This window comes from Chanos chanos, chromosome 9, assembly GCF_902362185.1.
Source record: "Chanos chanos chromosome 9, fChaCha1.1, whole genome shotgun sequence".
Lineage (NCBI taxonomy): Eukaryota > Metazoa > Chordata > Actinopteri > Gonorynchiformes > Chanidae > Chanos > Chanos chanos.
The window spans coordinates 35,243,832-35,315,920 of NC_044503.1; the positions used below are offsets into that span (position 1 = coordinate 35,243,832).

Below are 72,089 nucleotides of genomic sequence, written 5' to 3' on the forward strand. Positions count from 1 at the left end.
TTAAATCTGTCATAGGCATCATTTTTTTCATGTGTAAATCTTACCTGTGTATCTGTTAAGGATGAGCCATTGGTTGCTGATGATCCTGAACCTGAAAAACACAGTCATTGTTTGTAAGATCCTTATCACTACCGTCCCTCTCTCTCTTATGTGAAACACAGCAGTTACTCACATTTAACCTGACTGTAAAGTGAGGCGTCTTCCTGTGTTTTGACATGTTGGTGTCGTCTACCAGACTTTGATTTTGATGATTGTTTGAACTGAAGGTCTGTGTACGTCAGTTCTGGCCGCTCATTGTCCTATGAAACAAAGGAACATAAAAAAAATGTTATGAGACATACACAGTCTGTCTCACACAAGCATAAACACAAACACACACACACACACACACACACACACACATACACACACACACACACATATTAAAAACATACCTGGACCTCTGCTTGAACCGCTGAACCTGAAATATATAGTTACTCTGTTCAATATATTTACCTTACTGAAAGATATATCTGTGTTGAATCATTCTGTGCAATATTTTAAATGCAGTTTCTTATATTGCCCCAGGAGTAACTCACCTTTGCGTAGGTAACACAGCCAATGAGAGATGAGTATAAGGAGGAGAATCACACACACTGTACTGAGTGCTATGGCTGCATAGGACAGAACAGCACACCACTCTGACACTACAGGAAATACAGAACTGTATTCATATAAGACAGAAGACACCTATTAAACTAATAAGCTAATTAAGTGAGTATGCAACAAATCCATTTCAAAATAAATAAAAACATAAATAAACAGTCAGATAGGGAGAAAATGAAGCAGAACAAAGTGGATGTCATATATTTTCACTTTGAGACTAGTTCCTGAATAAGAAATTGCATATTTAAGCACTTTAATTTGAATCTAAATGCTGTTGAAATCAGCAAACTGAATTCAGAGTGATAGAGTAATAACAACAACAACAACAACAGCAACAACAGCAACAATACTACTTCTACTACTACTACTACTGCTTCTACTAATACTACTAATAGGTATTGGCGTTTTTATCATTGTTATTGTTCTTGCTATTGTTATTGTTATTACTAGTAGTAGCAGCAGTAGTAGTAGTAGTAGTAGTAGTATTGTTGTTGCTGCTGTTACTGCTGTTTAACATTCAGTTATTTCTCCTAGACGGCAATTTTAATTTAAAAACATATTTCAGTATAAAGATTAAGTATTTCCTGAGAGTTATAAAAGACACTAACTGAACCCAAAATGTGATCTCATGGTCCCCACCCAGCTGCTTATTCATACACATGAACATGTGATTAACTGTGTGTGTGTGTGTGTGTGTGTGTGTGTGTGTGTGTGTGTGTCTTACCTGATTCTTCCCCATTTCTCTTGTTAAGTGAGAACTTATTACTTTTATAAATTTTATTGTCTCCAGTATGAACCTCACACCACCATTCCTCCTCCTCCAGGTCTTTATCACTTTCCTCATGCTGCAGAGCATTGTGGGAGTTGTCCCCGTTACTGTAGTAGAACTGGTAACTGGTGGGAATTTGGACTTGTTGCTGACTCATCACTTGGAAGCTTTTGGGAAAAGGGGTGAATATTAACGGTCAAAGAATAACACACAAGTAAAGCAGCCCACAACATTCTTTAGATAATTTTAGCTACGTCAGATGTAACGTTCTGGGCTTGAAAGGTCTTTGAATAGAAGTACAGTAGAAAAGTATTGTGATACGGAGCATTTTGTAAACTTCACTCTATTTACATCTTTACAGAGAATTTATTACATGACGTATCTTCCTCCACTAAATGTTTGTGAAGCTTGCAGTTATTTCGAGAACTCTGGACAACGCAGGAAAACCAACTCTGCCACCACTAAACGTGAGAAGTTTCTGTAAAAGTAGCCAATATACCAGAGCTGAGTCAATGGAAATTTTAATCACATTATTCGGCAATAAGTTAACTGACGTTCAACTGACATGTGTGAAAAACAACCCATGAAAGATTTCGAATTTAAACCATCTCTCAGAATTATCATTTTTAAAAACTATTATCCACACTCTCCATCTCCTTACAAGACAGTATTAGGTACAGCGAAGAAAAGCAGAGCTTTAACTTTTACTCACTCACCCACTGTTTGTCTTCATTGATTCCAAAATCTGACCGGTTTGGTTCTTTCCAGCAGAGGACCGCCAACGTATATCCGACACTGGAGCACCCAGGCCGGTCACTAGACAACGCAGCTCAGCGTAGCGTTTCGGTTTTGTCCGATGGTCTTGAAGTGAATCGTCAAACCACTCAGGGAGTAGCACGATTTCACTGTTTTTTGTCCAGACCTCCACCTCTAAAAATATACATTATATTTAATCCAACACAACATCCACAGAGGGGACCGGAAAAAGAAGAGAACGTTACTGACGCTTAGGACAGTTTATGTTACGGGTCTGTCTGACAAAGTGCCTAACTGACCTTAGGTGGTTGACTGGCAAAGGTTTCAGAGAATTAAATGGTGCTAAACAATACGTATGAATTATGTGATAACGGGCATACAATAGAACAAACGAAAAGTGAAAAACACTTCATGAAGTGAGCGCCACGTTTTAATTTGTGATCCAAAAATAGCTTTCACTGCTGTTCATTATGCTGAAAGTGAACATTCTGATGACGGATTTAATTACTTTACACTTGATCACCGACATTCACTCCAAAATTTCTTTAATTTCTTTACCTAGCAGTCTAAATCTAGTTTCGATTCTTCTCTCTTTTCTGTTCAGGATGCACTTCCTTGAGCGAACAACCCTTTGAACTGTCGCCTACAGCTATGGCCTTTAATTTAATTTCATTATTAACTTAATTTTCAAGCTAATTCAATTTAACTCTTCAGTTTCACTTGTATATGTCTGTAGCCCATACGTTATCGCGAACAGTTTGTTCTTTATTCTTATCTGTTTTTTTTTTCCCGATTTTGATGGTGACGAAAAATGTATGGTCTAGACATATAGCATTAACATCTGAGAACCTTTTTTTTTAAATTTTATTTTAAAGTGTTCCATTTCAAATCTCTTTGAGATCAACGTTTACTGAAAGGCTTGGAATGTAATTTCCTATGTCATTAATGTTAGGCTAAAATATTTCGACATGTTTCACTTGTCAGGGTCTTCATTTTGAACTCTCGCAATAATTCAAAAACGTGTTCAGCAAAAAGGTTGCAGTTTTCACTAACCTCCGACATGCAGCAAGGTGTCCCCAGGCTTAAAGTCGATGCGTGTACTCAACTTGTCTCCGCAATAATAGCGGCCTGAATCTCGCTCTTCAACCAGCAAAATCGTCAACTGTATCTCAAAATCATCTAATTTTTTACTGGAAAATCGACACGGCGGTTTCTGACAGTCTGTGTCAATGACCTCCACTGTTCCGTTGGTGTCGAATCGAGCCCAGCGCATATAATCACCATTACAGTTCTCTGCTTTCACACAAGGGCAATTTATGGAGACATCACTGCCTGGTTTGGAAATAATTAACGATCCGGCGTCTGTGTGGGGAACAAAGAAAATCAAACCCAAGATTGAATGGATAGATAAATAACTAAATATTAGTTTTACTGATCACATTATAAATTGAATATCTGGCGTAATCCATGTAACCTACAGCCAAAAGAATAGCCATCTCATACCAATATATATTAACTGAATCGGCCAGGGAAATGCACGGACTTACCCAGGTGGAAAACAGAAAGAAGAAGAATTAAAAATCGAGCCGTTTCTTTTAGAAACAGATTCTCTCTCGTTAGTAACGGTAATCTTGAAACAAAATTGCAGAAAAGACCGAACAGTGACATCTCTACCATTGCGCGCTTTTGCGCGCGGTATACGGTCTGCTACTAAATTCAAATGGGACCCAGTACAAACACAAAAACTAAATCAAACGATTCTCTGATGTGTACAGAAACCACAGTCAACAACATGCCCAATGAAAAAACACCAGCTTCGACCGGACAGTGTTCTCATGAACTCACCAATCGCCTTTTACGCACAAGACGCATCACTTGACACAATCTCAACAGTTTGACCACATGTTTTTGCTTCTATTTTTAGAGGCGTGTTCGAGGCAAGAGAAAACTCACGAGAGGGTTCTATATATTAAAAAAAGACCTGAACTTCAACAAACAGCCCAAAGCTTTTGTCAGAGAAAGTTTTGTGGGGTTCTTTTCTTTTTTTTTTTTTTTCTTTTTTTTTTTAAAGAGGAAAAGCAGCATTCATACACTACACGTGTTTGTGGTCAGTTTAACTATGCATCGTTACTCAGTATTCAAATTTATTGATGTTATTCTTCTTCTTTCAAATCATGCAAAGCTTCGGAGATTCCGAGTAAGTTCAGTCTCAGGTAACAGTCCACTCTTGTTCGAGCATAATGGTATTTAAATAATCCTGCAAATACTATGCCAAGCATGTTTCAATGAAAAAATGGATGAAAGAGGAGGAATTAGAAAGAGGTGTAATAATGTATATCTCAGGTACGTCTTGGTAAAAATATCATGTATAAGATATTTATGCTGGTCACACACTGAGAAGAGAGTGACGCGCAGTGACAAGCGTTAAACAGAATGTGTGTATATATCCTGTCAACAAACCACCACTGCATTAACCTGGCCTGAGAAGTGGAAAGTTTTCGGCTGTTTTGCTCAGTGGAAACTTTCCACCGTGACCACAGTGAAAGTTAAGAGATGTGGTGTGAGCTATGCCGAGGGCAGAAGATACATCTTTTTCCGTCATGACTTCTCACCAACAAAACTGTTTTTAAGGGCAATGAGAGAGTTAAAAGAGACTTTACAACAAAATAGCAATATGATTATGCTGATGATTGCTTATTGAACTCATTTTAATATTTACAAAACATTAAAAAGTATAGATAGATAGATAGATAAGATAAGATAAGATAAGATAAGATAAGATATGATAAGACTTTATTGATCCCCAGGTGGGGAAATTTGTGTGTTAACAACAGCTGAAAGACAGGCGAGGAAGTACAGATGAAAACACAACACAATAAATAAAATATACTACAATGTATAAGATAGTAACATCAATTAAAAAACAACAACAACAACAAATGAGCAAACAACTGTACACGTAGTGCAAAACGATATTATAACGAGTTATAAACACATGAGCAGAAAACGTTCAGGTATTTTAAGTGTCAGGGTTCCCAAAGTGTTAGACATTTAAGTGTCCAAAGTAGGTACACGAATGACACTGTACAGTGTCTGGGTTAGGTATAAAAGAATCTTTGACCAAGGGTATATGTAGATTAATCCAGTGTGGAAGATAGATAGATAGATAGATAGATAGATAGATAGATAGATAGATAGATAGATAGATAGATAGATAGATAGATAGATATGCAGATATGCAGATATGCAGATAGATAGATAGATAGATAGATAGACAGACATTGCATACACTAATTGATACTGTTTTTTATTAAGATTAAGATTCCATGATAAATGACTCCATACACGCACATATAAGGCGAAAACGGCTCGTGAAAAAGTAGGCAAGATGGTTAAAGACGGGGGGGTGGGGGTGGGGGTGGGGGAGGGGGGGCACGTCTGAAGTGCAGGGTTTTGCATTGTCGCTTCACTTCAGCTCTTCAGTATTCTGTCAAAAATTTACGGAGGATTGCTAGAACTACTCTTATATTCTCGCTTCTCACTGACCGATAGTAATGAATGACACTGAGTTTAACTATAGCCCATCTCAAATGAAGAAGAAGAGAAACAGATTTTATTTATATTAAAGGAGATAGTGAGAAGTCAGTACCACACGAATGGGTATGCTTCTATTAGGTGACTGAACTCCTTGATTAGTAGTAGCACATTTGCAACTGAAATTATGAAAATATTCTATATGGTCATATATAAAAGTTTGGAAACTACGTAGAACGCATCGCTTTCTCTCGCCGGCAACGTTGAGTACGTAGCTACCTATAGATAGCACCAGTAACAACAAAGTAGTGAGTTAGGCCAGCCATGTTTTTCTCCATCCGACAGAACAGAAAAAAACTGGACCAAAGAGATAGATATTTCCGTTGTAAGTGTCATCCTAAGGGAGGACAGATACGAGAAATACGTGAGTACTCAGTGTCTCGACTGTTAAGAATCATGTTGCTTCCACCTACTTTAAAAGCGGAACAGTTGAGATGGAGCAAACACTCCGTTCTGCCTAAACATAAGAAGAGACAGGTATGCAAACCAGCGAAATAGGACCCCTCTCTCAGGACTTCCCATTGGTAAGAATTCAGTACCTTTTGACAGAACGATGGTTTGCGCCTGGGGCTTGTATGAGCCTGTGCGTGTGGGGTTTGTGTTGTGATATATGTGTTTCTCAGTGGCTGCATGCGAAATCTGTCTTTGTTTTGTAAAACAGTATTGCTATCCTTGTACTAATCCGACAATTATAGCGATGACAAAAATAAAAACATCGTTCTGTAAAAAGGTATTGAATTCTTACGAGTGGAAAAAATAATAACATCAAGGATTGCATAATGAAATTTTTAACAATGTTAAGAAGAACAGTGGAAAGATGATAGCAAAATAGTATTGATAAGAAAAGCAGGAAGTATTTTTATGATTATCAACGAGACTGTAAAAAAATAAAGCACAGTTGTGACAGTGGTATTTCAGCAGGGCATTAAGTCAATGGCACGCTGTGACAAAAGTAGTAACATCTCTCTCTCTCTCTCTCTCTCTCTCTCTCTCTCTCTCTTTCTCTCTCTCTCACTCTCTCTCTCTCCCTCCCTCTGTTCGTGTGTGTGTGTGTGTGTGTGTGACAGACTGTGTATGTCTCATAACAGTTGCTTCTGTTCGTTTTCCAGGACAATGAGCATCCAGAAGTAACGTGCACAGACTTTAAGTTCAAACAAGCATGAAAATCAGCGTCTGATTGACAATATAAACATGTCAAGACGCAGGAAAACGCTTCACTTTACAGCTAGGTTAAATGTAAGTAACTGCTGTGTTTCACAACAGTCAAGAGGATCTTACAAACAGTGACTGTGTTTTTCAGGTTCAGGATCATCAGCAAGCAGCGGTTCAACTTTAACAGATACACAGGTAAGACCCATACACAAAACATGTTGCTCATACCAGATTTAAGTGTGTGTGTGTGTGCGCGCGCGCGCGCGCGTAACTTAAACGATGGGTCACAGCTAAGATGCAGCTGACATGTCTGTTTAGCTTGACAGCCAGTTGCTAAAATAATCCACATCTTATCTCTCTGGTTCTGTCTGTATTTACTGTAAGATGTGCTGTATTTGCATCTATGGATTTTGAGGGCTAAAACTTAAACGCGAGCCCTTGTTTTTCCACAACCTAATTCGGTTAGAATGAGGGATGTGATCTATCGGTAAACTGGACCGATGGTATCTCTCCAATATTCATGCATGTCACCAAACTTCTTCCGACTTTCAGAACTCCTGGTCGAGTGGTCACTCAGCTACTTGATTGTTTAAGCTTGATCGCCAGGTTCATTTTTGCTCAGTTCAGGTGCCGGAGTTCTGACGACTTGTGCTACTTGGTCGAGAAATGCCACCATAGCGCGAATCAGTAGCAGAGTCTAACCCCGCCCCTAACCCTAAGCCTAACCACAACCCAAGACTGTGCTCTAGGCTGCACATATAGACACGTAACACAACTCGACAGAACACCAGCAATACCTGACACAAGAAAAACACAGAAGGGATGATTTTGATTGTACAAAGGCTTAGGTAATTTAGGCAATCTTTTTGTCTTTAAAATGTAAGGGCTGATATATTAGAATACAGTAGATTGTAACAAAGCTTTGCAAAAGTTTAATATTTTCATCCATCAGCCAACTCTCTCTCTCTGTGAACTTTTTGTGGGCTAGTGAACGTTACAACCCAGAACCTGAAACATTACTGTCGTGTAATTCCGGGTGGAGACAGTTCCCGTCTGAAGGGTTCAAAAGCAGCGTACGACTTATTTATTAAGCAGCAATACATTTAATGCTGACTCAATGCTTGGTTACTTTAACTGCTGCACTAGGAATTTGTTTTTGTTTCTCTTAATTTGGATCTGTTTCTGACGTTTTCATTTTTTTAATTCAAAAGCCTCTGTTTTTCCCCCCTGTGAACAGACTAGCCTGGTGAAACTGCTTTTGAAATGGCGCTTGCGTGTTCCTCTTAACTCTGGCTTATATCAGTTTTTCCCCACTAGATGGCGGCATTGTTTTAACTCCGTCGCGGTAATGCTGAGAATGGTTCTCATTCTGCTCTTTAAGGCCACCTCCACTTCCTGCTTGACACAGTTGTGGGTCAGCCCAGCCCTATCAAAAGTGATTTCACTACTAACTCTCAACTGATCAGTAAGAGTTTGATTCGCTCAGTAAGAGGTGAGAATGAAAGGCTAAAACAGAGATATGCGGGGCAGAGGACCTGGAGGAACAGTATTTGAAACAGGGGCACAGCCCTCTCCTGTACTTTCTCCAGACAGATACACTGATCTGAAGAATACTATTGTACTTTGCGATAAAATCTTAAGCCGTGAAAAATCTTTGGGGGAGATTTAAAAGTGCTTTCCAAGAGATTGAAGTTCATGATGATGAAGCTGAAAACAGAAAACACCTCGACACTCAGAACTGTAATAATTAGACTTCGCCAGGAGGGGTCAGAACGCACTACTGAGTGAAGATTAGACCCACGCCATCGAGTCCAGGCAAATATTTTGCACAGTACTCTCAGACAAAGTAAACTTTTGAATCTTTTTGCTTAAAGAAGCATAAACCATGGCACTATAAATTCATCTGTGTGATAATTTGTTAATTTAGACAAATGTCATCAGTTTGGAGACACTAGCAACATTGTTGGGAAAATAACACAGTAATACCTTAATGGCTCTAAATGAACAAAAATGAATTAAAAAAATGTTATGGTTGCAGGTTAGTCCATACCCTTTCTTTTACTTTAAAACTATATATTTATGTGTTATGTGCTTCAAATGACATTTAGAAGATGCCAGGGACGATAGATAGAAATGGATGAACAAAGTTGTATTTCGTTCCAGAGGTGGTAAAAGTACACACATTCTTTACAGACTCGTGTAAAAAAAAAAGACTGGTGAAAGTAGAAGTACTGATTTCAACTTCTTTACTCCAGTAAAAGTGAAACAGTACAGGCTCTGAAATGTACTCAAAGTATAAAAGTAAAAAAGTAGCCCTCTGAAGCAAGGCCGTTGCCATGGAATAATCATTGAGGGGGACCAAATCTACCAGGGGAGTATGCCCCCCCCCCCAACAGAAAATTCACAACTTGAAAACTCATTTCCTGCCACTCTATAATAATTATAAAATCACGAACACATGGGATGAACTTTTCATTTACTTTTTTTTTTCTTTTTACAATAATGTATAATAGTGTATTGTATTACAATGTTCTGTTTTTTTCTTTTCTCTCTTTTTTTTTTTTTTTTACCTTGTCTTGTTTAACTGTAGGGGGGTTTAAAATGCCTCAAAGTTGAGTCTACCAAAAGACTTCAATGATCATTAATCTGAAATTGTTTCTAGAACCTCGTCACTATGGTAATCTTAGTTCACAGAAGCATTTTTATTTTCACACTTGGCATTCACCATACACACGCACACAACCAGAAATTAAATGGTTATAGATAGTTAAAATTTACCTATGCTTTTCACATAATTAAGCTGAATGAATTAACTTTGCAAACAGATGTTCAACTTTGGCAAACTGACACTTTTACATGAAAAGGGAACACAATCATGTGGGTTTATCGGTGTTGCAGTATTACAGCAGGGCCAGTTAACTGCTATCTGTTGTAACTGAATGTCACTGTGGTGAGAACCAGACTGTTTGTTTGTCTGTGTCACTGTCTCTTTGTCCGCTGTAAATGTCCATGCATTTGAAGTCCTGAATTATGTATTTCACAGTTGTGTAGATGTCCACCTGCGAAAAATAAATAAATAAATCAGTAAACACAGTCTGCTGTCTTCATACATTCTCTCTCTCTCTCTCTCTCTCTCTCTCTCTCTCTCTCTCGCTCTCTCTCTCTCTCTCACACACACACACACACACACACACACACACACACACACACACACACACAAACCCACACACACACACACTTGAAGTGACTTACCTGGTAACCAGATAAAGGTAGCACTCTGCCTTTGTTTGTGTGATCTATGAGGTAATGACAGTTATAGTCAACATGAAAAGGATAGAGGTACTGAGTTCTTTTCTACTTTAAGCTCCTCAATGTGATATATCTCATGACTTCTACTGAAAATTTTCTCACACACACACACACACACACACACACACACACACACACATATATATATGGACTTTTCATTGTTGTTTTTTTAAGGAGAAACACACCTGTGTGGAGGTTACACATCCAATGAGAGATGAGTATAAGCAGAAGGAGAATCACGCACACTGTACTGAATGCTATGGCTGCATAGAACAGAGCAGTACACCACACTGAAACTACAGGAAATACAGAACTGTATTCATATAAGGCAGTATATCACTTTAAAAACACCCTAAAAAGCAAGCTTCCTTTCAAAACAGTAACAAAATAGAGATTGAAAAGGATAAAAGTGCAAACTTTCCCCATTTTTAATAAGTAGAGAAGAAGAAATAGATGGCAATTAACACTCATAACCTTAAGTAAAATTGTAATTTACTTGGATACCAGTTTAATAATCAGAAATAACATTCAGTATAGTTACTAAATATTGAAGTGCTTATTAACAGTTACAAAAGACGTCTATAATGCCGGAGGAGAGTACTCACAGAGCCTTCTCAGCTGTTTATCATTGTTACTCAACAAATGACTAATAATGTGTGTGTGTGTGTGTGTGTGTGTGTGTGTGTGTGTGTTTCACCTGATTCTTCTCTGTTCTTTTTAAAAGAGAACGTGTTGCTTTTATAAACTTTATTGTCTGCAGCATGAACCTCACACCACCATTCCCCCTCCTCCAGCTCTTTATCGCTGTACTCGTTCTGGAGAGCATCATGGGAGCTGTAGTAATAGGAGTTTGTGTCCTGATCTTTGTTGCTGTTATTGTAGTAGAGCTGGTGACTGATGGGAACTGGGATTTGTAACTGACTCATCACTTGGAACCTGTAGTAGATTCATCATAAAAATCAAAGACTTGCACACAAAGCCAGCAGTTCATAGCACTCACATGATGGTTATAATAGTTGCTGAATGTAGCGTTCTGGATTTGAAGGTTCTGAGCTGACTCGGGATAGAATATTTTTGATATTGAAAAATTTAAGGGATGCCTATAAAGAATCACTTTACATTTTTACCTGTTTACGTCTTTACAAATTATTTATTTCTTCAGCTTACATTATGTGTCCCTGCATTATTATTCAATTAATTCGCGACTTGTGGGCTGTTGGAAAACTAACTGGCCACCGTAGAGCACCAGAAAAAAAATCTGTAAAATAAAATATTCATTTGAGCTGGATCATTACAATTTTAATAAAATGATTGTGTAATGATGTACCTTTTACATTTTCTTCACTTCCAAGGCTATACGTGTAAAACAGAACGAAACACCCCATGAAAGTACAAGGCAGGTGTTAATCATTTCGAAGTATGATTCTTTCCAACTACTACGTGCACAACCTGTAATTATACAAGACCACATAAACTTTGACGAAGAAAAACGAATCTTTAAATTTACCTACTCACCCATTCTTTGTTTCCACTGATTCCAAAATCTGACCGGTTCGGTTCCTTCCACCGGATAACTGCCAAAATATATCCGACACTGGAGCACCCAAACCGGTCACAAGACAACGCAGCTCGGTGTAGTGTCTCGGATTTGTATGCTGGTCTCCAAGTGAATCGTTGAACCGCTCAAAAAGCAACCTGATTTTGCTATTTTTTGTCCAGACGTCCTCCTCTAAAAGCAACACAAAATTGTCCGACTGTAATTATTACATTAATGACAGACTATTAATATCTCCTCATTTTCCACAGATAGGTCAAAAGTAGAAGATATCTGAGGACTGGGACTTGCAAAATATTTTTTTAAAAAAGCTGTAACGGTTTTATCTCGCAAAGCATCTCAGTGACATAAGGATTAAGGAAAACAGATTAACAAAGACAGATGTCTAAGCAGCTGTGCGCTGACTCTCAGTGCGTGACAAATAAGCAAAATTCGTTTCTGTTCGTTATTTCGAAAATGAACATGTAATGTAAGCCACTGATTATTTGGTTCTTGGTCAACAGAAGTCTCTTGAAGGCTGTAAAGCAGGGAATCCAGTTTAGACGATCCACACTCCTGGACGATTTACTTGCGGGATCTTTGTCACCACAACTGATCATAATGTTGCACTGGAGAGAGACTCCGTATTGCGGGGTCTGGTGGATCAGGGTCGCAAATGAAATCTGAAGGGGTCTGTATCTCCAAGACTGGACTTGGGAATCCATCCTTTAAACAAATCTACATTTTATACTGATACATAACTGTCCGAGTTTCGACTTCTCTCGTTTTGGGCTTAGGTTGCATTTCTTTTTTCAAAGTGACTTTTGATGACCGTCAAATCTCTCCATGTCCATAAACCTTTAGTCTTTTCACATTGCATAGTTCTGTTCAGACACTACATCGATAGGTTCTAACAGACAGGTCATTTTTTGCGCTTGTCTTTGTTTTTCTTCAAACCGATGACCCTTTTCTCTGTGAAAATTCCTGTAGAGGTCATAAATCCTTCTATTTGAAACTTTCAGTCTCAGATTTCAAATCTTTTCACATTTTTTCTTAGATTACCTTTTTATTCAAAGCTTCGAATGTACGTTCTTTTTATTTGTAATAAAAAAATACTTGTTTTACTTATGTGTGTATTGATATATTTCATTCTGATTCATTCGACAGAGACTTTGCTTTGATTGATATCAATGCATCAAAATGATATTATGAACAAAGTCACAATTTTTACTAACCTCCGACATGCAGTCGTGTGCCTCCATCCTTAAAGACAATGAGTGTGCTCGACTTGTCTCCGCAATAATAGCGGCCTGAATCACACTTTTCAGCCAGCGAAATCGTCAACTGTATTTCAAAATCATTTAATTTTTGACTGTAAAATCGACACGGTGGTTTCTGACAGTCTGTGTCAATCTCCTCCACTGTCCCGTTGATGTCCAATCGAGTCCAGCCCATATAGTCACCATTACAGCCCTGTACTTTCACACAGGGGCAGTTTATAGAGACATCACTGCCTGGTTTGGAAATAATTAACGTTACTGCACCTGTGGGAATGATAAAGAAAATCAAACTCTTGAATGAATAAATGAATGAATGAATGAATAGGTAAATAACTAAAGATTGGTTTTACTAGTGAAATTATAAACTGACCGTCTGGTGTTATCATTGTAAACTAAAGCCAAAAGTATAGCCAACTTATACCAACATACTGTATATTAACTGAATCAGCCAGGACAATAGACAGACTTACACACGTGGAAAACAGAAAGAAGAAAAATCAAAAATCGAGCCATGTCATTTAGAAACAGATTCTCTCTCGTTTGTAATGGTACCCGTGAGAAGATTGAGCAGAAAAGAACGTACAGCGAAATCTCTACCCTGGTGCGCTTTTGCGCGCGATATACGGTCTGCTACTAAATTCAAACAGGGCCCGGTATAAATACAAAAACTAATTCAAACTATACTCTGATGTGTGCAGAAACCACAGTCAACAACATGCCCAATGAAAAAAAAACTCCGCCTTCGACCAGACAATGTTGTCATGAACTCACTAATCGCCTTTTACAACAAGACGCCTCACTTGACACAGTCTCAGCAGTTTGACCACACGTTTTTGATTCAATTTTTCGAGATGTGTTCAAGGCAAATTCAAACTCACGAGAGGGTTTTTTCTTTAAGACAACTTCAACAAACAGCCTCTCTCCATTTTTATTGTCTTCCGCTCTGTATACCCAATTTGATTCGGCCAGCTGAAGCCCAGAGCTTTGGTCAGAAAAAGTTTTGTCTCTGGGATTTTTTTTTCTTTTCTCAATGAATTAAAGCAGCATTCATACACTATACGTTTTTTTCGTCGGATAAATTATGTACCGTTACTCAGTATTCACATTTATTGATGTTGTTCTTCTTTCAAATCATGCAAAGCTTCGGAGATTCAGATAAAGTTCAGTCTCAGATAACAGTCCACTCTCGTTCGAGCGTAATGCTATTTAAATAATCGCGCAAATACTATGCCAAGCATGTTTCAATGAAAAATGGACGAAAGAGGAGGAATTAGAAAGAGGTGTAATGATGTATGTCTCAGTTATTTCTTGGTAAAAACATGATGTATAAGATATTTTTACTGGTCACACACTGAGAAGAGAGTGATGCGCAGTGACAAGCGTTAAACAGAATGTGTGTATATATCCTGTCAACAAACCACCACTGCATTAACCTGGCCTGAGAAGTGACAAGTTCTCGTCTGTTTTGCTAAGTGGAAACTTTCAACCGTAACCACAGTGAAAGTTAAGAGATGTGGTGTGAGCCATGCAGAGTGCAGAAGATACACCTTTTTCCGTCATGACTTCTCACCTAGCAATGAGAGACTTAACAGAGACTTTGCAACAAAATATCAACAAAAATATAATCATATTGATGATTGGTTAAACCCATTACAATATTTACAAAACCTAATTAAAAAAACAAAAAACAAAAAACATAGTAGGTGACAAAATTGAATCTAAACAAATTTATATAAACTAGTGAACACGTTAAATGCAGAAAAAGTAAGTAGATGCTTAAATGGTTAGACAGAAAGAAGACAGAGAGACACAGACAGACAGAAAGCCAGGCAGATAGACAGACACAGACAGACAGACAGACAGATAGATAGATAGATAGATAGATAGATAGATAGATAGATAGATAGATAGATAGATAGATAGATAGATAGATAGATTGATAGATTTAAAGGTCACTATACTTTATTACAATAATGAATACATCAAGACATTCAGGGCAAACAGGGAATTTCGCACGTCTAAGAGTGTAACATTACAGAAACTAATTCGTACTGGTCTTTATAAAGATACAAAACACTTGCACGATGGATGACTCTCTCCATGCACATTTAGGGGGCAAATGGCTTATTAAAGACCGGACCAGATAGTTGAAGACGTTTTGTAAAACAGTGTTGGTACCTTTTTCTATTTCGACAATTATAGCGATAACAAAAATAACAGAATTCAGAAATACATAATGAAATTGTTAATAATGATAAGAAGAAGAGGGGAAAAAGATAGCAGGTCTGCTTTGGAGCTGCTTTGGTCATATTCCTGTTACCTCTCGCTTCTATCAGTTTTCCCCACTAGATGGCGTCATTGTTTTAACTCCGTCGTGGTAGTGCTGAGAATGGTTCTCATTCTGCTCTTCAAGCCCACCTCCACTTCCTGCTTGACACAGTTGTGTTTCAGCCCAGCCCTAGCAAACGTCATTTCACCACTAACCCTCAACTGATCAGTAAGAGTTTGATTTGCTCAGTAAGAGGTAAGAATGAAAGGCTAAAACAGAGATATGCGGGGCAGAGGGCCTGGAGGAACAGTATTTGAAACAGGGGCACAGCCCTCTCCTGTACTTTCTCCAGACAGATACACTGATCTGAAGAATACTATTGTACTTAAAATCTTAAGCCGTGAAAAATCTTTGGGGGAGATTTAAAAGTGCTTTCCAAGAGATTGAAGTTCATGATGATGAAGCTGAAAACAGAAAACACCTCGACACTCAGAACTGTAATAATTAGACTTCGCCAGGAGGGGTCAGAACGCACTACTGAGTGAAGATTAGACCCATGCCGTCGAGTCCAGGCAAAGAATTTGCACAGTATTTTCAGATACAGTTAACTTTTGAATCTTTTCGTTTACAGAATCCCAAACTCACTACACATTCATTTGAGTAATAGTTCTGTTTATTTATACAGATATTTTCAGTTTGGAGACACCAGCAACATTGTTGGGAAAGTATCACAGTCATACCTTAATGGCACTAAATGGAAGATGTCAGGGACAACTGAGAAAAAATGAATGTACAACGTTGTATTTCATTTGATCACTTTTACTGAATAAATGTTGATCTGTCAAATACAAATCAGAACAAACAGGTTTAAAATACCTCATGGTTGAGTCGACCAATAGACTTTCATTGTTTGTTCATCTGATGTTCTTTATAGAACCTCGTCGTTATGGTAATCTTAATTTACATAACAATTTTTTTAAGACATAGGATACAGAATATGCACACATTGTCAAACTAGAAGTTAAATGGATATTTAAAATTTGCATATGGTTCTCACATGCCTCAAATGAAGTTAAATTAATAATGTGAGCCAACTTTCCAAACAGACATGTTTTCATCAGTCTTACATGAGTGGTGAACACAGACATCTGGGTTTATCAGTGTTACAGTATTACAGTGATGGCTGTTTAATATGTTCTGTTCTGACTGAATGTCATTGTGGAGAGAACCAGACTGTTTGTCTGTCTGTGTCACTGTCTCTTTGTCCTCTGTAAATGTCAATGCATTTGAAGTCCTGAATTATGTATTTCACAGTTGTGTAGATATCCACCTGTGAAAAGAAAATTTAAAGACAGAATCAATCCTTATACACTCAAACACAAACACACACACACACACACACACACACTTGAAGTGACTTACCTGGTATCTAGATTAAGGTAACACTGCCTTTGTTTGTGTGATCTATGAGGTAATGACAGTTTTAGACAACATGAAAAATGTAGAGGTACTGAGTTCATTTCTGTTTTAAACTCTTCAGTATGACTTCTCATGACCTCTAATGAACAGTCTCTCAAACATATAAACATAAATATCTTTTTCTCAGGAGTAACTCACCTGTGTGGAGGTAACACAGCCAATGAGAGATGAGTATAAGGAGGAGAATCACACTCACTGTACTGAGTGCTATGGCTGCATAGGACAGAGTAATACACCACCCTGACACTACAGGAAACACAGAAGTACATTAATATTAGACAGAAGATCACTTTTAAACTATGTGAGGCAGTACACAATAAATATTTACGAAAATCAATAAATCACTCGATCAATGAATCAATAAACAAATCAGTCAGGAGAAAATTAAGAGGAAGAAGGTGGATGCCATACATTTGCCATTAGAGACTAGTTCCTGAGTAAGAAATGAGTTATTCAGAGTTGTAATGTGTATTTAAATTGAGTTCAGATCTTTAAATTCAACTTAAAGTGAAGATTACACACTGTGAACAGCTTGTGTCAGTTTTGTCAATGTATGGTTACATGTTTTTGTCAAGTTTGTTAACATATATCATTATTACTATTATTATTATTATTGTTGTTGTTGTTATTGTTGTTCCTGTTGTTGTTGTCGTCGTTGTTGTTGTGGTCATATTTCATTTTCTTTTCAATTTTCAGTTACTTGGATAGCATTTTTTTAATTCATAAAACATCTTTCAAAATAAGCGTGAATAGGTTTTGAGAATTATAGAGGACACTGACTGAACCCAAAGTGTGGACTCACGGTCCCTACCCAACCGTTTACTGTCATTGAATATATACTTACTTTTATGTGTGTGTGTGTGTGTGTGTGTCTTACCTGATTCTTCCCTGTTTCTCTTGTTAAGTGAGAAGTTATTACTTATATGAGTTTTATTGTCTCCAGTATGAAGCTCACACCACCATTCCTCCTCCTCCAGGTCTTTATCACTTTCCTCATGCTGCAGAGCATTGTGGGAGTTGTCCCCGTTACTGTAGTAGAACGGGTAACTGGTGGGAATTGGGACTTGTTGCTGACTCATCACTTGGAAGCTTTTGGAAAAATGAATAAAATGGTACGTTTACGGTCAAAGACTAACACAGTCCACAACATCCATAAGGTAAATTTAGTTTCTTCAGAATGTAACTGCCTGGATTTGATTGGTCTTAACTGTAAGTTAAATAAAAGTGTTCACACTGTGGAAATGTATCTTGATTCGGAGCGTTTTTACACTTTTTACCCCCCCCCCCCCTCCCCCATGATGTGCGTGCAGTTAATTCGAGTCATTACACTAAGTTAGAAAACAACTGACTGCTATAGAATGCGAGAAAATTCCCCAGAAGGAGCGATAGATGAAAGTTCTGAAATCTAAACCGTCCCTCTGGATTATTTTTGAATAGTATTTCCCACTCACCCAGTCTTTTTCCAAGACAGCATTAGCTACGAAGAAGAAAAACAGAGCTTTAATTTTTACCCACTCACCCACTGCTTGTCTTCACTGATTCCAAAATCTGACCGGTTCGGTTCTTTCCAGCGGAAGACCGCCAAAGTATATCCGACACTGGAGCACCCAGGCCGGTCACTAGGCATCGCAGCTCAGCGTAACGTTTCGGTTTTGTCCGATGGTCTTGTAATGAATCGTTGAACCACTCAGAGAGCAGCACGACTTCACTGTTTTTTGTCCAGCTCTCCTCCTCTAAAAACAGGTATTATATTTTAGTCCAACACAATAGGCACAGGGGAGAAGCGAATAAGAGTAGAATGCTACTGAAACTCCGGAGAGCTTACATTACGGGTCTGTCTGGCAAAGTACCACACTGGGATTAGTTCATTGACTGGCAAAGGTTTCAGACGACTAGATGGTGATGAATCATAAACATGAATTATACGATTATACAACAGGCATAAATGGGGCAAATTAAAAAAAAAAGAAAAAAGAAAAAAACACGTAATGAACCTGGCGATATCTTTTAGTTTGTGATCGATGGCCAAAATTGACTGCTGGTTATTATTTTTTAAATGAATAGAATGTTGATACCGTATTTATTTGATTTTATTAAGATGATTTTCTCACATTCACGGAAAATTTTCTTTAATCTCTTTCCCGACCACAAGTTTCTACTCTTTTCTTGCTCTGTTCGGAGTGCACTTCCTTGAGTGAACAGACTTTGACTTGAACAACTTTATTTGGCCTTTAATTTTATTTCACCATCAGTGTTATTTTCAAGTTAATTTGGTTTAAATATTTAATTTAATATTTCATAAGTCTGTAGCACACGTTCCTCCTTGATAAATGGGGCTTTTTTGACGGAAATTTTATGTTCTAGATATGTAGAGTTGATGTTGGAGAACTCTCTTAACGAAAACAGCAGTGTTCCATTTCAAATCTCTTTTAAAAGCAAACAAGATCGAAGTCTGATGAAAGGTTTGGAATGTACTTTCCTTTGTTATTATCGTTGGGCTAAAATGTCGGTATTTTTTCAATTGTCAGGGTCTTCATTTTGAGCTCTCGCAATATATCAAAAAGGAGTTCATCAAAAACAGTACTGTTTTCACTAACCTCCGACTTGCAGCAAGGTGTCTCCAGGATTAAAGTAGATGCGTGTGCTCAACTTGTCTCCGCAATAATAGCGGCCTGAGTCTCGCTCTTCAACCAGCAAAATCATCGGTTGTATTTCAAAGTCATTTAATTTTTTATTGGAAAATCGACACGGTGGTTTCTGACAGTCTGTGTCAATCACCTCCACTGTTCCGTTGGTGTCGAATCGAGCCCAGCGCATATAATCACCAACACAGCCCTCTGTTTTCACACAAGGGCAGTTTATGGAGACATCACTGCCTGGTCTGGAAATAATTAACGGGCCGGCGTCTGTGGTGAGAACAAAGAAAATCAAGCTCATGAATGGAGGAATGAAAGAATCAGTCAATCAATCAATAAATAAATAAATGTTCGTTTCCTTTTTAGATGATAAGTTGGATATCTGGCATGATTCATGTAACCTACAGCCAAAAGTAAAGCCAACTCATACTAATACATATTAGTGAAATCGGCCAGGAAAGTGCACGCACTTACCCACACGGAAAACAAAAAGAAGAAAAATTAAACATTTAGCCACGTCCTTTAGAAACAGATTCTCTCTCCTTTTTAATGGCGTTTGCGAAAAGAAAGTACAGAAAAGATCGTTCCGCGACATATCTGCCCTGTCGCACTCATACTTTCTGCAATTAATTTCACACGGGACCCAATATCACCTCAACAACGTTTCTCTGATATGTACAGAAACCACAGTCAACAACATGTCCAACGAAAAACACAGACTTCGACCGGACAGTGTTCTCATGAACTCACAATTCGACTTTCACTCGCAAGACGCTTCACTTGACAGGCTGTCTCAACCATTTAACCACATGATTTTGCTTCTATTTTTAGAGACGTGTTCAAGGCAAGAGAAAAGTCGCGAGACCCTTGTTCTTCAGAAGGCCTTTCAACAACGTCTTTCCATTTTTACTGTCTTGCGTTCTCTAAACCAGATCAGAGTTGTCCAGCTGAAGCCCAGAGCTTTTGTCACAGAAAGTTTTCTCTCAGATTTTTTCGGAGAACAAAACCCTCATACACTGTAGGTGTTTATACTTAGCTTCATTATGTGCTGTTACCAAGAATTCACACTCTCTGATTTTCTTACGGGCACTTTTTAAATCATGTGAAGCTTCGGAAGCTTCAGTCTCAGGTCATATAACAATCCACTCTTGTTTGAACGTTATGATAATTCAATGACTATATTTCCAAGCATATTTCACTTTAAAATGGATTACGTAAGAGGTATCAAAGGGTGGTTTAATAATGTATATCTCAGTTACTTCTTGGTGAAAATATGATGTATAAGATGTTTATGCTGGTCACACTCTGAAGAGAGTAATGGGCAGTGATAGGTGTTAAACAGAATGTGTGTATATATCCTGTCAACAAAACACCACTGCACTAACCTGGCCTGAGAGGTGGAGAGTATTCTGTTGTTTTGTTCAGTGGAAACTTTCACCCCTGACCACAGTGAAAGAACAAAGATGTGGTGTGAGCGCTGAAGAGTGAACAAGACACGCCTCTTTCCTTCCTGACTTGTTTGTCTCACCAACAATTTTCTGCCATCTTATCAAAGTGTTCCTGCAGATTACTGAAACTGTTCTTACATTCACATTTGTGACTGACCGATATGAAATCATAAAATGGAGTCTAATTATAGCCCATCATAAATGAGCACGGTATTAAAGAGGAGACACATTTTACTAATATTAAAGGAGCTAGAGAGAGACTCACACGAGTGGGTTTGCTTCTTTTGGCTGACAGGACACCTTAATTATCATGTTGATTCAGTACTTGGTTTCATTCTTGCGGCTCTTTGATTTTTTTTGTCTTTGTTAATTTGGGCCTGTTTCTGACGTTTCCTTTTTAAATCCAAAAGTCATTGAGTATTAGCTATGAACGGACGAGCCCGATGAAACCGCTTTTGTGATGGCGCGTAAAATATTCCTCTTGCAGGTGTTGTTTGCAAGTAATGTTTTGTAATATGTTGTGTTGCTTTTTTCAGTGGTGGCAGCGAAAAGCAGGTACTTTTATGAAAGTAAACGGATTACCTTGAACATGGTTTTACTGTCCATGCTTTTTACAAATTCTCTTACAGCCGGGAACCCTCCAAGTTCTATCGGCTGTTTGCCCACTAGATGGCGATATAGTTTTAACTCCGTCAGGATGGTGCAGAGAGCGGTTCTCATTCTGCTCCTCAGGATGCGGTTCTCATTCTGCCCTCCCCGCACCGTGATGACCACCACCACCACTCTCCATGCCGCTCCCTGTCTGACACAACTGTGTTTCAGCCCAGTCCTAGCAAACCTTTTGGTAGTATTGAGACGCTTCCCTTTGCGGGGTTGCTAACGGGGTTGCTGACAACAAACACATCCTGCAACTTAAAGAAGGCACCTCGCCCGAACAGGGACTTGAACCCTGGACCCTCAGATTAAAAGTCTGATGCTCTACCGACTGAGCTATCCGGGCTCTTCAAGTGGAGAATTAGTACAGTAATTCTCGGTATCATCACCGAATAAGTCGATCAGATATTCACCACAGATACGCCTTGCGTCTTGTCGAACCACACAATCTACTGCATTTCACATCATGTATGTTTTTATCAGAAAACCGACACTTTGTTTGCTGACAGTCTGTGTTAATCGCTTCCAAAGTTCCGTTTATATCAATTCGAATTAGTTGCTTTTATTAGGAATTGCAGTTACGTGTTTTTAAAAACTACAAGTAGCCTAATAGACGTTACTGCCTACTCAGGAGAACAATAACGGCCCTGCGTCTATGGAGAGACTTTAAAAAGATATAATAAAGCAAGCTCAATTCAAATTAAAAATGAAAATCACAACTCTGCTCTCAGGTAAACCCCCCGAGAAATAAATAAATGAAAAATAAATATATGAATAAATAAATAAAAGATCCCCCTAAGTATACTTTTTACAGTTGTTGTGTCATGTTGCTTCCTGTCTAGAGAATAAACATTTAGTAAGTTCATAGTTCGCTTTAGAAAAATGTTATTTTTTATACAGCAGTCTATCTGTTACATAAATGTAGTAAAATAAAGGACTTACCCACAAGAATGACAGAAGTCAAAAGAATAATAAGTGGGGCCATGTCCCTGAAAAGCGGATGTTCTCCCTACTAAACATCAATGTGTAAGAAGTTTTGCAGGTGCAGTTACAGGCGCATCAAAATCCTCGCGGAGGCTTTTAGACATCTTTTTGTGCGCTGTGTGCCAGTAGTCACCTTCCGGTCAAAATGGCACCTTTCTCACCACACAAAATAAATGCAGGCCCAGTTCTATAACCGCAACGTGTTCGACAACATTGCTCTGAACCATAAACTTAAAAAAAATTAGACTTTTATAGACGAGGTGCAACTTTCCTAACATGCATTCTCAACGGTTTAACCACAACGTTTTTCTCTCTGTGTGCAAAGGTGACAACACGTCAGTGAAAACTGCTGTGCTTCTAAAGGACACAGACTTCTGATTTTATCCTAATAAAAGTATTTTAAAAAATAACTGTGGGTAAACTTAATGGCGAGGCAGGTTTACAAAAGGTGTCCAACACAGCATTCATACAGCAATGAACACTGGTAAATACATTTGATCAGGCTGAATATTTTTCAGAGACCGTATTAGCAGCACTGCTACTTATTATTGCTCCCGATTTGCAAGGGGGGGGGGGTGGATTTTGGCGCTGGTGGCATAGAAATCAACTCTTCTAAAAACATGTTTAGTTTTCAGATTTATTTAAAAAGAGTGATTTTTTTAAACTTCTGGTGTTTACAATATTTCTAATGTTTGAACTTGATACGCCATGTTTCATGCAAGAGGTGTGTGTGTCTCATCGTCTAACAATACATTTCACAGCCATGACAAAACCGCAGTGCTGGAACATTTGCTGTTTGTTTGCCAGAAACCCTCACCTCTGACGACAGTGAAAGAAAAAATGTTTGTGAAATTTGTTAAGTGAACTGGGCAGATCCGTCTCCAGCTGAGATATTTATAATGCTAACAATTTATTCTTAAATCTTAAAATAATAAGAGAAAAAAGCTCACACCCAGAAATATATCTGTAAACAAATTTTCGTCGAAGAGTTGAAGCAATATTTTATTTAGAAAAAAAAGAAAAACTGCACAAGGCATTGCAGTACAAGTAGAATCGTTTGGGGTTGATGAAATAAAGAAATACGATAATGTTCTTGGATTAATAAGATGACTGTGATCAACGTGGAGGTAAGCTTTTATCAGGAGTTTTCAACGTATGCTTTCTGGTTCTGTCTGCTCTTGTAGAACCTCTGAGCCCAGAACCCAGAAAAGACTCCAGCGGTGAGAAGCAGGAAACCACACAGAGAACCCAGAAACATCAGCCTCTTACAAGAACTCTCACCTGAAATCACGCACAAACCCAAACAACATTGAGCTTTTTTTCAAGATGACGATTTATCAAAATGTTATTGCTAATAAACTGAAGTACGTCTGGCTTTTCAAATGTGAGTGACTGGTATAAAATCGTTAAGTGAAGTCAAAAATCACCCCATGAAATAGAATGTCATGAGACTTTAGTGACATTTTGCAGGCATTTATGGAGACAGAAAAAACCCCCCCAAAAAACCAATATCTTACCAGTGGACATGTGTGTTTTGACTGTTTGGATAAGGACTCCGGTCTCATTATGGCGACACACACAGTTCGCTGTGAGTGTGTTCTCCACTTTGGGGAGTGTGATGACAGACCATCGAATATAGGACCCGTCCTCATTTATCCTTCTCCCTGTTGTTGCATTTATCTCTGTTTTGTTTTCACTCATTTCCCACAATGGATCGCTCCAGTCCGGTCCCGCTCCTGTCAGCTCACAGAGAAACAGAATGGCGTTGTCAGGCCGGGTATAACCAAACACACGTAGTCCGGCGGGAGTCAGAGGGTCTTGATGGGGAGAGAGAGAGAGAGAGAGAGAGAGAATATTTAAAAATTAGGACAGGTTGAAAACATATTTCACGTGTTTGGCATTTAATTTATTTCAGTTCACTTTGGCAGTGGTTAATGAGAGCCTCTATCTGCTATGAACGAAGACGGGAGGCGATCAGTTTCCATTTTCAGGTGTGGGCACCATTAAATACGAATTAAGCTGAAGATGATCATACCTGTAACAACCAAGTAATGAGCTGGCCCAGCAACGGTGTTCTTGCCGTCAAACATAGCGGAGAAATAGCGCCCGGAGTCATGCACAGTAGGGCTGTAAATCTTAAGGTAAGTTTTACCCGAAGTTCCTGGTAAACTGATTTCATAACGGTCGTGCTTGGTGGAATACTGATTAGAGTAGCCCAAGAGTTTAATATTCCCGGCAGACCTTTGGTGGTACCAGGCGATATACAGGTAAGAGCCAGGTCGAAGAATTTGGCCGTGGAGGGTGATCTGTCCTCCAACCTTTCCAAACACGAAACTGTCATGATGCAACAAACACTCTGTTATGTCTAAAAGGAAGAAATGCACAAAAAAACATTAAATACTTAAAAAAATACATAACAACGTCAACAAGTAGAACCACAATACATGTATTTGTACTTGTACTACTATTAATAATAATGTTTATTAACATAACGTTAGTTAACCAGATAAATGCGAAATGCATAAGGGAAAAGAGGGAGTCGCAGCCAATCCGTCAACAAGAAGAACTTTTCAATTTCAAATAATTTGATTTCAGTAAAGAATTTGTCAACTTACCGGTTTTGATCAGAAGTGTTAAAATAGTCAAAAGCACATTCATGCTGACTGAGGTACTCCGACAACAGTAATATTTTCCCACTGTCCAACTGTCTCTGATACTCTCTCTGTCTCTGTTTGTATGTACGTGTGCTTGTGTATGGTGTGTGTGCGAAGAGAGAGAGAGAGAGAGAGAGAGAGACGTATACAACGTGTGCGTGCGCTTATGTGCACTGGGGCATGCAGCTGTACGGTTGTACGCACAGTGCGTACCATGATATTCCAGATTTGCGAGCGTGACTGTTCTGTTGACTGATATTCCCAGATCATGTGCAAGTCCAATTCACATTTCTCCTCTGGATAAACCGCCTTAAGCTAAGCTATGTGCTCACTGTCTGGTCTATTGTCAATGCTACCATAGAAACAATCGTAAATGGGATTGGTGTCGTCAAACCTTTGCCTGTTGTTGTGCAAATACGCGCATAAGGGAAATCTGTTTGGTTAGCTGATGCCCAGAATCTTTAATTGTATCTTTTCAAATGTGGCGCTTTCTCTCCGAAAGATCATCGGTTGCACTCCTAAGCTAGCTAGTTCATGTCAGAGCGCGGCAGATTTCTGCCAACATTCACTGGGTACTGAAAATCCTGCTAGCTATGCCAGTGTCCACGGCCTCTGTCGAATGCTCATTTAGTGTTCTGAGATACTAAAGACTTATTTATGCAACACAATGACAGACTCACTGGACTTGCCCCTATGAACATTCGCCTTCAAATGAAAATAGACAGTGAGAAAGGGCTCTGTTCAATGCGACAGAGGAGAGTAAAGTTCAGATAGGTAGGCCAGATTTAATTATTCATTAATCAGTCAGTGGTGTTTCTCTCCTCTGCTCTCTCTCGATGTGTGTGTGTGTGTGCGTGCATGTACATGTCCATGAGTGGTCAGGTTTCTGTGAGTACTCTAAGATGAAATCCCGCAGGCGCCCCTGCGTATCCGTGTGTGTGTGCGTGTGTGTGTATGTATGTGCGTGTGAGAGATAGATAGAGAGAGAGAGAAATCAGACGACGCCAACATGTCAAAAGACGGGAAGACACCTCACTTTACAGTCAGGTTAAATGTAGGTAACTGCTGTGTTTCACATAAGAGAGAGAGACAGCAGTGATGAGGATCTTACAAACAGTGACTGTGTTTTTCAGGTTCAGGATCATCAACAACCAATAATTCACATTTATCAGATACACAGGTAAGATTCATGCACAAAAACCAAACCCTGATTTAAGAGCAAGTGTGTGTGTGTGTGTGTGTGTGTGAGAGAGAGAGAGAGAAAGCCGCATACAGCCAACTCTGAGTTGTATTATTCACTCCTTCAATACATGGCTCTCTCTAGTGGTGATCAAAAGGAAGCTGACGGATCATAATACAGAAGACAAAACAAACGACCGTTTCCCGTAGCAACGAGTTATCTGACCATCTTTAGATCAGAAATCAAAGTGTATCAAAACAAAACCAGACATAATTACACCTCACCCTGTACTCAACTCTGTAACTCGACTTGTCTGATCAAACATTCAGAAAGTGATTCGGTGGGCGTCATCTTTGAGGTTTTTTGTGTTTACTGACACAAGCGAAACCTTCAACCTCCTGCACAGCACAAGGAAATGCTTTTTTCTTTCTCTGGCACTGCATTTATTGTTTCAAAGTTTATTTGTCACATGCATATTATGGTTAGCAATTTTATTAGGTCTGTATAATTGTGATAGCGTGCTGTCAGATAATCTTTGAAATCAACACATATTTCATGTGAATGAGCTTAACTGCATTTTGAACACGCTGCCACTAGATGGGGATCATTTCCAATTCAAAACGGACACCGAAAAGTCCATCGACTTCATCACAGTTTGTGCGTTGTTCAGTCAATCTCCTCATAGCACCAGAACACACGTGTGGCATCCAGCTAATTATCATGACACCTACCAATTCAGTCTGTTTGCTGTGTGCCCAAATATGACTACATTAACTGATTTTTGGATGCATATTTCATTGAGTATTAATAAAAGTTCCAGTCGTTAATGTCAAACATGAAGGAGTTGAAGAGAACATTCCCAACATTTTTAGGCCAAGGACCCCTTGGCTGATAGATACAAGTTGGAGGGACTGCCTATTACATATCGTATAAAATTATGTTGCTTATGAAACCAGGCCAACAATAATGTGTAGGGCGGCTTATAGTGCCACGTATAAATGTACTTTGTAATGATGTATACAATGATAAGCCATTAAAATAATAATTACTGACAGATTCATATATTTATAGGGTATTTTTTGTAATTTTTATTATTATTTAGGAAAATCAAGAATGCACAATTTTGACTTAGATTGTTGTACAGAAGTGAACTGAATAAGTGGAAGATAAATTTTAAGTAAATTTTATCCTTTTTTATTGTAGGTTGTATTTATGTTAATGTACATTTTATGACATATTTTAATTTTTAGACAAAAAAAAAAAAGTTTGGGATCAAATTACTTGGCGGACCACTTGCAGTAACCCTGAGGAGCCCCTAGAGGTTGCGAACCCCCTGTTGAAGGTTTCTGCTCCAACTCATTGTCTTCTGTAGACTTCTGACCACATTTATTAGGAAATTAATACATTTTAAAGTCACCTATACTGAGAATATTTAGCCCTTTCATCAAACTAAACACACTGAAGGAGATTTGTAAGACAGGTCATAAAATTCAAACAAGAAAATCTATCTGCTTTCTGTAGCAGGTTACATTTATCATTGTTTACTTTTCACTTGGCTGTAAAGTGAGGTCTCTTCCTTTGCGTTGACGGGTCTCTCTCTGTGTCGTCCACCAGACTTCGACTTGGACGGTTGTTTGAAATTGAGGTGAGTGTATGTTATGCCTGGTTGCTCATGTTCCTATGAAGTAAAGACAAAGAGGCAGCATCGTTTCCTCTCTGACCTTTCGTTTACCTTATGGCTTTAAGGCTTGTGATTATAGAAAAACAAGATGAATTCAAAAAGGCTTAACTGGCACGACAAGTTACTTGTAAAGACATAAAGACATAAGGAAGTAACTAACCAGCTAACTAACTAACTAACTAACTAACTAACTAGCTAACTAACTAAGTAACTAACTAACTAACTAGCTAACTAACTAAGTAACTAAATAACTGAGTAACTAACTAACTAACTGACTCACTGGCTGACTGACTGGCTGACTGGCTGACTGACTTATCAACCAGTTAACAAAATAAACAAATACCAAAACTGAAAAAAAAAGTTTCATAGCAGGAGAATAGTGACGCAAGAATCTTGATTTATTTGAAGGTAAGTTGGCATCTCATGTATAGTTTTCTGATTATGAAAATTACTGTCGAGAAAAGACTCTGTCTTCTTCTCCTCTGCCTTCTCCTTATTTGTCCTATCTGTATCTTAATGCCATTTCTTGCATGAATTATTACAAACACTTCCACGGAAACATAACACATTTTCTGTTGTGATTCAATGTGATTTTATCTCATGGAGTCTAGTTTAATAGATTATTTCAATGTAATGCTATGTAGTTTGTTGAAAAGTTCTGTTGATTACAGTTTGCGATGTGGGTGAGGTGAATGTTCACGTGTGGTGTGTAGTTACAGTCATAATAACATTTCCCAATGGTTGTTAGGTCAGTCTGATGTATATGTAGCTGCTGCTGTGTTCCATAACATGAGACCCTAAGAAAACACTGCATTACTCTCCCAAAGATCTTACTTTTATCTGTCTATCTATCTATCTATCTATCTATCTATCTATCTATCTATCTATCTATCTATCTATCTATCTATCTATCTATCTATCTATCTATCTATCTATCTATCTATCTATCTATCATCTATTTTACCATATTTTTCTCCTCAAACTTTATTGTTTGAGCCCAGGTTTCACAGAGCTGTGGCATGAGAACTAAAGCCAAATTCATGGTGTGTTATCATAATGAAACCAAACAGAGCCTGTCTGCTAGTGTCATGTATGTTGAGCCCAGGAGCTGTAGACTCATTCCATTATCATTTCTGTGTCTCTCTCTCTCTCTCTCTCTCTCTCTCTCTCTCTCTCTCTCTCTCTCTCTGTCTCTGACACTTTCTCTGTCTCTGTCTCTCTGGTGCATGTGTGGATATGTGTGCAGATAGTGTGTCATTTTAACACAACTGAAATACAGCACACACAAACACACACAATTACTCTTAAATCAGGGTTTGGTTTGTGTATGAATCTTACCTGGGTGTCTCTTAAAGTTGAATTGTTGTTTGCTGATGATCCTGAACCTGAAACACACAGTCACTGTTTGTAAGATCCACATGAATGTTGTCTCTCTCTCTCTTATGTGAAACACAGCAGTTAGTCACATTTAACCTGACTGTAAAGTGAGGCGTCTTCCTGTGATTTGACATGTTGGTTCGTCTACCAGACTTTGATTTTGACGACTGTTTGAACTGAAGGTCTGTGTATGTCAGTTCTGGCCGCTCATTGTCCTATGAAATGAAGGGAAAAAAGAACTGTTGTGATATATACATTCTCCTACACACACACACACACACACACACACACACACACACTGAACTGAGGGTCTGTGTACGTCAGCTCTGCCTGCACATTATCCTATGAAATGAATGAACAGAAAAAAAAAAAACTGTTGTTACCCAATCAGATCAAACCTATATCTGGTTATCTGTGTAGAAGAACATACCTGCACCCCTACCTGAATTTCTGGACCTACAATACACAAATGCAATGCATTCATTTTAAACTCTGCATATAGGTTTACACATTTTTTCTTGTAACTCAGTAGTAACTCACCTTTGCGTGAGTAACACAGCCAATGAGAGATGAGTATAAGGAGGAGAATCACACTCACTGTACTGAGTGCTGTGGCTGCGTAGGACAGAGCAGCACACCACTCTGAACCTACAGGAAATACAGGACTGTATTAATATAAAACAGTATATCACTCTGAAAACACACAAAACAATTAAGATTCTGACTGAAACAATAAAAAAGAGATTGAAAATCAGGCAGAGAGTGTAAAATATCTCTTCCTAAATAAGTAGAGGAGAAGAAGGAGATAGTCATTAACACTCATTAACTCCAGTAAAAATGTATTTGGCTTGGATACCAGTTTAAACTCCAGAAAATAACCATCAACTTAGTACATATTGAAGTATGTACTGAGAGTTACAGAAGACATTTATAGAGCACAAGGAGTGTATTCAAAAAGCTTACACAACTGTTTATCAATGCTACTCAACAAATGACTAACTTTGTGTGAGTGTGTGTGTGTGTGTGTGTGTGTGTGTGTTTGTGTTTGTGTGTGTGTGTGTGTGTGTGTGTGTGTGTGTGCGTGTTTCACCTGATTCTTCTCTGTTCTTTTTAAAAGAGAACGTGTTGCTTCTATAAACTTTATTGTCTCCAGCATGAACCTCACACCACCACTCCCCCTCCTCCAGCTCTTTATCGCTGTACTCTTTCTGGAGAGCATCATGGGAGCTGTAGTAATAGGAGTTTGTGTCCTGATCTTTATTGCTGTTATTGTAGTAGAGCTGGTGACTGATTGGAACTGGGATTTGTAACTGACTCATCACTTGGAACCTGTTACAAATACGTAATATTAGTTTAGTAGTTTCTGAATGTAACGTTCTGGATTTAAAAGGTCTGAACCAAGACATAAATAAAATTGTTAACTCGGGAGAAAAGGTCTTGATCTGGGAAAATTTAGGGTTGCTCATAATAAATCATTTTGCACTTTTAGCCTTTAATGTATTTACAAAAAATGTATTTCTTCTTCCAACAATATATTTCCTTACACTAGTCTATAATTAATTCGTGACCTGTTGGGTATTAGAAAACGAAGTGGCCCCCGCAGAACGCCAGAAAAATATCTGTAAAACGAAGAAATTCACGAAGGCTGGATCATTAGAATTTCTATCAGTAATTTTATAGTGAGGCATAGCTTATTGACAATTTCCTCACTTCTAAGATTTATGCGTAAAAACAGAACAAAACACTCCATGAAAATACAAGGCAGGTGTTGGTTATTTCAAAGTATGATTCTTTCGAACTACTACGCGGTCAACCTGTAATTATACAACACTACAGGAACTGAAAAACGAATCTTTAAAAATTACATACTGACCCATTCTTTGTTTCCACTGATTCCAAGATCTGACCGGTTCGGTTCCTTCCACTAGATAACTGCCAAAATATATCCGACACTGGAGCACCCAAACCGCTCGCAAGACAACGCAGATCGATGTGGCGTCTCGGTTTTGTCCGCTGGTCTTCAAGTGAATCGTTGAACCGCTCAAAAAGCAACATGATTTTGCTATTTTTTGTCCAGACGTCCTCCTCTAAAAGCAATACAACATTGTCCGTCTGTAATCATTAGATTATTGATACCCTGTTAATGTATTCTCTTTTTTCAAAGGTGAGTCCAAAAGTAGAACATAATATAAGGGAGGACTGGGACTTATAAAATATTTAAAAAAAAAGAAAAAAAGCAGTAATGGTTTTGTCTTGCAAAGCATCTCAGTGACATCAGGATTAAGAAAAACAGTTTAACAAAGACAGATGTCTAACCAACTGTGCGCTGACTTTCAGTGCGGAACGAATAAGCAAAATTCGTTTCTGTTCATTATTCTGAAAATGAACACGTAATGAAAGTCATTGATTATTTGGTTCTTGGTCAGCAAAAGTCTCTTGAAGGCTGTAAGGCAGGGAATCCAGTTTAGACGATCCACACTACTGGACTATTTGTTTACAGGATCTGTGTCACCACAACCGATCATAATGTTGCACTGGAGAGCGACTCCGTATTGCGGGGTCTGGTGGATCAGGGTCGCAAATGAAATCTGCAGGGGGCTGTATCTCCAAGACTGGACTTGGGACTCCATTCTTTAAACAAATCTACATTTTATACTAATACATAACTGTCCGAGTTTTGACTTCTCTCGTTTTGGGCTTAGGTTGCATTTCTTTTTTCAAACTGACTTTTGATGACCGTTAAATCTCTCCATGTCCGTAAACCTTTATTCTTTTCACATTGCATAGATCTGCTCAGACACTAAATCGATAGGTTCTAACAGACAGGTCATTTTTTGCGCTTGTCTTTGTTTTTCTTCAAACCGATGACCCTTTTCTCTGTGAAAATTCCTGTAGAGGTCATAAATCCTTCTATTTGAAACTTTCAGTCTCCGATTTCAAATCTTTTCACATTTTTTCTTAGATTACCTTTTCATTCAAAGTTTCGAATGCACGTTCTTTTTATTTGTATTAAAAATCATTAATAATTGTGTGTGTATTAATATATTTCATTCTGATTCATTCAACAGACACTTTGCTTTGATTGATATCAATACATCAAAATGTGATTATGAACAAAGTCACAATTTTTACTAACCCCCGACATGCAGTCGTGTGCCTCCAGCCTTAAAGTCGATGGTTGTGCTGAACTTTTCTCTGCAATAATAGCGGCCTGAATCATGCTTTTCAGCCAGCAAAATCGTCAATTGTATTTCAAAATCATTTAATTTTTGACTGGAAAATCGACACGGTGGTTCCTGACAGTCTGTGTCAATCTCCTCCACTGTTCCGTTGATGTCCAATCGAGTCCAGGCCATATATTCACGACTACAGCCCTGTGCTTTCACACAGGGGCAATTTATGGAGACATCACTGCCTGGTTTGGAAATAATTAACGGGCCCGCGTCTGTGGGAAGAATAAAGAAAATGAAACTCGTACATGAATGAACAGATAAATAACTAAAGATTGGTTTTACTAGTGAAATTGTAAACTGAGCATCTGGCGTTATTTAGGTAAGCTAAAGCCAAAAGTATAGCCAACTCATACCAATATACTGTATATTAACTGAATCGGCCAGGAAAATAGACAGACTTACCCACGTGGAAAACAGACAGAAGAAGAATCAAAAATCGAGCCATGTCATTTAGAAACACATTCTCTCTCGTTTGTAATGGTACCCGTGAGAAGACTGAACAGAATAGAACGTACAGCGAAATCTCTACCCTGGTGCGCTTTTGCGCGTGATATACGGTCTGCTACTAATTTCAAACAGGATCCGGTATAAATTCAAAAACTAAATCAAACTATTATATGTGTACAGACACCAAGGCCAATCAACAACATGGCCAATGAACAAAAAAACTCCGCCTTCGACCAGACAATGTTGTCATGAACTCACAAATCGCCTTTTACGCCTCACTTAACTCAGGGCCTCAACAGTTTAACCACGTGTTTTTGATTCAATTTTTAGAGATGTGCTCAGGGCAAATTCAAACTCAAGAGAGGGTTTTTTTCTTAAAGACAACTTCAAAAAACAGCCTATTACATTTTTATTGTCTTCCGCTCTGTGGTCCAAATTTGATTCGACCAGCTGAAGCTCAGAGCTTTTGTCAGAAGAAAGTTTTGTCCGAGGATTTTTCTTCTTTTCAATGAATTAAAGCAGCATTCATACACTATACGATTTTGTCGTCAGATTAACTATGTACCGTTACTCAGTATTCACATTTATTGATGTTGTTCTTCTTTCAAATCATGCAGAGCTCCAGAAACTCCAAGAAACTTCAGTCTCAGGTAACAGTTCACTCTTGTTCAAGCATAATGATATTTAAATGATCGTGCAAATACTATGGCAAGCATGTTTCAGTGACAAATGCATTAAAGAGGAGAAATTAGAAAGAGGTGTAATAATGTACTTCTCTGTTCCCTCTTGGTAAAAATATGATGTATAAGATGTTTATACTGGTCACACTCTGAAGAGAGTGATGCTCAGTGACAAGCGTTCAACAGTGTGTGTGTATATATCCTGTCAACAAACCACCACTGCATTAACCTGGCCTGAGAAGCGGAAAGTTCTTGTCTGTTTTGCTAAGTGGAAACTTTCACCCCTGACCACAGTGAAAGTTAAAAGATGTGGTGTGAGCTATGCAGAGTGCAGAAGATACACCTTTTTCCATCATGACTTCTCACTGACAAAACTGTTTTTAAGTGCAATGAGACAGTTAAAAGAGATTTCAAAACAAAATATCAACAAAAAGGTACTCATACTGATCAGTGCTCAAACCCATTTCAGTATTCACTAAACATATCAACAAAAACATAGTTGGCCCATCCATCCATTTTCTGCCGCTTATCCTGGACCGGGTCGTGGTGGCAGCAGGCTGAGGAGGGTAGCCCAGACATCCCTTTCCCCGGCTACATCCACCAGCTCCTCCTGGGGAATTCTAAGGCCGAGATATATATTTATATATATATATTTATATTATTTATATATATATTTCTACCAACATGTCCTGGGTCTGCCCCGGGGTCTCCTCCCAGTTGATCGTGCCCAGAGCATCTGCACAGGGAGGCGCCCAGGAGGCATCCTTATTAGCTTCCCGAACCACCTCAGCAGGCTCCTTTCAATGCGGAGGAGCAGCGGCTCTACTCAAAGCTCCTCCCGGGTGTCTGAGCTCCTCACCCTATCCCTAAGGGTGTGCACAACTACCCTGCAGGGGAAGCTCATTTCCACTGCTTGTATCCACAATCTCATTCTTTCGGTCACTACCCAGAGAGTTCGTGACCATAGGAGAGGGTTGGAACACAGATCGACTGGTAAATTGAAAACCTTACCTTCTGAATCGATTCCTTCTTCACCACAACAGTCTGGTCCCCTCAAAGCCTCTCCATCGTTGCCAAGGTGAGCATTGAAGTCTCCCAGTAGAACTACAGAGTCCCCAGATGGTGTCTTGACTAGGACACTTTCCAGTGTATTTAAGAAGGCAGGGTACTCTGAGCTGCCGTTCGGCCCGTACGCCGTCACGACAGTCGGAGATCTCTCCCCTGCAACCCAAAGGCGCAGTGAGGCAACCCTTTCATTCAACGGGACAAACTCCAACACAGCGGCGCTCAGATGGGGGCTAACAAGTAACCCCACACCTGCCCGCCGCCTCTCACCCCAGGCAACTCCAGAGAAGGACAGAGTCCAGCCCCCATCCAGGAGTTTGGTTCCAGAGCCAAGGCTGTGCGTAGAAGCGAGCCCAAATATATCTAGTTGGTATCGCTCCACCTCCCGGACAAGTTCCGGCTCTTTACCCTACAGAAAGGTGACATTCCACGTACCAAAAGTTAATTTCTGTACCGTAGGCCTTCGCCCCAACCCGGCACCGGTCTGGCATCGCACTCAGCCCCTGTTTCTCCCCTAGCAGGTGGTGGGCCCATGAGATGGTGGCCCAAGTGGTTCATTCAGGCTGAGCCCGACCAGACCCTGTGGCAGGTCCGGCCTTAAGGCGCTCACCTATGAGCTCCCCTCCCAGGCCTGGCTCCAGTAGGGGGCCCTGGTCTCCCTATTCTAGGCGAGGTGCCTGTTTCTTTGTGATTGCTGTTCATAAGAATTGCTTTTTGTCTGGCCCCTCACCTGGGCCCCCTCTGCCTTGGGTGACCCTACCAGGAGCTAGATGCTCCAGGCAGCACAGCTCCCAGGATCACAGGGGCTCACAAACCCCACCACCACGATAAGGCTGCGATTCCAGGAGGGGAACATAGGTGACAAAATTAAATGTAAGCAAATTTATATAAACTAGTGAACAGATTAAACGCAGAAAAACTAAGAAGATGGATAGATGGTTAAACAAAAAGAAGACAGAGAGACAAAAACAGACAGACAGACAGGCAGACTGGCAGAAAATCAGACAGACAGACAGACAGGCAGACAAACAGATAGATAGATAGATAGACAGATAGATAGACTGACAGATAGATTGATTGATAGATAGATGACGTGAGGAGGTTTGCATTGTTTTACTTCGGCTCCTCAGATCTTTGTCAAAAATTTACTGCACGTTACTAAACCAGCTCTCAGGTTCTTGCTTGTAACCAACCCATAGGACTTAATGGAACTGAGTTTAATTATAGCCAGTCTCAAATGTGAAGAGGAAGAGACACATTTTATTGCGGCTGCATGCTAAACCTGTCTTTGTTTTGTAAAACGGTATTGGTGCCTGTTTCTATTCCGACAATTATAGCGATATCAAAAATAACAGCATTCAGAAATATATAACGAAATTGTTAATAATGATAAGAAGAGGAGGGGAAAAAGATAGTAGGTCTCTCCCTATCTCTCTCCCCCCCCCCCCCCCCCCCCCCTCTGTGTGTGTGTGTGTGTGTGTGTGTGTCGGTTCAGACGTCGTGTTCATTTTTGGTCAGTTTAGATGCCGGCAAACCCTGACACAAGAAAAGGATAGTGCAAATGCTCAGGTAGTTTATGCAGTATTTTCGTCTTGGAAATGCAACGGTAGGAGGCTTACAGATTAGATTACAGTGGATTTAATATTTTCATGCCGAGGTTATCCATTTCTATCTTCTGTGGTCCAGTGGATCTTACAAGAGAGAACAGCTGAAACAACAAACTGGAACTGCTTTTGTCATATTCCTGATACCAGTTTTCCCCACTAGATGGTGGTATTGTTTTAACTCCATCAAGGTAGTGCTTAGAACGGTTCTCATTCTGCTCTTTAAGGCCACCTCCTCTTCCTGAGTGACACAGTTGTGTTTCAGCCCAGCCCTATCAAAAGTGATTTCACTACTAACTCTCAACTGATCATTAAGCGCTTGATTCTCTCAGTAAGAGGTGAAAATAAAAGGCTAAAACAGAGATATGCGGAGGCAGAGGGCCTGGAGGAACAGGATTTGTACTAGGGGCACAGCCCTCTCCTGTAGTTTCTCCAGACAGATACACTGATCTGAAGAATACGACTGTACTTTGAGATAAAATCTTAAGCTGTGAAAAATCTTTGGGCGTAATGTACAAGCAGAGATTCAAAAGCGGTTTCTAAGGGCTGAATGTCCATGATGATGAAGCTGAAAACAGAAAAGAGTTTGGCGCTCAGAATGGTAATGATTAGACTTCGCCAGTAGGGGTCAGAACGCACTACTGAGTGAAGATTAGACACATGGCATCGAGTCCAGGCAAAGAATTTGCACAGTATTCTCAGATACTGTTAACTTTTGAATCTCCTTGTTTATGGAATCCCAAACTAAGGCACTACGCATTCATTTGAGTAATAATTCTGTTTATTTATACAAATATTGTCAATTTTGGAGACACCAGCAACATTGTTGGGAAAGTAACATAGTCATACCTTAATGGCACTAAATGAACAAAAAATGAATTAGAAAAATGTTATGGTGGCAGGTAAGTCAAATGAAATAAAGTTATCAGATGTTCATACTGTTACTTTAAAACTATACATTTAGGTGTAATGTGCTTCAGAAGACGTTTGGAAGATGTCAGGGACAATTGAGGGAAATGTACAAAGTTATATTTCATTTGACCACTTTTATTGAGTAAATGTTGATCTGTCAAATACAAATCAGAACAGGTTTAAAATACCTCAATGTTGAGTCGACCAACAGACTTTCATTGTTGGTTCATCTGCTATTCTTTCTAGAACCTCATCGCTATGGTAATCTTAATTTGCATAAGTATTTTTTTTAAGACATAGCATACAGAATATGCACACACTGTCAAATTAGAAGTTAAATGGATACTTAAAATTTACATATGTTTCTCACATGCTTCAAATGAAGTTAAATTAATAATGTGAGCCAACTTTCCAAACAGACATGTTTACATCAGTCTTACATGAATAGTGAACACAGACAACTGGGTTTATTGGTATTACAGTATTACAGTGATGCCTGTTTAATATGTTCTGTTGTAACTGAATGTCACGGTGGAGAGAACCAGACTGTTTGTCTGTCTGTGTCACTGTCTCTTTGTCTTTCCCCCAGAGCTGACGTGTCATTTGAAGTCCTGAATAATGTATTTTACAGTTGTGTAGATGTCCACCTGAGAAAAGAAAATTTAAACAGAGTCTGGAATCTTTATACACTCACACACACACACACACACACACACACACACGCACACACACAGAGAACTTGAAGTGACTCACCTGGTATCTAGATAAAGGTAGCTCTCTGCCTTTCATTGTGTGATCTATGAGGTAATGACAGTTTTAGTCAACATGAAAAATGTAGAGGTACTGGGCTCTTTTCTTTTTTAAACTCTTCAGTATGACCTCTCATGACCTCTAATGAAGAGTCTGTCAAATATCTAAATATCTTTTTCTCATGAGTAACTCACCTGTGTGGAGGTAACATAGCCAATGAGAGATGATTATAAGGAGGATGATCACACACACTGTACTGAGTGCTATGGCTGCATAGGACAGAACAGCACACCGCTCTGACACTACAGGAAACACAAAAGTACATCAATATTAGACAGAAGATACCTATTAAACTATGTGAGGCAGTACACAATAAATCCTTATGAAAATCAATGAATCATTCAATCAATGAATCAATAAACAAATCAGTAAGGAGAAAATTAAAAGGAAGAAGGTGGATGCCATACATTTGCCATTAGAGACTAGTTCCTGAGTAAGAAACGAGTTATTCAGAGTTGTAATGTGTATTTAAATTGAGTTCAGATCTGTAAAATTCAACTTAAAATGAAAGTTACACACTGTGAGCAGCTTGTGTCAGTTTTGTCATTGTAATGGGTTACATGTTTTTGTCAAGTTTGTTAACAGATATTATTATTGTTTTTGTTGTTGTTGTGGTGGTGGTGGTGGTCATACTTAATTTTCTTTTTCAATTTTCAGTCACTTGGATAGCATTTTCTAATTCATAAAACATTTTTTAAAACAAGCGTGAATAGGTATTTAGAATTATAGAGGACACTGACTGAACCCAAAGAATAGACTCACAGTATATACACAATTGTTTACTGGTGTCATTGAATATATATTTACTTTTATGTGTGCGTGTGTGTGTGTGTGTGTGTGTGCATGTGTGTGTGTGTGTGTGTGTGTGTATGTCTTACCTGATTCTTCCCCATTTCTCATGTTAAGTGAGAACTTATTACTTATATAAACTTTATTGTCTCCAGTATGAACCTCACACCACCATTCCTCCTCCTCCAGGTCTTTATCACTTTCCTCATGCTGCAGAGCATTGTGGGAGTTGTCCCCGTTACTGTAGTAGAACTGTAGGTAACTGGTGGGAATTTGAACTTGTTGCTGACTCATCACTTGGAAGCTTTTGGAAAAATGAATAAAATGGTACGTTTAAGGTCAAAGACTGACACAGTCCACAACATCCATAAGGTAAATTTAGTTTCTTCAGAATGTAACTGTCTGGATTTGAGAGGTCTTAACTGTAAGTTAAATAAAAGTGTTCACACTGTGGAATTATATCTTGATTCTGAGCGTTTTTACCTCCCCCATGATGTGCGTGCAGTTAATTCGAGTCATTACAACAATAACTTTTACTCACTCACCCACTGTTTGTCTTCACTGATTCCAAAATCTGACCGGTTTGGTTCTTTCCAGAAGAAGACCGCCAAAGTATATCCGACACTGGAGCACCCAGGCCGGTCACTAGGCATCGCAGCTCAGCGTAGCGTTTCGGTTTTGTCCGCTGGTCTTGTAATGAATCCCTGAACCACTCAGAGAGCAGCACGACTTCACTGTTTTTGGTCCAGATATCCTCCTCTGAAAGTAGGTATTATATTTAATCCAACACAAAATCCACAGGGGAGAAGCGAATAAGAGTAGAATGCTACTTAAGCTCCGGAGAGCTCACATTACGGGTCTGTCTGGCAAAGTGCCACACTGACATTAGTTCGTTGACTGGCAAAGGTTTCAGAGAATCAGATGGCGATAAATCATAAATATGAATTATATGATCACAGGCATAAACTGAACAAGCGGCAAATTAAAAAAAAAAATGAACTGGGCATCAACTTTTAGTTCGTCACTGATAATTAAAATTAACTGCTGTTCATTATTCAGAAAATTAACGTAAAATAATGCAAACAACGCTTTTACTTTATTTTATTGTACTTTTTACTTTATTTCATTCTACTTTATTTTCTTTTTTTACCTTCTCTCACAGACATTCACTATAAAGTTCGTTAACCTCTTTACGGACCACAACTTTCTACTCCACCCGCTGTTCTACGCACTTCCTTGAGTGAACAGTCTTTGACCTGAACAACTTTAGATGGCCTTTAATTTAATTTCACCATTAAGGTTGTTTTGAAGTTAATTTGGTTTAAACTCTTTAATTTCATATTTGATAAGTCTGTAGCAGGCACTACACGTCGTCCTTGTTTTTTTTTTTGTTTGTTTGTTTTGATGGCGACGGAAATTTTATGTTCTAGATATCTAGTGTTGATGTTTGAGGACTCTCTTAACGAAAACGGCAGCGTCCCATTTCAAATCTCTTGTAAAAGCAGGTGAGACCAAAGTTTAATGAAAGGTTTGGAATGTATTGTCCTATGTTATTATCGTTGGGTTAAAATTTTTATTTTTCATGTCATACACTTCATTTTTAGCTCTCGTAATCATTCAAAAACGTGTTCAGCAAAAACGTTGCTGTTTTCACTAACCTCCGACATGCAACAAGGTGTCCCCAGGCTTAAAGTCGATGCGTGTGCTCAACTTGTCTCCGCAATAATAGCGGCCTGAGTCTCGCTCTTCAACCAGCAAAATCGTCAACTGTATCTCAAAATCATCTAATGTTTTACTGGAAAATCGACACGGTGGTTTCTGACAGTCTGTGTCAATCACCTCCACTGTTCCGTTGGTGTCGAATCGAGCACAGCGCATATAATCACCATTACAGTTCTCTGCTTTCACACAAGGGCAATTTATGGAGACATCACTGCCTGGTTTGGAAATAATTAACGAGCCGGCGTCTGTGGGGAAGACAAAGAAAATCAGTCTCATAAATGAATGAATGGAGGACTGAAAAAAAAAAAATGAATAAACAGATAAATAAATAAATTTTCGTTTCCTTTTTAGATGATAAATTGGACCTCTGGCATCATTCATGTTACCTACAACCAAAATTAAAGCCAACTCATACTAATGCATATTAGTGAATTAGGCCAGGAAAATGCACGCACTTACCCACACGGAAAACAAAAAGAAGAAAAATGAAACATTTAACAAAGTCAATTTTAAACAGATTCTCTCTCATTTTTAATGGCGTTTGCAAAAAGAAAGTGCAGAAAAGATCGTTCAGTGGCATATCTGCCCTGGCGCGCTCATGCTCTCTGCAACTATTTTCACGTGGGACCAAATATCACCACAACAGCTTAATCAAACGTTTCTCTGATATGTACAGAAACCACAGTCAACAACATATCCAATGAAAAACACAGGCTTCGACCGGACACTATTCTCATGCACTCCTTTTACGCGCAAGACGTTTCACTTGACACGCAGTCTCAACAATTTAACCACATGTTTTTGCTTCTATTTTTAGAGACGTGCTCAGGGCAAGAGAAAAGTCGCGAGACCCTTGTTCTTCAAAAGGCCTGTCTTTCAGCGACATCGTCTATCCATTTTTACTGTCTTGCTTTCTCTAAACCAGATTAGAGTTGTCCAGATGAAGCCCAGAGCTTTTGTCAGAGAAAGTTTTCTCTCAGATTTTTTCGGAGAACAAAACCTTCATTCACTGTAGGAGTTTGTACTTAGCTTCATTATGTGCTGTTACTAAGAATTCACACTCTCTGATTTTCTTACGGGCACTTTTTAAATCATGTGAAGCTTCGGAAGCTTCAGTCTCAGGTCAAATAATAATCCACTCTTGTTTGAATGATATGATAATTCAGTGACCGTATACCCAAGCATATTTCACTTTAAAATGGATTACGTAAGAGGTATCAAAGGGTGGTTTAATAATGTATATCTCAGTTACTTCTTGGTGAAAATATGATGTATAAGATGTTTATGCTGCTCACACTGCTCACAGAGAGTAATGGGCAGTGATAGGTGTTAAACAGAATGTGTGTATATATCCTGTCAACAACACAGCACTGCACTAACCTGGCCTGAGAAGTGAAAAGTTGTCTGTTGTTTTGATCAGTGGAAAATTTCACTCCTGACCACAGTGATAGATAAAAGATGTGGTGTGAGCGCTGAAGAGTGAACAAGACACGCCTCTTTCCTTCCTGACTTGTTTGTCTCACCAACAATTTTCTGCCACCTTATCAAAGCGTTACTGCAGATTACTGAAACTATGCTTTCATCCTCATTTGTGACTGACCGATATGAAATCATAAAACGGAGTTTAACTATAGCCCATCATAAATGATCACGGTATTAAAGAAGAGACACATTTTACTAATATGAAATGAGCTAGAGAGGACTCAGTAACACACGAGTGGGTATGCTTTTTTTGGCTGACAGGACTCCTTATTTATCATGTTGATTCAGTACTTGGTTTCATTCTTGCGGCTCTCTGATTTTTTTTTTTTTTGTTGTTGTTGTTGTCTTTATTAATTTGGACCTGTTTTTTAGGTTTCCTTTTTAAATCCAAAACTCTTTGAGTATTCTCTGTGAACGGACGAGCCCGATGAAACCGCTTTTGTGATGGCGCGTAAAATATTCCTCTTGCAGGTGTGGTTTGCAAGTCATGTTTTATAATATGTTGTGTTGCTTTCTCAGTGGTGGCAGCGAAAAGCAGGAACTTTTATGAAAATAAACTGATTTCTCTGAACGTGGTTTTACTTTCCATGCTTTTTACAAATTCTCTTACAGCCCGGGAACCCTCCAAGTTCTATCTGCTGTTTCCCCACTAGATGGCGATATAGTTTTAACTCCGTCAGGACGGTGCAGAGAGAGGTTCTCATTCTGCTCCTTAGGAACCCTCCCCTCCCTCTCCCCCCACTGTAACTACCACCACCACTCTCCGTCCCGCTCCCTGCCTGACATAACTGTTTCAGCCCAGTCCTCACACACCTGACTACACTACTACTCATCAAGCTTTTGATTCGCTCACTGAGAGGTGAAAATGAAGGGTTAAAACTCTAAAGATATGCGGGGCAGAGGGCCTGGAGGAACAAACTGCGGACTAAAGTGTCAAGGCCACTCCTGTGGTTTACTCAGATAGACACACACTGATCTGAAGAATATTGTCGTACTTTGAGAAAGACAATATTGAGAAATCCTTGGGTGTAATGTTTATAGTGTCAGATAAATCTAATTCAGTCAACCTGTCAGATACTGATACTGTTCATTTAATTCCGCTTTCCATTAAATTAAATTAATCATGTGAGGCAACTTTAAGTTTAAACCTTTAAGATTATCAATCAATCTCTCATCTTTAAATCTTTAATCAGCTTTCCAACTGAAATTTTTACATCAGTCTTACATCAGTTGTCAGTACAAATATCTGAGTTCATCACTGTCACTGTATGAAATGACTTACCTGGTATCTAGATAAAGATAACACTCTGGCTTTCATTCAGCAATCCGTGAGGTATTTTGTCTTTTGCATTTTAGGCTCATGAATGTGACCTCTCGTGACCTCTAATGAACAGTCTCTCTCTCTCTCTCTCTCTCTCTCCCTCTCTCACACACACACACACACACACACACACACACACACACACACACACACACAGACACACTGCTGGATCTGACTGCAGTAAATGAATATAGTCTTACAGTGGCACTATCTCACCTCTTGATAAAGTTTTAACTCATGACCAGCGTATACACTCTCTTCTCAAAATGTACACATTTATTGGACAGTAAAACACACCTGTGCACGGTCAGCAGATCCACTGACAGGTGAGGATGAGGAGTAGAGTCGCATGCAGAGTCGCACACTGTACTTGGAGTAAGAGCTGCTTTGGAGGAGATGTGGAAGAAAAAAAAACCCAGTGAAGTCGTGCTGCTCTCTGAGCGGTTCAACAACTCACATGAAGACCAGTGGACAGAACTGAGACACTACACTAGGCTGCGCAGTCTGGTGACCCCCCGGGAGCTCAAAGGTCAAATGTCTCTGTGTGATTTATCACCTCTGTAACATTGCTAAAATTAGGCCCTTTCTAAGTATGGCTGATGCAGATACCATTGTTTACGCATTCGTCACGTCTCGCCTCGATTACTGCAACGTTCTCTATTTTGGCCCGCCCGCCTCTATTACCAAATGTCTTCAGCTGGTCCAGAATGCTGCTGCCAAAATTCTGACCAGAACAAGGAAATTTGATCACATTACACCTTTCCTGGCTTCCCTTCATTGGCTCCCAATTCATGCGAGAACAGATTTTAAGGTCCTCTTATTGACATAAAAAATGTTACATGGGCTTGTGCCGGCCTACCTATCTGACTTAATTACGCCCTATAACCCCCCTTGTCCCCTGCGCTCTAAAGATTCTGGACTATTAGTCGTTCCAAGAGTAAAAAAGAAGTCCGCTGGCAACCGAGCCTTTTCCTACCGCTCTCCCTTCCTCCGGAATGGTTTACCTACAGAAATTAGGGAGTCAAACTCTCTCTCCATACCTTTAAAATGAGACGAAAGACATATCTGTTTTCTCGAACTTATGGTTAATATCATTTTGGTTTGACTTTGTTATTGTTATTTGAGTCGCATGCAGAGTTGTGATATTGTGCTCCAAGTTATATTATTATTATTATTATTATTATTATTATTATTATTATGATGATGATAATAATATTAATAATATCAATCATCATCATCATCATCATAATAACAACAATAATAACATTAATAATAATAATAATAATAATAATAATAATAATAATAATAATAATAATTATAATTATTATGATTATGATTATTATGATTATTATGATTATTATTATTATTATTATTATTATTATTATTATCATCATTATTATTATTATTATATACTTTCGCTGTCATATACTTTTTGCCACTTAGATTTTTGATCCAAAACAAGACAAACAATGTCTGAGTTGGCAAAAGTTAAGGATCTATTTTTATTCGGCAAAGTTCACAGTAAATTAGATTCAATTAGATTAGATTTAAATTTAGTGAGTTCAGTTTAGAGATTCAAGCTGATATTACCAAATGTGTAGATGATGAGATGGGCAATCTGAAGGCTATTTTTGTTTGTAAAGTCGAGAACTTTTTTCTACATTCATGAAATATTCGTAAAATACAGATACATTTAAATACAACAAATCAAACCAACCAACCAACCCAACAAACAAACAAGTATTTATAAAAAAATGTGGTACATATAAAAATTGAGAATGGATTTTCCCAAGTCAACAGAAATTTGGGAGTTTATAATCACTAAAAAAAGTTTTTAAAAAGAATTTCTCAGATGATCAAAGTTGTATCTTATTGTCAGTTGTTTTCGATTGAAAACCTGGATACATAAGCAACAGCATGAATAATATCTGTTTTTTTTTCAGATACACATAACGCGTAGACACATATTCTCTGCTATAAAATAAATCTTCATATGTTGTTATCAGTTCAACATTTAGCAACAATAGACAGCCGTCTGGTGCGTCTATATTCTCCGAGGGGAACTGAGTTGCTGTTGAGCCTCAAGATCTGGCTTTGTATTATTGGCTAACGATATGCCGCGCTTTTATATCAAATGGCAAAGCTAAATTAATCGATTTTAAATTTGTTCCGGCTGTTTAAGGGTTCGGTTGAAGTAATGATTGCGACTGTCATTTTATTTCATAGGAACTTTGGCGCGAAGACGTGTTACCACTTGTGCTTCGTGATAGTATTGAAACGCTTCCCTACAGTAGGTGGGGTGGCTAACAAACACATCTTGAACCCTGGACCCTCAGATTAAGCGTCTGATGCTCTACCGACTGAGCTATCTGGGCTCTCCAAATGGTCAATTGGTACGCACACTATCTACTGCATTTCACATCATGTATGTTTTTGACAGGAAACCGACACTTTGTCTACTGACAGTCTGTGTTAATCGCTTCCAACGTTCCGTTTATATCAATTCGAATTAGCTGCTTTTATTAGGAATTGCAGTTACGTGTTTTTAAAGTAGCCGAATAGACGTTACTGCCTACTCAGGAGAACAACAACGGCCCTGTGTCTATGGAGAGAACAGAGTCTTGAAAAAGCTATATAAAAGCAAGCTCAGTTTAAATTAAAAGTAAAAATCACAACTCTTCTCTCAGGTAAACCCGCGGAGAAATAAATAAATGAAAAAATAAATAAATTGATAAATAAATAAATAAAAGATCCCCCTAAGTATACTTTTTACAGTTGTTGTGTCATGTTGCCTCCTGTCTAGAGAATAAACATTGAATATGTTCATAGTTCGCTTTAGAAAAATGGTCTTTTATACAACAGTCTATCTGTTACATAAATGTAGTAAAATAAAGGACTTACCCACAAGAATGAAAGTAGTCAAAAGAATAACAAGTGGGGCTATGTCCCTGAAAAGCGGATGTTCTCCCTACTAAACATCAATGTGTTAGAAGTTTTGCAGGTGCAGTTACAAGCGCATCAAAATCCTCGCGGAGGCTTTTAGACGTCTTTTTGTGCACTGTGTGCCAGTAGTCAACTTCCGGTCAAAATGGCACCTTTCTCACCACAAAAAATAAATGCAGGCCCAGTTCTATAACCGCAACGTGTTAGACAACATTGCTCTGAACCATAAACTTAAAAAAATTAGACTTTTATAGACGAGGTGCAACTTTCCTAACATGCATTCTCAACGGTTTAACCACAACGTTTTTCTGTCATTTTGTGAACTGTGTGCAAATGTGACAACACGTCAGTGAAAACTGCTGTGCTTCTAAAGGACACAGACTTCTGATTTTATCCTAACAAAAGTATTTTAAAAAATAATTGTGGGTAAACTTAATGACAAGTCAGGTTTAAAAAAAGGTGTCCAACACAGCACTCATACAGCAATGAACACTGGTAAATACATTTAATAAGGCTGAATATTAGCAGCACTGATACTTATTATTGCTCCCGATTTGCAAGCGGGGGGGGGGAGGATTTTGGCCCTGGTGGCATAGAAATCAACTCTTCTAAAAACATGTTTACAATGTGGTGTTTACAATATTTCTAATGTTTGAACTTGATACGCCATGTTTCATGCAAGAGGTGTGTGTGTCTCATCGTCTAACAATACATTTCACAGCCATGACAAAACCGCAGTGCTGGAACATTTGCTGTTTGTTTGCCAGAAACCCTCACCTCTGACCACAGTGAAAGAAAAAAATGTTTGTGAAATTTGTTAAGTGAACTAGACAGATCCGTTTCCAGCTGAGATGTTTATAATGCTAAGAATTTATTCTTAAATCTTAAAATAAGAACAAGAAAAAAAGTTCACACCGAGAAATACATCTGTAAACAAATTTTCATAGAAGAGTTGAAGCAATATTTTATTTAGAAAAAAAAGAAAAACTGCACAAAGCATTGAAGCACAAGTAGAATCGTTTGGGGTTGATGAAATAAAGAAATGCGATAATGTTATTGAATTAATAAGATGACTGTGATCAACGTGAGGGCAAGTTTTTATCAGGAGTTTTCAAGGTATGCTTTCCGGTTCTGTCTGCTCTTGTAGAACCTCTGAGCCCAGAACCCAGAAAAGACTCCAGAGGTGAGAAGCAGGAGACCACACAGAGAACCCAGAAACATCAGCCACTTACAGGAACTCTCACCTGAAATCACGCACGAACCCAAACAAGACTGAGCTTATTCAAAATGACGATTTATCAAAATGTTACTGCTAATAAATTGAAGTACGTCTGGCTTTTCAAATGTGAGTGACTGGTATAAAATCGTTCAGTGAGGTCAAAAATCACCCCATGAAATAGAATTTAATGAAACTAAAGACATTGTGTAGGCATTTAAGGAGACAGGAAAAAAAACAATATCGTACCAGTGGACGTGTGTGTTTTGACTGTTTGGATAAGGACTCCGGTCTCTTTATGGCGACACACACACTTTGCTGTGAGTGTGTTCTCCACTTTGGGGAGTGTGATGAGAGACCATCGAATAAATGACCCATCCTCATTTATCCTTCTCCCTGTTCTTGCATTTATCTCTGTTTTGTTTTCACCCATTTCCCACAATGGATCGCTCCAGTCCGGTCCCGCTCCTGTCAGCTCACAGAGAAACAGAATGGCGTTGTCAGGCCGGGTATAACCAAACACACGCAGTCCGGCGGGAACCACAGAGTCTTGATAGGGAGAGAGAGAGAGAGAGAAAGAGAGAGAGTATTTTAAAATTAGGGAAGGATGAAAACATATTTGAAGTGTTTGGCATTTAATTTAATTCAGTTCACTTTGACAATGATTAATGAGAGCCTATATCTGCTATGAACGAAGACGGAAGGCGATCAGTTTCCATTTTCAGTTGCCGGGACCATTAAATATGAAATAAGTTGAAGATGAACATACCTGTAACAACCAAGTAATGAGCTGGACCAGCGACGGTTTTCGTGCCGTCAAACATAGCTGAGAAATAGCGCCCGGAGTCATGCACAGTAGGGCTGTCAATCTTAAGGTAAGTTTTACCCGAAGTTCCTGGTAAACTGAATTCATAACGGTCGCGTTTGGTGGAATACTGATTAGAGTAGCCCAAAAGTTTAATATTCCCGGCAGACCTTTGGTGGTACCAGGCGATATACAGGTAAGAGCCAGGTCGAAGAATTTGGCCGTGGAGGGTGATCTGTCCCCCAGCGTTTCCAAACACGAAACTGTCATGATGCAGAAAACACTCTGTTATGTCTAAAAGGAAGAAATGCACAAATGAAAACATTAAACACTTAAAAATAAAAGACATAACGTCAGGAAGTAGAACCACAATGCATGTATTTCTACTTGCACTACCATTAATAATAATGTTTATTAACATAATGCTAGTTAACCACAGAAATACGAAATGCACAAGGGAAAAAAGGAGTCGCAGCCAAATAGTCAACAACAGCTTTTCAATTTCAACGAATTTAATTTCAGTGAAGACTTACCGGTTTTGGTCATAAGTGTCAAAATAATCAAAAGCACATTCATGCTGACTGAGGTACTCCGACAACAGTAATATTTTCCCACTGCCCAACTGTCTCTGATACTCTCTCTGTCTCTGTTTGTGTGTACGTGTGTGTGTATGTGTATGTGTGTGTGTGTGAAGAGAGAGAGAAAGAGAGAGAGAGAGAGAGAGAGAGAGCGAGAGAGCAAGAGAGAGAGAGAGGGGGGGGGCGTATACAACGTGTGCCTGCGCGTATGTGCACGGGGGCTTGCAGCAGTACGTACCATGATATTCCAGATTTGTGAGCGTGAATGTTCTGTTGACTGATATTCCCAGATCATGTGCAAGTCCACTTCACATTTCTCCTCCGGCTAAACACTATTTAGTTAAACTATGTGTTCACTGTCTGGTCTATTGTCAATGTTACTATAGAAACAGTCCTAAATGAGGTTGGTGAAGTCAAACCTTTGCCTCTTGTTGTGCAAATACGCGCATGAGGGAAATCTGATTGGTTAGCTGATGCCCAGAATCTTTAATTGTATCTTTTCACATGTGGCGCTTTCTCCTCAAATGGTCATCAGTTGCACTCCTAAGCTAGCTAGTCCATGTCAGGGCGTGGCAGATTTCTGCCAACATTCACTGGGTGTTGTAAGTCCTGCTAGCTATGCTGGTGTCCACGGCCTCTGCCAAACGCTCATTTAGTGTTCTGAGATACTAAAGACTTATTTATGCAACACAATGACAGACTCACTGGACTTGCCCCTATGAACATTCTCCTTCAGATGAAAATAGACAGTGAGAAAAGGCTCTATTCGATGCTACAGAGGAGAGTAAACTTCAGATAGGTAGGCCAGATTTAATTATTCATTAATCAGTCAGTGGTGTTTCTCTCCTCTGCTCTCTCTCGATGTGTGTGTGTGTGCGTGCATGTACATGTCCGTGAGTGGTCAGGTTTCTGTGAGTACTCTAAGATGAAATACCGCAGGCGCCCCTGCGTATCCGTGTGTGTGTGCCTGCGTGTGTGTATGTATGTGCGTGTGAGAGAGAGAGAGAGAGAGAGAAGTCAGACGACGCCAACATGTCAAAAGACGGGAAGAAGCCTCACTTTACAGTCAGGTTAAATGTAGGTAACTGCTGTGTTTCACATAAGAGAGAGAGAGAGACAGTAGTCATGTGGATCTTACAAACAGTAACTGTGTTTTTCAGGTTCAGGATCATCAACAACCAATAATTCATATTTATCAGACACTCAGGTAAGATTCATGCACAAAAACCAAACCCTGATTTAAGAGCAAGTGTGTGTGTGTGTGTGTGTGTGTGTGTGAGAGAGAGAGAGAGAGAGAGAGAGAGAAAGACGCATGCAACCAACTCTGAGTTGTATCATTCACTCTTTCAAGACATGGCTCTCTCTAGTGGTGATCAAAAGGAAGCTGTCGGATCATAATACAGACGGCCGTTTCCCGCAGCAACGAGTTATCTGACCATCCTTATATCAGAAATCAAAGTGTATCAAAACAAAAGCAGACAGAATTACACCTCACCCTGTCCTCAACTCTATAACTCGACTTCTCTGACCAAACATTCAGAAAGTGATCCGGTGGGCGTCACCTTTGAGGTTTTTTTGTGTTTACTGACACCACAGACTCAAGCGAAACCTTCAACCTCCTGCACAGAACAAGCAACGGGTTACAACTGCTTTTCTCTTTCTCTGGCACTGCATTTATTGTTTCAAAGTTTATTTGTCACATACTTATTATGATTAGCAATTTTATTAGGTCTGTATAACTGTGGTAGCGTGCTGTCAGATAATCTTTGAAATCAACACATATTTCATGGGAAACATCCTTAACTGCATTTTGAACACACTGCCACTAGATGGGGATCATTTCCAATTCGAAAACGGACACCGAAAAGTCCATTGACTTCATCACCATTTGTGCGTTGTTCAGTCGATCTCCTCATAGCACCAGAACACACGTGTCATATTTAGAGCATCCAGCTAATTATTATGACACCTACCAACTCAGTCTGTTTGCTGTGTGCCCAAATATGACTAAATTAACTGATTTTTGGATGCATATTTCATTGAGTATTAATTAAACTTTCAGTCGTTAATGTCAAACATGAAGGAGTTGAAGAGAACATTCGAAGTTGTAATGTAAAGAACAGAAGCTCAAAAACATTTGAGTCATAATTTTCTGCATTATGTTCTAACTAAGAGGTCTTCAACGTTTTTAGGCCACGGACCCCTTGGCTTATAGAGACACTGCAGAGGGACTCCCTATTACATATCGTATAAAATTATGTTGCTTATTAAACCAGGCCAACAGTAATGTGTAGGGAGGCTTAAAGTGCCACGTATAAATGTACTTTGTAATGATGTATACAATGATAAGCCATTAAAATAATAATTACTGACAGATTCATATATTTATAGGGTATTTTTTGTAATTTTTATTATTATTTAGGAAAATCAAGAATGCACAATTTTGACTTAGATTGTTGTACAGAAGTGAACTGAATGAGTGGAAGATAAAAAGTAAATTTATCCTTGTAGGCTGTTGTTATGTTAATGTACATTTTATGACATATTTTAATTTTTAGACAAAAAAAAAGTTTGGGATCAAATGATTTGGTGGACCCCTTGCAGTAACCCTGAGGAGCCCCTAGAGGTTGTGAACCCCCTGTTGAAGATTTCTGCTCCTACTCATTGTCTTCTGTAGACTTCTGACCACATTTATTAGGAAATTAATACATTCTGATCATTTTAAAGTCACCTCTATTAAGAATATTTAGCCCTTACATCAAACTAAACACACTGAAGGAGATTTGTAAGACAGGTCATAAAATTCAGACAAGAAAATCTATCTGCTTTCTTTGTCAGGTTACATTTATTATTGTTTACTTTTCACTTGGCTGTAAAGTGAGGTCTCTTCCTTTGCGTTGACGGGTCTCTCTCTGTGTCGTCCACCAGACTTCGACTTGGGCGGTTGTTTGAAATTGAGGTGAGTGTATGTTATGCCTGGTTGCTCATGTTCCTATGATGTAGAGACAAAGAGGCAGCATCGTTTCCTCTCTGACCTTTCGTTAACCTTACGGCTTTAAGGCTTGTGATTATAGAAAAACAAGATGAATTCAAAAAGGCTTAACTGGCACGACAAGTTACTTGTAAAGACATAAAGACGTAAGATAGTAAATAACTAACTAACTAACTGACTAACTAACTAACTAACTAACTAACTAACTAACTAACTAACTAACTAACTAACTAACTAACTGACTAACTAACCAACTAACTAACTAACTAACTGACTGACTGACTGACTGGCTAACTGACTTACCAATCAGTTAACAAAATAAACAAATACCAAAACTAAAAAAAAAAAAAGTTTCATAGCAGGAGAGTAAAGATGCAAGAATCTTGATTAATTTTAAGGCATGTCGGCATCTCATGTATAATCTTCTGATTATGAAAACTACTGTCAAGAAAAGATTCTGTCTTCTTCTTCTCCTCCTTCTCCTTGAATTATTAAAAACACTTCCATGGAAATATAACATATTTTCTGTTGTGATTCAGTGTGATTTTATCTCATGGAGTCTAGTTTAATAGAAGTCCCCTTATTTCAATGTAATGCTATGTAGTTTGTTGAAAAGCTCTGTCGATTACTGTTTGTGATGTGGGTGAGGTGAATGTTCACGTGTGGTGTGTAGTTACAGTCATAATGACATTTCCCAATGGCTGTTAGGTCAGTCTGATGTATAGGTAGCTGCTGCTGTGTTCCATAACATGAGACCCTAAGAAAACACTGTATTACTCTCCCAAAGATCTGACTTTTATCTATCTATCTATCTATCTATCTATCTATCTATCTATCTATCTATCTATCTATCTGTCTGTCTGTCTGTCTGTCTGTCAATCTATCTATCTATCTATCTATCTATCTATCTATCTATCTATCTATCTATCTATCTATCTATCTATCTATCTATCTATCTATCTATCTATCTATCTATCTGTCTGTCTATCTATCTATCTATCTATCTATCTATCTATCTATCTATCTATCTATCTATCTATCTATCTATCTATCTATCTATCTATCTATCTATCTATTTTACCATATTTTTCTCCTCAAATTTATTGTTTCACAGAGCTGTGACATGAGAATCAAAGCCAAATTCATGGTGTGTTACCATAATGAAACCAAACAGAGGCTGTCTGCTAGTGTCATGTACGTTGAGCCCAGGACCTGTAGACTCATTCCAGCATCATTTCTGTCTCTCTCTTTCTCTCACTCTCTCTCTCTCTCTCTCTCTCTATCTATCTCTCTCTCTTTATTTTTCTCTCTTTCACACACACACACACACACATACACACACATACACGCTTAAATCTGGCAGTGGTACCATTCATTGTGTGTCTGAATCTTACCTGTGTACCTGTTAAGGGTGAACCATTGGTTGTTGATGATCCTGAACCTGAAAAACACAGTCACTCTTCGTAAGATTCACATCATTGTTGTCTCTCTCTCTTATGTGAAACACAGCAGTTACTCACATTTAACCTGACTGTAAAGTGAGGCGTCTTCCTGTGTTTTGACATGTTGGTGTCGTCTACCAGACTTTGATTTTGACGACTGTTTGAACTGAAGGTCTGTGTACGTCAGTTCTGGCCGCTCATTGTCCTATGAAATGAAGGGAAAAAAGAACTGTTGTGATATATACATTCTCCTACACACACACACACACACACACACACACACACACACATTGAACTGAGGGTCTGTGTACGTCAGTTCTGCCTGCACATTATCCTATGAAATGAAGGAACAGAGAAAAACCTGCTGTTACCCAATCAGATCAAACCTATATCTGGTTATCTATGTAGAAGAACATACCTGCACCTCTGCCTGAATTTCTGGACCTGCAACACACAAAAGTAATACATTCATTTTAAGCTCTGTATATTGGTTTGCACATTTTTTCTTGTAACTCAGTAGTTACTCACCTTTGCGTCGCTGACACAGCCAATGAGAGATGAGTATAAGGAGGAGAATCACACACACTGTACTGAGTGCTATGGCTGCATGGGACAGAGCAGCACACCACTCTGAACCTACAGGAAATACAGGACTGTATTAATATAAAACAGTATATCACTCTGAAAACACACAAAACAATTAAGATTCTGACTGAAACAATAAAAAAGAGATTGAAAATCAGGCAGAGAGTGTAAAATATCTCTTCCTTAATAAGTAGAGGAGGAGAAGGAGACAGTCATTAACACTCATTAACTCCAGTAAAAATGTATTTGGCTTGGATACCAGTTCATGCTCCAGAAAATAACCATCAACTTAATACATATTGAAGTATATATTGAGAGCTACAGAAGACATTTATAGAGCACAAGGAGTCTATTCAAAAAGCGCACACAACTGTTTATCAATGCTACTCAACACATGACTAACTTTGTGTGTGTGTGTGTGTGGTGTGTGTGTGTGTGTGTGTGTGTGTGTGTGTGTGTGTGTGTGTGTGTGTGTGAGTGTGTGTGTGTGTGTCTGTGTGTGTGTGTGTGTTTCACCTGATTCTTCTCTGTTCTTTTTAAAAGAGAATGTGTTGCTTCTATAAACTTTATTGTCTCCAGCATGAACCTCACACCACCATTCCCCCTCCTCCAGCTCTTTATCGCTGTACTCTTTCTGGAGAGCATCATGGGAGCTGTAGTAATAGGAGTTTGTGTCCTGATCTTTGTTGCTGTTATTGTAGTAGAGCTGGTGACTGATTGGAACTGGGATTTGTAACTGACTCATCACTTGGAACCTGTTACAAATACGTAATAGTAGTTTAGTAGTTTCTAAATGTAACGTTCGTGATTTAAAAAGTCTGAACCAAAACATAAATAAAATTGTTAACTCGGGAGAAAAGGTTTTTGATCTGGGAAAATTTAGGGTTGCTCATAATAAATCATTTTGCACTTTTAGCCTTTAATGTCTTTACAAAAAAATGTTTTTCCTCTTCCACAAATATTTTTCCCTTACACTAGTCTACAATTAATTCGTGATCTGTCGGATATTAGAAAACGAAGTGGCCCCCGCAGAACGCCAGAAAAATATCTAACGAAGAAATTCACGAAGGTTGGATCATTAGAATTTTTATCAGTAATTTTATAGTGAGGCATAGCTTATTGACAATTTCCTCACTTCAAAGATATATGCTCAAAAAAAGAACGGAACACTCCATGAAAATACAAGGCAGGTGTTAGTTATTTCTAAGTATGATTCTTCCCAACCATAACGCGCACAACCTGTAATTACAGGCCTATAAGGAAACGTGACCTTAGACGAGGAAAAACGAATCTTTAAATTTTACCTACTCACCCATTGTTTGTTTCCACTGATTCCAAAATCTGACCGGTCCGGTTCCTTTCACCGGATAACCGCCAAAATATATCGGACACTGGAGCACCCAAACCGCTCGCAAGACAACGCAGATCGGTGTAGTGTCTCGGTTTTGTCCGCTGGTCTTCAAGTGAATCGTTGAACCACTCAAAAAGCAACATGATTTTGCTATTTTTTGTCCAGACGTCCTCCTCTAAAAGCAACACAAAATTGTCCTACTGTAATTATTACATTAATGATAGACTATTAATGTCTCCTCTTTTTCCACAGGTGGGTCAAAAAGTACAAGCTATCTGAGTACTGGGACTTACAATATATATATATATATATATATATATATATATATATATATAGTTTTTTAAAAGCCGTAACGGTTTTATCTTGCAAAGTATCTCAGTGACATCAGGATTAAGAAAAACAGATTAACAAAGACAGATGTCTAACCAACTGTGCGCTGACACTTTCAGTGAGTAACAAATAAGCAAAATTCGTTTCTGTTCGTTATTCTGAAAATGAAGATGTAATGACAGTCACTGATAATTTGTTTCTTGGTCAGCAAAAGTCTCTTGAAGGCTGTAAGGCAGGGAATCCAGTTTAGACGATCCACACTCCTGGATGATTTGCTTACAGGATCTGTGTGACCACAACTGATCATAATGTTGCACTGGAGAGCGACTCCGTATTGCGGGGTCTGTTGGATCAGGGTCGCAAATGAAATCTGCAGTGGTCTGTATCTCCAAGACTGGACTTGAGAATCCATCCTTTAAACAAATCTACATTTTATACTAACACATAACTGTCAGAGTTTTGACTTCTCTCGTTTTGGGTTCATGTTGCATTTCTTTATTCAGTGACTTTTGATGACCGTTAAATCTCTCCATGTCCGTAAACTTTTATTCTTTTCACATTGAATAGTTCTGTGGCAGACACTAAATTGACAGGTTGTAACAGACATGTCATTTTTTTACGCTTGTCTTTGTTTTTCTTCAAACCGATGTCCCCTTTCTCTGTGAAAATCCCTGTAGAGGTCATAAATCCTTCTGTTTGAAATTTTCAGTCTTTTTTTCCTGGATTACCTTTTCTTTCAAAGTTTCGAATGCACGTTCTTTTTATTTGTAATAAAAATAATTGTTTTATTTAAGTGTGTATTAATATATTTCATTCTGATTCATTCGACAGAGACTTTGCTTAGATTGATATCAATGCATCAAAATGAGATTATAAACAAAGTCACAATTTTTACTAACCTCCGACATGCAGTCGTGTGCCTCCAGCCTTAAAGTCAATGAATGTGCTCGACTTGCCTCCGCAATAATAGCGGCCTGAATCATGCTTTTCAGCCCGCAAAATCGTCAGCTGTACTTCAAAATCATTTAATTTTTGACTGGAAAATCGACACGGTGGTTTCTGACAGTCTGTGTCAATGACCTCCACTGTTCCGTTGGTGTCGAATCGAGTCCAGCCCATATAGCCACCATTACAGCCCTGTGTTTTCACACAGGGGCAATTTATGGAGACATCACTGCCTGGTTTGGAGATAATTAACAGTGCTGCACCTGTGGGGAAAAAAAAAGAAAAAAATGGTATGATTTCAAATTGAACTTTTGAAAATAAAATACAGTTAGAGCTATACCCATAAAAAAAATCCTTGGTCCAACAAGCAAACAAACAAACAAATAAACGATCCTTTTCATTCTTTAGATTTTGTTATAAACATGTGAGGCGCTCCGTGCCGCAACGCACTGCACCGAATACATCAGAGCACGTTAGTTGATGGGACCACGAGAATGCAAGGACTTACCCACGTGGAAAACAGAGAGCAGAAGAAGAAGACATCGAGCCATGTCTCGCAGCAAAAGATGCACTCTCAACTTTAAGATTACTCACTAGATGAAAGTGCACAGAAAATGCTTGCATGCGCCTTCCGCCGTAGTGCGCCTTTGCGCACGGTGTGCGCTCTTCAACTTCAGAAGGGAACTGGTATCACCAAAACAGTGAAATAAAACGTCTCCCTTCTTTGCAGAAAAACCACAGTCAACAACATGTCCAATGAACAGAAAAAAAGAAAACACACACACACATGCACACACATGCACACACACACACACACACACGCACTCGCACACACACACACACACACACACACACACACACACACACACACACACACACACACACACAGACAGACACACACTCCCTCACTCACACTTTCAGCAGCTCTAACAATTGCCTTTTACGCATAAGGAGCATTGGTGCCGGACAAGCGCTTTAACCACAAAATTTTTCATTTATTTATATATTTTTTTTCAGCAACCAAAAAAAAAAAACTCCTCATATAACTTTGTCCTTCAGCAAACGAACCGTTTCCTGTTTTACTTCCGTAATGTTCTTTAACTGAAAAGAGAGTTAGTCAGTGGAACAGCTTAATTTCATGATATTTTGTCTGCATTCATACAACAAAGTTGGTCACTTTTATTATGGTCACACACACACAGAAATCACACTAATTAGTAATACAAAAAAAGTCATCATTACAAAAAAAAAAAAAAAATCAGATCTCTGAAGTTCCAAAAACATTAAAGACATTAAATTGGCCCATTTCTTTTGATTGTTAGACTATTTGAACACAAAGCATGACATCAAACTTGATTTACAGACTGAGAAAGAAGAGTCAGAGAGAATGTTAATAATGAACATTACCGCAATATAATACATAAAATATTCTTGCTGGACACACTCTGCAGAGAGAGATGGGCAGTGATATAGGTAAAGTATGTATAAATGCATATATCCTGTCAACAGAACACCCCTGCACTAACCTGGCCTGAGAAGTGGAAAGTTCTCAGTTGTTTTTGTTCAGTGGAAACTTTCACCCCTGACCACAGTGAAAGAACAAAGATGTGGTGTGAGCTACAGAGAGTGCAGAAGATACACTTTTTTCCATCTTGACTCGGTTGTCTCACCAAGAAAACTATTTTTAAATGCACTAAAAGAGTTGACAAGCTGACAGGTTAATAAATATATATCAGTAAATGCAAACTCATGTTGAAGACTTTTGAACAGCAACATCAACAAAAGGTAGTCAAAAAGACAGGAGAGAAAGCTTTTTTTTTTCCAAATAAAGTATAGACAGATACATAGATAAATAGACAGACAGAAAGAAAGATAGATAGATAGATAGATAGATAGATAGATAGATAGATAGATAGATAGATAGATAGATAGATAGATAGATAGATAGAAAAGTTTAAAGATCTGTGAAAGGCCTGAAATTTAATTATTAAACAACGTTGATTAAACTAGTAAGTACTGGCCAATATATCATTAAAATTACTGATGTAGAATTTGCACTGTGTAGGCACATTACTTCTCTTTAGTCTACTTGCGTGCGTGTCCAGCCTGATAATGAACGTAGCGGTGGCACTTATGTAACAACCAGCTGCTCAGTAACTGTCTGCTTGGTTTTGCGTTCTGCCTGTATTCGGTCTGCTTTGTATGTCGTCTGCACTGGATAAAGGCCTCTCCAAAACTAAAGTAATGTATGAAGTAAGTAGAATGGCCGCACGCGGACAGGAGAAAGGTCGAACGCGCAGGGTTTTACATTTCAGTTTTACTTTAGGTCTTTTGTTTTCTGTATCTTTATCAAAATGTTACCGCAAATTAATGAAGCAGCAGTTACATCTCCAGATCGAATAAGGTCGTTCTAAAAGGTTTGTAATTTAGAAAAAGGGCGGGAAGCGTTGCGTTCACTGTCTGGCATGTGTGAGTAGACAGCTGAAGAAAGATCACACCAGTGAGAGCAAAGCCATGAACCAAACCAGAAGCGTTTGCCTGTCCTTCTAACAGAATGAAAGAAAAGGGATCCAAAGAACTGTATTTTTCCGTCGATAGTCTCGTGTTACAAGAGGAAGGCTCGGCAAATACGTGAGTACTTGGTTGTCGAAAGTCACGTTCGTTTTTGCTTTTTTAAAAAACAAAAACAAAAACAAAAAAAACCCCCAGAACATTTCAGCTGAAGCTGACACTCATTCTTTTCAAGAAAACAGTGAAACAGATGCACGTGAATGACAGGGTTAAATGAGGACTTCAATCTTCGCTCTTGACAGTTTTTATAGCTTTTGCGGAACCTTGGCTGACGTATGTTGCTGTTCGATTTTTGTTCCATGAAACATTCTAATTGCGTGAAGTTACTCCCCCCCCCTCTCTCTTTCTCTCTCTCTCTCTATCTCTCCCCCTCTCTCTCTGGTGCGTGTGTGGATATGTGTGCAAATAGCGTGTCGTTTTAACTCAACTGAAAAACAGCAAAGAGGCTTAATTTGCTCGACAAGACCACTAAAATAAATCACATCTAATATTTCCAGTTCAGCCTGACTTTCACATTTCAAGTGATTCTGGGGTGCGTTTTTTACATCCCTGATGTAAATGTATGGTTTAAACCATAATTATGTTGTTGGTCTTGATGGACCAATTCTATAAAACTTACTGGCGTGTTTTTCTCCTCCATTCATGTCACTGAACTTCATTCGACTTTGAACCTCGTCTTCGAATTGGACCCCGCCCTCTCTTATATTAATTTACTTATTATTTTTTTTAAATCTATTTATTTAGAATTTGAACCTGTTTCCGATTACTATGTCTTACTGTGAGATTTTAAGGGGGGAGAGTGGCGGTGGTGGGGGGGGGGGGTCGACGGCGGGGCTTAGTTTATGTCCCTCAGTTCGTACACTAAAAACTTTGTTACCCTTTTTAAAATATAACTCAGACGGTACAAAATAATAATGTGTAGAATATACCTTTACACAAAACCTGGTCTGACCTCAGAGCAAAAAATACTGTGCATTTCAGAAACTCAACAGAGTCCCTGATGTACTTGAAATAGATTGCTGCTGTTAAGCCATTTCTATTTCCACTCAAAAGCTCAAAGCTTCTTTGTTTTACTTGGAGTGGTGATATGAGTTTTCACCCTCTCCGTACCGTACTGGGGTAGCGCCCAACAGTCATGAACAGCGTTTTTCCTTTTGTTTTACTGTTCCTCAGTATCACTTTCTATACCGTTTGCATACACTGCAATCTTAGAAAGTCTTCAGTTCATGGCTTGTATACCGAGTGTCCTATATTAAACGTAACTAATGTTACATGATGGTTTGCGACAAACTTCGTCTGCTAGTATGATACTCTTGTTATTTTCATCATAATGAATAGCTGTTTATTTCGGTGTGGTTTTGGTTGTATTTATGTTCTAATATTATCTCCGTGGTGAACAAATCAGATGACCCATGCTTATGTTACTACACGCTTTTATGTGGGAAAGCGGCATAGTACATGCTGTCTAAGAGAACTGCCTCGTATCAGCAATGGGTATATCATTGAAACTTCGAATTTCAATGAAATAGGCATGTGCTTTGCGGATGCGGAGTCGGTTGTCTTAGATACCCAACACCCATGTGCTTTGCGGATACGAAGTCTCCAAAAGCATTTCTGAGTGAGGCTGAGAGCCATATTGGCGAATGATAGTTTCCCTGTAGACTTTGGTCTGTATAGATCGATTGAATTGAACAGAATGGTAAGTGTTAAATGTAAACATACACAGAGGGGGAGAGAGAGAGAGAGAGAGAAAGAGAGAGAGAGAGGGAGAGAGAGTATCAACTACACGTGCATACACACACCTGCCGGAATTTAAGCTGAGCTAGTTCTAACGGCCACACTTTGGGCGTATTGCTAATAATCAGCAACACAAAGGAAGCAGGAATCTTCTTAACCGCTGCAACCTTCCGCTTTAATAATAAGAATAATATGACAGTAATAGCAATGTAATGTATATAATTGGATTTATTTATATATATAAAAAACACTTTCTGACAGATGTTTCTACAGTGCCTGTCTAAGCATGGGAATGTTGGTACTTCAATAATCTGAACTTTCACACTCTTTGAATAAAGTGCCTGATGCTGCCTATTTGCTTTGGGCTTTAGGCTTTTCATTCTTTGTCTCAGATGCACTGGGCTGTGGAGAACCACTGCTGTCCTCGGGGTCGTCCATAGAGAGTTGGGGAAACTGGGCTCGCAGCGGACCAACCTTCTTTATAGTTTGCAGCTGGAGGATGCGCCGGTCTTCCCTCTTCTGTTTGTATGCGTAGATGCTGCACAGATACACACAGAACAGTTCTCTAATCACTATACATCTCAGACAGTGGTATAACTCTGAATGGTTATGGGTTTGTTTTTGTGATATTCATACCCACCCCCAACACACACACACACACACACACACACACACACACACACACACTGTACAACCTGTCCAAATACGTTCCCATGTTACTGCTCATGGCCTGAATGGGCCCCTTTGCTGTTTGCTCCTGCTGCTGCATCTCCTCTCTGCGCTGTGATTCCTCCAGCTCCTCCCTGAGTCTCTTGACCTCCTCCCGCAGGGCCTCCTCCTGCTGGCTGAAGCCTTGATCCAGCATTTGCTTCTGCTCCTGCAGTCTGCTCTGTAGCGCCCTCTCCAGCTCTTTAGTGTGTTCTGCATTCTCCTGCTTTAGCTTAGCCTGGAGAATGCACAGCGGGAGAACACGCACACACAAACACACACACACACACACACACACACACACACACACACACACACACACACACACATCATGACATCTTTGTTATAATCTCCCAGAATCTCTGTGGATAGTGGTGCATATGTGCTGATCTTAGTTTGTTGTACTGCTGTAACTTTAACTTTCGCTCAGGCTTCATCTCAATCTTATTACTGTACTTTTAGCTGACAGAGGTTCTCCTCGTGACTCCTCTCCTGCTCTTTGAGGAGTTGCTCCAACTGCTGACGCTTCTCAGACTCCGCCCTCTCCTTCTGCTCCAGCTCTGCCGCTCTCTGCCTCTCCTCTGAGACATAAGAAAAGAGCAGAGATTTACAGTCCAGTCAAATACAACTCCACAGTAAATCAAAATCACAAACCACAGTTCTTTCTGAAACAGAGTCACAGAGACACTACACATAGGAACATAGCTGATTTAGTCTTTCTTTTATCTTATTTTTAAATTCTTTTTGTTACACTGTGGTTGTCCAATGCACATGATACGATTTAATTGCTGTTATTTCACTGACCAAAGTTAGAATTAGATTTACTGTATTAATCCCCAAAGGGAAATTACACCTTTTTTGTTTGTTTGTGTGTTTGTTTGTTTTAGATTTAGAACATTTTAGATTTTGAAGTTCAGAAAAAAAGACATTTATGAAGCAGTCCTAATGCTGATGATCCTTTCACAGACTGATTTGGAAACACTGCATGAGGAACTTGTCTTTTAACATTAGACTTTACAGGAAAGAACGAACACATAGTCACTGCTTAAAGGAACAGTACAGTTTTTTTTTCCTTTGTCCTTTCTGTATTTTTTTCTCTTTTCCTCACAATCTATTCTTAGTCATACTACCACACATGTTACTTGTACCCTAATACCTTGCAGGGTGAAGACTAGGATACGTCTCCTTTACTATGTGTGAAGCCAGTCACTACTGTCTGTTAACTGAACCATCTTCAGAAAAAAATAATGTACAGACAATGATTCTGGAGCCCCGATTAACTCCAGGGTGACCACATGCAAACAGAGAGAAATACAAAGAGGAATAATGATCCATGAATTGGGCTTTCAACATATGCAACATACAGCATGTTTTCATCTTGCTGCTGGTTGCAGCAGTTTTTGTAATTGAATTTGTAATATTGCTCGATCAGTAATTTACAGAGATAAAAACTGCAGATGTCACGGTTTATAATGGCACTCAGCCGAACTCAGAGGGGAAACTCAGGACAAAACAGTGTGCAGACCAGTGTATCATCTATATATCATCATTCTAATGTTTGGCTTGTCTTGCACACAGTGAAGTCAAATATAAAATTAAAAGCCGGGAGTAAAGGAGGGGTTGAAACACAAATGCTCATATAAAGCTCATATCTGCTTTTATTTAAGATGATGTGTGTATCTGAATAATTCTCTACTTGTATGTACAATCCAGTACACATCAGATGGAACAAAAACTTTCCAAAGGGCACAAGGAGCACTGATAAGCCACTTTAGGACGAAGCCAGAGGGTTGAATGTCTCTGTGTGAGGTCCCAGGTCTTTAGATGATCTGTGGTAGATCATTTTAAAACTTTGCCCATTGTCTTATACTGGAGGAATGTGGAGAACACCTCAGTGCCTGTCTTTAAGAGAGGCATGACAAAGTCTTTGAAGACACCTCCAGAACTCTTAGTTTTTTCTTTCTTTAGCTGCTGGATCTCCTCATTCAGCAGATCAGCCTTCTCCTTGAAACCCTTTTCTAATAGATCTCTCTGCTCTTTCAGTTTGCTCTCTATGGCCAACTGCATTTCTTTCTGCTGCTGACGCCTCTCCTCCTCCATCTTCTCCTCCATCTGCTTCAGCCTCTCCCTCTGGCTCCGACGCTCCTCTTCTATTGATTTCTCCATCTCCTCCTTCTTTTCCTGCTCTGCTTTTACCCTCTGCTCCATCAAGGCAGTTCTTTCCCTCTCCTCTGCGTGTTTCCCCATATCCCAGAAAAGAAGGGTTGGGTTCCAGGAGGGCAGATGCCAAAAAAGAGAGAGGGAACAGGGAGATGAGACAGGAGCAGGAATTATCTCTCCAGAATATTGATCTCTGGTTACCTGAACACAGCTAGGCCTGTAAAGGCTTTCAAAAGATATGAAAGGCTTTCAAGAAGCAATCAGTTGACATTGTCCCATCATGGAGTCATTTCCTGACCAATGCAAGACTGATGAGAAAACCTGACCATTAGAAACATAGTGAAGGAGACAGATACAAATCTTTTCCCTCATGGACTGACATTTGTGTTTTGGACTGAAAACAAAACAAAACAAAACAAAACAAAACAAAACAAAAGATACAATTTATAACTGCCCTTAACAAAGAAACAATAGGAGTATGTTGCCAAACCTTCTCACAGGAAGTGCAATGTTTCAGGAAGTGTGAAAGGAAATTTTTCAAAACTGATTTGAAAGAGAGAGAGAGAGAGAGAGAGAGAGAGAGAAGTACACCAAATATAAGTTGTGTTTGTGGCTAGTCCATTGACCACCACCAGATCAACAGAGAACCAACAGAACAAAGCTGCACGACTCCACAGAGAGTTAGAGATGTGTTCTAAACACTGTCACTGCATGTAATCGTTGACTAATTGTCAAACTGTATGTATGATACAGTTAGAGTGAAAACAGTCAGGAAGGGTTTACTGCAGGAGCAGGAGAAATCCAGGACATCTCCTGATTCCTCTGACTCAGTGAACTGGGAGATCACAGCCATCTTACCTTGTATCCTCTTCTCGTTTTCAGTCAGTTTCTGATCGGCCTGCAGGATGGAGTTGGACTCTGCACTCCTCTCCTTCATAAACTCCTCCAACACGTCCTCTGCCTGCAGAGAGCACAATCAACACAACACAGTTTTGTCATTTTTCATATATATGTATCAAACCACCTGCAATCAAATGCTGTTTTTTAGGCTCTTAGTTTTACTGCAAAAAAAACCCCCAAAAAACAAAAAACAAATGGCCACAATCATCGTACGACCATGACTTTGCTGGACTGATGGACTTTGAATATGACTTTGAATATTCGTTTATTGACTTCGTTTTGGAATTCTGTCTCAGCTTTGGTGTTTTGATTATCACGGGGAGAAGGACAGGTAAGGTAGGGGATCACCGTGGTAGTCTTTCATTGTGTATGGGGGTAGGTTAGAGGCGGGTGCCACTTGTGCATGTTTTGTTATTAGGTAGTTAGCAGAGCTAGGTTTTTTTTGGCACTGTCACCTTTTCTTTTGTAGTTCAGCGTGTGTTTTGCTGTAGGTGTTTTAGTATGGTTTTGTTCTGCCTGTTTAGTTCCTTTGACACTGTCTGTTGTCCTCTCCCCGTTCCCGTGTGTATTTGTATTGTAAATATTCCTCTATACATTTGTAAATATTATTATTATCATTATTATGATTACCCGCGTCGTGTTTTCCTCACCATCACGCCGTCCAAAACCAGCACAGGAGATGGGTTTCCTTTATGTTTCGTCTCTAAGTCATACCCCTAGACACCATATCACACCTGGGACGTAACAGTCTGCTTATGTCTGAACCTTTATTTTCAGATTCTATACTTGTAATCATGTCTTGGGATCCAGTAGATAGGTCTACTATTACACTGCCAGCTCTGCCGAAACAATATCCTTCTTGACTTAAGTTGTTGTTAATACATATTTGTGTTCAAGATGTATGTATTTTTCTATGTATTCTTCATGTTCAGCTGTATTAATCGATGTTAACTTTATATTTACATTTATTCATTTAGCAGATGCTTTTATTCCAAACAACTTGCAAGACAGGCAGTCCAAACAACTGTATATTCAGAACACATAAGTTCAGAATACATTTTCATATATGTAACGTTACAATACAAACATATCACTACAGACCTACTTTCTCTTTACTCACAGTGCACCTACCCTGACTCCTTTGTTGGCCTGCTTATGATATTGAGCCAGTATGTTATCGCGGTCTCTGCAGTACACCTCATATCCACCAGGCTGGGCATAGCGTCCCTCCTGGAGCTTCTGAGCCACTGGTGCGTAGAAGTCCATGAGGAGCTTCCGGCATTTTTTCTCTGAGGCCTGATCATTCTGGTGCAAGATGTCAGCGCAGTGTTTATCAATGGTCTCCTGAAAGAGTTAAAAATACACACACCATGCATCAAAGTAGGTTTTGCACGGTATTTTTGGCAACATTTCTAGTCATTCCTGGATGCACAGGAGGTGGGGTTTCTGAGGGCATGACCCTGATGGATAATATTTAATAACGTTTGTGATTTTTTTGTTGTTTCGCATAGCTACATGTTTTATCTGGCTTTACTGAGTCAAGAAATGCTAAAGTCTGATATCATCTTTACACTGGACCAACCACAGAACCTATGTGATATGATTGTGAACCTCTAACAAGAACTGCATTTAAACAGATCAAACTCACAGCCAGTTCTTTCAAATACACCCCAGTCTCATCCTTAAAGGAGCGTTTCATGAACTCCTCTGTGGCCATGGTGTTGATCTTCTTGTGTTGGGAGAGGATCTCATTCAGCTCCAGGGGCACTTCATTCAGCACTTGTTCCATCCCAGACTTGTACACGTGAAACGCCTCCTTCACCGCAGCCTGGTTCTCAATCTGCGCTATGGCAACCACCGCGTTCTCCAGACAGGGAACATCGCCACGGGCGATCGTGTCCACGTAGGTGTGCACCAAATGACTCAGCACTGCCAGGAGAGAAAGCAAGGCAATAAATCCGCAGAACGATGAAGATTTCAGTGTTACAGAAACTGAGATGAGACGCATGAAAAAAAGATCTCTTCCCTTTAGTTTTGCATCTGAGAGATGAGTAAATGAGGTTTTTGCATCAGTCAAGCTCTTTGTAAGAAAGACTTTCATTTGTTTATATACTAAGTAAGTGTTATTTCAAGTAGTCACTAGACTGCATTTCTATAGTCCCTCTAACATATAGCACTCATGGGCTTATTCATTAACTGGCCCTGTGCTGCACATGAAGTTAAGGCCATCACAAGCAGCTTAGATAATGAGTGAGTGAGCTGCATTTTCACTTACTGACCACATTTCTGCTTTCACTTCATGACACCACTACGACAGAGCTGATAACCCTGCTGCTTGGTTTAATATTAGACCACCATCTCATTCAAACAGTGGACTCACTTCTTCCGTTGACAACCTGTCCTCCCTTCACCGTTTTCACTCGGCTCTCTGTGAAGATGTATTCGCAGAAACGATCGGCAGTCTCCCGAAATTCAAGGCAAAGGTCATTCACATCCATGCTCTCCAGATTCTTCATGTTCTCCGGAGCAGTTGGGAACGGGAAGGTAAAGCACTTCCGAGATGGGAAGTAGTTGCGAATACACTGTCTCGGCAGGTTGTAGTTGATCACGTTCTTTCCCAAGCCTGCAGAGCAGAGGATCTAGTCATCAGATTAATGAAAGAGAGAGACCAGTGACCAAAACATGCTCTGACCTTTGGCCAAAAAGGGCAATGGTTTTTCAAAGAGAGACAAAGATAATTAACATTTTTAACCATTTATCTATTTATTTATTTTCCCTGCCATTCTTGTCTACAAAACAGTAAAATACTTTTTTGTACTATCTTTGTTATACCATTACGCATTCCTCAGACTTAGATAGTTGTTAAAGATTAAGTAGTCCAAAGTCCACCTATATCTTCATCTGTAACTTCTCTACTTGCACAACTTTTACGGGCTCAGAGATAACATTTACTTACTACTTACATACTGCTTACACGCCTCAGTGACTTAAATGTCAATCATTCTGTTTAATTTAAAACCAGACACTCGTCTGCTCTTTTCCTAACCCACTTGCATCTCTACGCCTGCCCTGTGGAGGGCTTTGCCATTTAAATCTCACCTTTCTTCAGATTTAGGGCAAAATTCAGGTAATCATCTTCTGTGACATCTTTATCGTTGATTATCCGTTCCAGGGTGAAGTCTCGGACAGTCCACACGAAGTTAGGGAAGAACTTCACAAACTGAGCATCCTGCTCATCTTCCTCATCTCCCGCTGATGAAGCACCTGATGATTTTACCCTGATCTGCTCCGTCAGCTCCGTGACGTAGCTAAAGCAAGCTGAGGAAAAATGACTGAGAAATGACTGTACATAATCAGACATATGACCCCATAACTCCCACCTTAAATCAGATAAACAAACAAACAAACAAAGAATCAACAAAAGTTTGATTCTGGGGCTATGTGTGAAATAATGGAATCACAAACATATTCTATATTTGATGATTCTTTATGTAATGTAATTTCTGTAAGGTGATGTGTGTGTGTGTGTGTGTTTGTGTGCTTGTTTCAAGAAGCCAAGAACAAGTCTGAGATGATATTTATACCTGTTTAAACATTACTGATGTGATGAAAAAATTTCATTAGTTGATATAAGATGTAGGACAATTATTATGAAATGGTTATATAAACAGGATTTGAGGAAGGTAAGCCTTCCAACACCAGTAACCCCCCCCCCCCACACACACACACACACAGAAGTGTATTCCTAAGAGTCAAATACACTTAGGAACACACTTCTGAAGAGAGAGTTACGTGTGGCGCACTGTGGGTACGTTTGTTGTGTGCGTCTTGTTTCCCTCCATGTGTTTCGTCTCCATATATTCTACACTCTCCTGACGCAGGTACCCAGCTGTGGCGCTAAAGGCTGACAGTCCCATCTGGCCTGTTGTTAGGTCCCGCCTCCTCCCGCCACTTCTGTATTTTGTTACTAGTTAGTTAGTGTAGTCAGGTTTCCTTTGTCTCTGCCACCTTTTTGTTTTGTAGTCTAGTGTGTGTTTTTCGGTAGACATTTAGGATGGTTTTTGTTTTACCAGTTACATTTCTTTGGCACCGTCTGGCGTCCTCTCCTACCTGTGTGTGTTTTGTGTGTCCCTGTAAATATATCCCTGTACATATTTTGTAAATATCACTTTGTAATATTCCAAATATATCATGCACTTTTTTTTTCCACAACCGATTCCCTGTGTCTGTGTTTTCCTCCCCCATCACACCATCCCAAAACCAGCACAGGTGGTGGGTACCTTTATGCTATGTCCCCCCTACATACCCCTAGATACCACACTACACCAGGGACGTAACAAGAGGAATGAGAGAGACAAAAGGATACTGGAGTTTCTCCAATGCCTGGTTATCGATAGTCCCTCTGCTGTTATACACCAGAGTGCTGCTCAGCAGAACAGCCAGACAGAAGATCCAGGCATCATTCTTCGAATCTCCCTAAATCACATGCACATAGATTAATCACATTAACCGTTTAAATGTGTGATGTTACAAGATGTTGTTTATTTTTCTTTTAAAGAGCTTTTCTGTTACTCTATGTTTCTGTGGTGATCCTGGTATACTAAACATAGGTCTCGTGAACTTAAATGTAGTGTTGTCAGGGAAAAACTCTTTGCACGTTTCAGTTACAGCAAACCCACTGTCCTTACCTTGTCCACATCTCCCAGTCCCTCAGTGTCCAGCAGCACTAGAGTGTGTCCAGGTTTCTTTGGGTGAGGAACACACCACATCCAGATGCCCTTTGTCTTGGACTCTATGGTGTTGCCCAGGGCAAAACCTTTAAAATTAGCAAAACAATCAAATGCTCAGTTCCAGATAATAACATTTAGGAAAGACAATCACAATGTAAAGCTCTTATTCATTCATTATAGAAACACAGATTCAACAATTTGAAATAGCCATTTAAAGTTTTGATGAGTGCAATTTAATGTTTTCATCACTCTGTCCTTTTCTCTTGCCTTGCCATGCTCAGTGTTGAGGCTGAACATAGAGGTAGTTGTCTAACAGACTGAGACATACTGAATTGTAGTGAGCTTCCCACAGGCACTGTATCTTTAGGCTTAAAAACAGCCATGCACCTCAAGCTTACTCGTAAAAGAACAGTATAAAAATCATGTTAAATTTCCACATGCATCCTATTCAAGCACCTCATCTCATGTTCATCTCATGGTCTCTTAGAGTCATCATATTTGTCCTCAACCTCAAATCTCACCTGTTTGCTTCCCGGCCAGGCGGTTCATGAGGTAGGATTTCCCTGTGCGGTACAACCCCACTACTGCCACCACAACCACTGGCTCTGAGATTCCCCTCAGATATTCCAAGGCCTGTTCACCAGTGCGGAGCTCTCCGTGAACATTCTCAATTAGACATAGAGGCGACTTCATGGGGTTTGGGTGGTTATTCATGATGCCTTTGATCTAAAATATAACCTAAAAGTGAAACCAAAACATACAAGTGTGTCTGTTATGAGTGTGAACAGTGTGTTAGTGTATTAAAATATGACAGTCACCTGTGAGTAGAATCTAGAAACTCAAGCCTGTCAGTTTACCGAGTGCAGAGTCCTCTAGTCTCTCTTGATAAAGTAATGTAACAAACTGTATCTAAAGCATACCAGTACAACAATTAAAACTCACATACACACACAATGCGTTATGAACGATATATATTAGGGCTGTCATTAACTTTGACAGCCCTAATATATATTTATATATACATTACGGCTGTCAAAGTTAATGCAGTCTCAACCCGAGTTCGTTCTTTCTTAACATGTCAATGCATTACCGCGTTAATTTTGACTTGGACTGTAATCAAAGTGAAAGTTAATGCGTTAACACAATAATAACTATATTAACTAACTAACTAACTAACTAACTATGTGTGTGTGTGTATATACACACACACACACACACACACACACACACACACATATATATATATATATATATATATATATATGGCTTAACATATGAATATATCTCTGAATAAATAGAAGTTTGTTTATACTCAGGCATATCACAAGGCAGTCGTTCTTCTTTTTTAAATAATTACTTTTTTCCCCCCTTTTTCTTCATAGACTACTTAATGAGCAAAACAAAAGCAGCACCAGTAAAACACCACTGGCACTTGTCAAAAAACGCTCAGCAACGTCACCAAAAGCAGCGTCAATCCTTTAGACAAACTTAAGCTTCCTCATGCATTTGGTGACCATAACTATCAAACTGAATCGAGCTATTGTTCATCGCTGCTATTGTAGTTTTATGTCCTATGGTCTTACCTGCGGAGCTTGTATTCCGAATACTCGCTGTCTGTCGCGGTGCCACTGAAGAAGTGGTCCAAGGGTGCTATTTAAGACTTCTAAAAGGGAAAGTGAAAGTGTGTTTGCTTTAAAACAGGCATGTCCAAAGTCCGGCCCGCGGGCCAATCACGGTCCGTGGTCAGATTCCATACGGCCCGCAGCTTCATTCTTATTATGTGTTATTTATGGCTCGCTAGCTCTGTCAGAATAAATAAATCATAAAACTTTAAAAATGTAATTCCTCCTTTCACCACATGGTGACAGCACCATTCTAATGCTATCTGCCTCTGCATCTGTGCCGCGAACCTTTCTCCGTTCATTTCTGCCATGGCGACTGCAAAAAAAGAGAGAAAAGTTGAGGTCAAGGATGAGTGACTCCCACTTACGTGACATTTTACGCATCTCAACCACTGCCCTCAAGCCAGACCTGGTCTCTTTACTAAAATCTAGATATCAGTATCACCCTTCTCATTAGTGTCATGTGTTCCTTAACAGTAAAAAGCCTAAAGCACACCAATGCAACGCACTAAAGCAAACTTATTAAACTCTTGAATAAGATTTGGTTATAACTGTTGATGTTCCTAGTTCCTAGTTGAGTGTATTGTGTACTGTGTACATATTGTGTGTATTGTGTATATTTACATAGGGGTTTATTTCTTGTTGTGGCAAGTGAATTTCCCAGTTGTGGGATTAATAAAGTATAATCTTCCTGTAGATGTGACACAAACTTTGGCTTCCTGAAAGATTTTGTAAAAGACAAGGGCAAAATTCACTTGTTTTAAACTTTAATGATAACAGACCACTTTGCATTACTTATAACTCCTGTTTAAAATGTTCATGAGGCAAAGATATTTATCAAACTCATGGAAATTTAAGGTATTCTATACAGTTTGTTCAATGTTATCTGACTCTCCAGATATAAATGAAAGGCAGAATTGTGTCTTTAGAGTTGTTCACGCCTGCCTGAGTGGCTTATATTTGGTTACATTAATGTTTGCCTTGCTAGTTAGCAACCTGAGGAACTGG

The 72,089-nt window shown here is 39.1% G+C and overlaps 1 protein-coding gene and 1 non-coding gene across 2 annotated transcripts; both read right to left on the reverse strand.

The window, feature by feature from the left end:
• Positions 1 to 21,798: 21,798 nt before the first annotated feature.
• Positions 21,799 to 21,871, reverse strand: trnak-uuu (transfer RNA lysine (anticodon UUU)). Its single transcript has one exon. It is a non-coding gene; the product is annotated as a tRNA-Lys (tRNA).
• A 41,637-nt stretch (positions 21,872 to 63,508) lies between these two features.
• Positions 63,509 to 70,173, reverse strand: LOC115820780 (guanylate-binding protein 1-like). Its single transcript, XM_030784452.1, has 9 exons — positions 69,981 to 70,173; positions 69,418 to 69,545; positions 69,096 to 69,205; positions 67,829 to 68,037; positions 67,110 to 67,352; positions 66,378 to 66,658; positions 65,861 to 66,073; positions 64,688 to 64,790; positions 63,509 to 63,900 (listed from the first exon to the last, which is right to left on the reverse strand). The coding sequence occupies exons 1-9, from the start codon at positions 70,171 to 70,173 to the stop codon at positions 63,509 to 63,511; spliced, it is 1,872 nt and encodes a 623-aa protein (XP_030640312.1).
• Positions 70,174 to 72,089: the final 1,916 nt, after the last annotated feature.

Coding starts and splice junctions, on each gene's coding strand:
- LOC115820780 (XM_030784452.1), bottom strand. CDS start 70,173: ATGAATAACCACCCAAACCCCATGAAGTCGCCTCTATGTCTAATTGAG. Junction 68,038..69,095: donor CAGGCATTGGAGAAACTCCA/GTATCCTTTTGT, acceptor AGCTTGCTTTAG/CTACGTCACGGAGCTGACGG. Junction 63,901..64,687: donor AAACGAGAAGAGGATACAAG/GTAAGATGGCTG, acceptor GGAAACACGCAG/AGGAGAGGGAAAGAACTGCC.